This window comes from Vanessa cardui, chromosome 14, assembly GCF_905220365.1.
Source record: "Vanessa cardui chromosome 14, ilVanCard2.1, whole genome shotgun sequence".
NCBI lineage: Eukaryota > Metazoa > Arthropoda > Insecta > Lepidoptera > Nymphalidae > Vanessa > Vanessa cardui.
Genome location: NC_061136.1, coordinates 8883901 through 8955989, shown reverse-complemented (window position 1 = coordinate 8955989; position 72089 = coordinate 8883901). Strand labels below are relative to the sequence as shown.

Sequence of the window (72089 nt, the reverse complement as noted above, 5' to 3'; positions counted from 1 at the left end):
AGTCAGTCTGAGAATCTTTCATTAATCTGATTCAATTTAAGTTATTTATAGTGATGTTAATAGTGACGTCACGACTGTCACTAATCCGATCGATATTTTAGTCTTAGTTTCTATTTTATAAGAAATTATATAACTGTCTCCATTCTAAATGAAAGCCCAAATAAATATAGCCTTAATTGTATATGTCCTAAATTCCACTCGGCTTCAAATATGTTAGTCCTGTCAATTTAAATGATATCAGGGTCAATATTAATAAAGGTCAAATATTTAAAATTAAGAGTATCATCAAATTTGACTTACCTGGAAAATAGATATGTATGAATAAATGTAGGCTTCTAAGTCTATTTCAATTTACATGTAAGGTATGTATTTAAAGTATGTATTTTTTATTAATTAATAAATTTACTTTCGATAATAATATTGTACTAACCGATTGTTATAAAAATAATTCATATAAACACAAACGGTCACCAACTCATTTTACACCTCCATCTGAATTAAAAAAAATAGCTTATGTTAACAACGGGACTCAAATTATCTCCATACCACGATTTCAGCCTGATGTCTGATGGTAAGTGGTCACCACCGCGAATAATTATTATGTCCCTTGTACCTATAGGTACACTCACCCTTCAAGCTGAAACAAAACGATACTAATTAATTTTGTTAACGGTAGAATACTGATGAGTGAGTGTGCCGAAAGTCCCACCAACATGTACAGTGAAGTAAGAATTATGATATTTTAGATATAAAGCTTATTATGTCAACGTATTCCAGATTAAATTGTCGGTCCGAGCGTTTTCCGAGCGAAAGCTTCCAAAACTGTAACAGATACATGAAAACTTTGTGCGGAAGATTTGTAGATATCCAAAATGTTTAATATTATTTCAAGCACTTTGTGTAAATAGAATCACCGTTTGAGCTTTGCGATTTGTTTTAGATTTATAACAAGATATAGTATATGTTTAAGAGGGTCTAGGTGGTTTGTAGAGATATCCAGATAGAATTACATATATTTTCGGTTATTGTGTACTAGTTTCTTACTTGCTTTCACATCTGTACATATAATAAAATTGTCTGTCTTTTATAAAATTAAAATAGCCCTTTTTTACTCAATACACATATGTATACACGGTACATATACTGAAATAACATTTTTTATATTTTTGTCTGTCTGCCTGTCTGTTTGTTTCAGTTTATCTCTGGAACGGCTGCACCGATTTTTACGGGACTTTTACAGATAACCGATATAATAAGGAGCAACTTAGGCTACAATAATATTTTTGTTGTTAAATTGAAACGCGTACAAGGTAGCAAGCACAGCTTTAAAATATCAGGCGTTCAACGCCAATATCATGACATTCAAATGTTTTAAGATTATGGTCGTTAACTTGACGTGACAATAATAAGTGGTTTCATGCATTTAGACAAGACCTTGTAAATAATATTTCTTAACACTATAGTAGAAATAAAGAAACCTGTAATAAATGATTTATAATTGTAACCGTTCCCAAATTATTTATTTCCGTATTCTTAACGACTCGATATGAACATAATCTGATTACGTTCAACTGCTTGATATGATTTGTAATGACGTATTTTTGAACGCGTTGTTGTAACGATGAATCTTTCGTACGAATACTCTATTTCGAGCCATTATCGTTAAGTTTTAGTAGAGAAATTGAAAGGTTCTGGGGTAGTTACTATGTCCTGTAATTAAGCCTTTCCTATGTAATAACGCAGTCGCTTGACCGAAACATTTTGAATCCATCTTCTAATACGAGAACATTTTGAATGACGACTTTAACTATAACGTTGTATGAACGTTATAAGATAAGGATAACATCAATTTAAAGTCGTTAAAAATTTATGTATGTATTATGAGTCCGCCTATGACTTTGTTCGTGTATTGCTGATGTTAGTTGTCCTATGTTATTTTTGTACCCCTGCGAATGAATTTGTATGTAAAGTTAAAAGCGTATTAAGGACATAACCTACTTTTCAGTTAGGATGTTCGGATTTGATAAAGATTACAACTCCCTTGTATAAACAACTTGCATAAACTTTTAGTTCGTTTACGTAGCTTTTTACTAGTAATAGCGAGTTAATCCCAATATATATATAGACTTATGTTTGCCATGAACTTTTATGTATTTATGTTAGTACTATTAGATAGGTGTAAGTATTCCACTATACATGATTCTCATATAACTTTATCAATTTTCGAAATACGAAAAAACACACATGTTTTAATTAAATCGGCGAACATCACTTAATGATTTTAGCAAATCAGCCTCGCCATTAAGGAAAAACAAATTGAAGATCGGAGCTGTAGTTTTTGAGACTAACGTTTTAAAATGTATTTCAATAAAATAACAAAACTATTTATGTAAATAGGATATCGTATTTGTATAAATTTATATGTACCAATGTTAAATGCATCGATAAACCCTTACAGCATGGCTAGAGATATTTCAATTTTCAAACAAATTATTTTTATGTTATTATACGAATCATGTTGTTTCATGTTTTAAAAGCATTTCATTGTTCGAAGCGAGCAACGTAGTTACGTAGGGAAAATGGGATGGTGCATTTTGCTTCCTGTGCCTTGGGCTGCAAAATGAAATGGCCACGAAAGGCTTTTCATTTTGTGATATTATTTTTAAGTAAGATTGCATATGATTAAGGCTTGGTTAAACATACATATTAAATAAATATTTTGTATTGTAACTATTAGAAGACATTTGTTATTATAGTTTAAGTCTTTTTTTCGTATTAGTATGAAAATCGATTATATATTTTATAGATGTTGAGACCTAAAAATATGGATTTCGTCCGAAAACTAAATTACATAAGCTAGTCTTGTGTAGATAGGCCAGTGCCATTTATCTTTTATAAATCTACCCTTTTTATCTAATAGAAATGTATGTAATTACTTAGAGGTAAAGCTTTGTAAATACGTTGAATTTAGTCATGTAAGATAATATTAATGGGTTAGTATAACTGTATTTGAACGTGAAAAACTCAAAAACTACCTAACGGATTTTTATAAAGTTTTTGCTAATGGACGTTAATCATGAGGGAGGTTTAGGTGTATTATTAATTAAAATAGGTTTTGTGTAATGATTAAAATATGAAGATAACTGTGGACGATGTCGGACTAACTTTAGTAATGTAGCATTACGCTGCATATACCAATATAATTTAATTAGTATTAATATTACTTTTTTTGTTCCATTTGCTGTAGAAACGCTTGGCCCTTGGAGTAGTGGTGCTTCATCAATAGTATAACACCTCACCTCATTGCCTCTACTGGTGACAGGAGGGCTGGTTCGTTTTTTGCCCAGAGGATCGGAATTGCGATTCAACGGGGAAATGTTGCTAGCATCTTGCCACCAAGATTTATACAGTAACTAGTTTTAGTGCATATTTGTATATATTTAAGCATTGCATGTTATTAATTGTTATGTAAAATAATTTTTATATTTTATAAATACTCTTATTCTACCCATTTGAATCCGGGACTGGGAGTTAAAATAGCTAGTATAGGTAGCTAGCTGACTCTTGAATAATAATTCAAGAGATATATTATGCTTTTGGTTCGTGTTTATCGTAAATCATATAATTGATATAGATTATATGTATTGTTGGCGAAAACATTTTCTGTTCGCGAAAACTGCCAAAACTACAATGGACACAATAGCGTTGCGTCCGCGGGTATCGGGTAACATCTAAAATTTGTAGATCTATAAAAAATTACACAATAGTTGCCAACTAAATACGTATCCAACTTAAATAGCATTTTATGTCAGGAAGAGTTAGGTTTATTTTAATCGTCAGTATTATCATACTATATTCAATTATATACTAAAACATTTAAAATGAATATCGACGAACACTGATTAACTATAGAATAACGTGTTATTAAACCATATTAACAATATTTTTAAAATATACCTGTAAACATTTTTGTAAGGTTGTAATGTATGTGTACATGTACGAGAATTATTTATTTTACTTAAAAATGTTTATGGAATTTCACGGCTAGATAAATGTATGAAAATAATATTTAAACTTAAATAAATAAATGTACTATAAAAAGGTAGACTCGACCAACTCAAATTTAAATCTCATCTCTCATAATATATTTTGGAAAATGAATAACCCATCTTAAAATATAGGTACATTCGTAGCTAAGTTTTAAATGTAAGTTTATAATTTGTTAGTCTTCTTATTATGTAACAGACGATAAATATTATTGTTACGTTAAGTCTACTGCATTTGATATTTATTAAATATCGCTGTTACACATTCGATGTATTTGTTATCAAGATAAGCGAAATTAATAAAATGAAATACTGCGAAAAAATATAATCAATATCAGAATTATCAATAAATAATAGAATTTAATATAAAAAATTAACATATAGGTATCAACTCATAATAGAAAGTAAATATTGATGGTTTAGTGGTTAAAACACGTGATTATTATACGAAGATTGCTGCTGCAAATCCTGGCACGCAATACTAAATTTTCAAGTGCTTAATTTGTGTAAACGTTAGTATAGGTAGAAAATAATGTCAAGAAATCTTTATGAGTTAGATGAAAATCTACCAGATCTATCTACCGACCAGGATGGAGTGGTGGAGTAAGCTTTAAACCTAATACTTCACAAAATGAAGCCCAGAATTGGGAAATAAACAGGCAGTTACTCGACTCATAATATCTTTGGCGCATATTTTGTCCGCTTAATGTGCCAAATTACTCGACGCTAGTATTACATTATAATAAAGCAAGTACTGCATATAAATTGCAGTAACAATTTAATTTAGTTATATCTGTACTTTCAGCACAAATTATTCAGAGATTATTACTGCGATACGTTTTTATTCCTAACTATACACACAAAGAATCTCAAAAACACAGCCGGCATTCAATTCGTTTTACGCTACTGATATGAATATCAAATGATCTATCCGATTTCAAATCTATGTCAAATGTGATTCAGACAAGTAACACGTTTTGTATGAGAAAACTACCGTATATTGGAAAAACTGTTCACAATGAGACTCTCATCTACTCATATGAGGATACATTGTCTGAAGCGGAACTAATTAGTGGTTTTATTATTAGACTTGCTTGGTTTAGTTACGAGTGAAGTTATGAACATAAAATAAGTAAATAGGAACTTTAGGGCGTCGTAACAATGAAAATGTCACTTTATGAAATGGGCCTACTGTTGATTAATGGAGTTGGAGTGGTGGGCTGTTCGGTGTTCTTATTCGTTTATTCATTCTGGTACCCATGTCAGAACGAAACAATATCGTAAATTATAATCCAGAATATTTTACAGAAACGCGGACTGTGATAAAAAAGTAAAACCGTTTGATAAATTTTAATTTATTATTACAATATTTCCACACACATATCTCTCACATACACTCAGAAAATGTGACGTTATGTTATATTTTTCTTTTTTATCTAGCATACTATGAATAAATTATTTTCTGCATGTTTTTAACACATAAGCTTTTCACTATTACTGGAAAAGATACTGCGTTTAAATAGAAATATGTAATATGATACGTGTAATGGTATATGTATGTTTGTGCTGAAGGTAAATAAATAGACAATTTAAGTATCTATTATTATATAAAAAGACAAATGAACATTGCTTTCTTCTCCAATGTTTATCAAGCGACTTTCTTCCTTTTTATGGATATATTTTATGGATATATGGATTATAAGCTTCATTGTTATTAATAGAAAAAATGGGAATAAGAATATAAAAAACATAACTTTAAATTTTCAATAATAATTTGTAAATAACGTTTGATATTAAAATGTTTCAGCTTAAAACCTGACTTACGGTTCTAATATTTAGAGGTTTATACAATAGAGGGTTCGCTTCGAAATTAATTATTTAATCAGGGCGGTCTGAGATGGAATAGAAACAATAAATGTCACGCGATATGATAACAACGCGATAGACAGTTTATGAAACGGCGTCGGTCCTGATAAATGGCGCTTCGGGACCCGACGGATGTAGTTTATGCATGGCTCTCGTCAAACTCATTATAAAACCCCGAGGAATTAATATTGTGTGTCGTTGGATTAATTATAAAACATTTATAATTATTTATTCATTTGTTTTGAGAAAATGCACATGTTAATTAATTTAGATCGTCACTATTTTGAATGAGATTCGAATTTTGAATTGAAACGTGATACGAATATCTCGTCACTAATCAATAATCATTGACGACCTACATCATTTGTATAGTTTGAAAAACATTTTATCAGTAATGTACGTTGAAATTTTTTTGTATAATAATTCACTTCGACACTCATCCAAGATAACAATTGATGTCATTTATGTGTTTAAAATCGATACGTAACATACCGAACTAAATGAAATGTAAATACCGCATGGCGGTTTCGATTTAGATAAAAATGAACCAATAATGCGTAGCACGAAATTAAAAACGTTCAGTAAATATTTTCAGGGGTTGCTTTGAATGAAATTGTATTCCAATATGGCGGGTGGGGCATTGAGAGTGATGTTTAAATAGGCTGCTAATCCTACCAATATTGAAATATCTGCGACAATATTCAGGCGGGATGCGGTGATCCGCTTTTATTAAAACACCGTTTTACATGCGAAACGGTAGAAAAAACGAAGGTACGCCACTATTACGTGTTCACTGTCGTCTCTGCGTATTAAGGGCACAACAATAGGTATTACTTTTTCAGACTTTCAAATTAGAGCTGTGTTGTCTGCAGTCGCGCGTTTGAATGAATATTAAAAATACTATTTTTAATTACATATTTCACATTTTTTTAATATTTATGTTTTGTGTTTTACAAAAGTGGACGTTTGCAGCATGAGTTGGACCAGAAATTGATGCAGTAAAAGTTGTAGCAATACCCTTACAAGTATGCTAGTGGGTAACTAATACAATAAGTATCAAACGGTCCGTTCCCGTAGTTGGGAGTATCTAGATTTAAGATGCTACTAAATGTTACTTAGGGTGAATACATAATTTTTCCAGAAAGACGGGAATGATTCCTTTTATGTTTCTACGTAACAAGTATTAATGGTCCTGGCCGGGCCACCTTTCTTCTGTCATTTGCGAGCAATTAGGACACCCTCGTTTCATAAATTGCGTAAGAATATGATTAATATCGTTTTTATTATGTCCGACTAAATTTTTAAGGACATATCAGATCATGAAATTTTGGTTATTTTTACATCTCGCTAACTTAATCAAAAATAATATTATTCAAATTGAGCAAATTTTAAAGCATATTAATGAATAAATGGACGAATGACTGAAATTTTATACATAACAATTATTTGAAAAGAAAAAAATATTTTGCTTTAATCATAAAACAAATATTTTATTACACATTAGTAACGGCGATTTGCTCTATTGTAAACATACAGTTATTGTTAAGATTCATTCTTTAATGTATTGAAAAAAGTTAGTAAATTTCAAAAGATTCGTTTATAGGAAAATGGCATTAGAGCTTATCGTATCAGGTTGTAAGACGAAACTTCGTTGCAGCTATTTCGATTTTACAACAAATTTTTAGCAGAGACGCGTCTCCTCTTACCAATCCGTTTTGGAACGGTATCCAAAGCTGGATAGAAATGGTAAATGAAAAATAAAACTAGAAGCTTATGCCAAGTTCACGAGTAAGCCGCGCTAGGAGAGAGCAAGGAAACAGCACTTCACTCAACTGCCTTGTTACAAACGTTATAAAGTTGACCCTAGAGTACATTTACACTTTTTATGACTCAACGTGAGTGCTAGTTAAGGTTGAGATTAATTGAAACATATAATGGTATTATTTTACGAAGAGTTTTTAAATAGAGCGCAGTTTAGGTAAACGAATAAGTATACATTGTGAGAGAGTTGGTATTTGATTTGGATGCCTTTCAAACCGATAGAGATATAAATTCAATATAAATTCATATATTTAGTAATTAAATTAGGGCTATATATATAATAGATAAAATACATGCTGCCCAAAAGATTATCCGATATTATTGTAGCCAGGGTGCATCTCTAAGCTCACTAAATAGGCAGTCTCACTGTGTGAAGTTAGGTACGTACAAACTCATCAGAACTGTGGAACAGTTTGGTTATTTGTATTTTTTGATTGAAGTGCAAGCTTAACGGGTCGCTTTTTGATATCACCTTGTCCATGCAAGTTGCATGCGGCCATGACACTAATATTACTTCGTCGAATCTTTTGACATCTTTTGGTTCCTAGGACAAACGTATTACGGTTTATATTTATTTAGCCCTTTTTTAAGCTTATCACTTGTTTTAAGAGTGGTTACGACAATAATCCCCTTGGATTATTGTCAGGATCGATCCTGCGACCTACATCGCTAGGAGCCCTTCGAACTGAAACTATTGCTCTATTCACGCAAATTTTCTTATTGAACCCATGTAAGCCGAGCCAAGATACCTCAGTGGTTAGAATGTGTAATTGACCGATTATTACGAGAACGAGAAAGAAACAAGACACGCACCATTAAATATCTATGTTCTTAATTTATGTTTATAGTCCATAAAGTGCAGGTGAAGGAATGCATTCTATATACCTTCTCCTCAAAGGTAGAGGAGGGTATAGCCTAGTAGTGGCACACGCTTTTGCTAAATTTTACTGAAATTTAGTTTATTTTGCTTTACTTAACTCATTTAAAAAGATCTCGGGCTTCATATTGGCGCTTCAAATGGAATTGCTTTATTGGCTAGCTGTTAGAGTTAGATCTCTCGGTGCAGGTATATACTTGAATATACTCGTGTTCGGGTTATTGAGCATGCTTTATTATAACCTATTTTGTTTCAGTATATATTAATCCCATTTTTTAATAACATATGTTTTCTTTCTCATTTATCTTACTTTGATTGACTAGTATAGATTGTTTTCGGGTATTAAGTTCGCCTTTTGCATGGCGTTAGTTAATGGCGTTTTTAATAATAATGTATTTATTCTTTTTAAATGTAACTGTCAATAAGTTCACTCTGTTACAGTTATATGAATATTATACAGATAAGAGAGACAAATTTCGTGTCCAACTTGAATCCGTGTGTATATAAGTGTGAGTTTTTTTACATTTTCTCGTAAGCATAAGGTTTTATTAGTATCCCTAGTAAAAAAAATGCTATCTTATCTGGTTTTACGGAATATTCCAGGTGTGATGACGGCTGCTATAAATTGTTAAGAGCATGTTATCCTGTGTAAAGTTTCCAATTAGCGCAAATTGGACGTTACGGCATTACATCGTTACCATTAGACGACGTGTCATAAAGATGCATTAAAAAACGAGAGAGTTTTCTATGTTAAGAAACATTTATATTAAAATAATTCTTGAGGATTTTTTTTATCTATTTTAATCACAGATACGTAAAACTTCCACTTCAAAGTTTGCAACATAAATTTTAAAAAAATATCAAAGTTGAAGTGTACAGCACAACGTTACAATAACAGAAAACAATAACTTTAACTTGATGAATACTTTGTGCAAATCCATCTGGGTACCACACACGCATGGGATATTCTAGTGCAGTATAATAATATTTAGTATTGTAGTCGGTTTAAAGGGCCAGAAAGCTATTGTAATTTCAGGAACAAGGAACAAAACCAAGTCTTCAAGGCCTGGCGTATGGCGTAGGCGATACAAGGAACGGTTAATATTTCTTACAACGGCCAGAAGTCTATGAGCAATATTTGCTTACCATCAGGTGACTCACTCCCGTCCACTAATTATTATACATTAAAATAGTTGAAAATGAATAATTTACAATTAATAAGTTTTTTATTCAATGGATAGAGTAAGGAATGCGTATATAAGAGGAAGTTTGAAAGTGACACCGATTGCCAAGAAGTTACGTGGAAGGCGTGATATGGACATATTATACGGTGGTATGAGGAACATATTGTGAGGAAGGTCTTGAGCATGGATGTGATAGATTGTGTGAAAGAAGTCATAGTTGGAAAGAATGTTACTTGTAAGATGACGTCCCACAGAGAAGTATGGAAGGAGAAGACATGCTGCGTTACCTTGCGTTGCGTTTCCTACAAATAAAATTGGCATAAGGGCAGGAGGATTAAGTTTTTTATTCAATATCAGACTGATAAAAACCTTTCCTTCTTTCTATTATTTTTTTTACATATATCTGCAGACTTTAAACAAAATTCATTCAATCGCACAAAGTTTGTAAAAGTCAGTACAAAAAGACAAAAATTCTTAATTAAAAAAGCGTTCACTACTATTTATTTAAATTTTCATGTAACATAAAAGGAAAAACGGAATGTATAGTATGTCTTAAAATAAACGGATTACATTATTTTTGTACAAAGAGAACTCGAGTTCGTTTAATAATTCGTTATGGTTAGTTAGTTAAATACTTCCAGCTTATTTAAACGTTTACCTCCGCCCGAGGTGGAAAGCGCGGTGCAAATTATATTTAGTACAGAAATTACACGATTATCCTGTTTATTTGAATGGCTAAATAGATTATGTATATGGAATTCTACAACAACCTTATCCGTTATTCATTAGGTTGTGCTGCTTGCAAATTAAGTTGGCACTGTCCCAGAAATTAATATTTTCGATAGCAACTTTTGTATGCTTTTGTATAGAATATAAAAACTAGCTGTTAATTTCTATATTATTAAACAATGGAATATTCAAAGAAGATAATTTAGTGCTCAATTTTTAAAATACTCTAATATATGCGAATTTTTTAACCTATTTCAGAATTTTTGCTTCGCACCTTCGAATTTTCATAAGGTTAATTTGTGTTTATAATGTATTCTATGGCGTATATTTAGTAAAAAAAAAAAATGAAATAACTTTAGGAAAAGTGAACTGGTTAAGGAAAATACTACGCTGTTTTAGAATAACGTGGTGTAACAAATACTAAGCCTTATGATAAGGAGATACAGTCTTTGCCCAGTAATAGAACATTCAGTTGCTGTTTCTATAAAATATATTTTAATGCCGATAAATCAAAAACGTATTTGTAAATAGCATAGGCATTAAATCATTTATTTTACTTAGCCTTTTAGATAATATTTATGTTAATAATATACAAAGATGATAAACGTACCATAAGTCTTTATTAAATAATTTATAAATTTATATATTAAGTGGATACAATCACATCAAATCTATGTTCGTTCATTTTAAAATGCACTGCGAAAAGGAAGTGATTATTTTAATGGTGGGAAGTCATAAAAAATGTTGGTGTTGGTTTCGTCATTAATGTGATGGACATAAAATTATTTTTCTGATAAAAATCTGTAACAAATGTAGGTGAAGTACCAGCGAAAAGACTTTTTAAAGAAAAATGGTATATCATTTACAGCGTGTTTTTAATATAGGATAGATCAATTTACCTTTAATGTTTATAATAAAATGTTCACCGAATGTAGTTCCCGGAACGGCGAACAAGAAATATATACATTTTTATAACTCATACGTGGAATTTTGTTAGACACATATAAATACCGATTTTTAGCATTTAGGTACATAACCGTGTATTCGAATTTCACATCACGTAATTGCGTGTAAAACACTAGCAAAAACTCTGTCATACTATTTAGACTGATATTTGAGTGTAACATTTTATTATTTTCTCTTTGTGTAGGTTTTGCTAAGCAATTCAATGTTTTTTAATGATTCTCATACAGAGGCATTGACGATATAGATATTTAACGCAGTGGTGGCCATTTGTATAGGCTCACCTGGGGTTGCTACCACCAACAATTAATTTACCGCCAAACGTCAATAGTCTTTACTGCTGTGGTTAGGTTTGAAGGGTGAGCGAGTCAATGTAATTACAGGTACAATGTTAGCAGCACATTGACGGTGTAAGGATAGGTTTACACTCCTTGTTGTGCCATTGTGTATGGGATGCAACCCCTTACTTGTAGGTAATAGGTGTTCAATTATTGTTCGTTACTCGTTCTAAAAGTTAAGGCTTCTCTTACAATTAATAAGTGCGTAACACTATTTTAAGAATAATGTCTATAACTATTAAATATAAAATAATTGGTTACTTATAACTAATTTATTTTTATTATTTTAATATTACATGTTATACATGGAAGAAAAGACGAAAAAAAAATTTTTTGAATAAATACATTTTAAAAATTGTTTAACATTTAATTTAACAAATACAAATACAATAAAGACAGTAAATTTAATTATGACGAAATGGCGCGTACTTACCATTTCCAGAAAGTCCAGGACACAATAATCGTAGCATTATTGCTCAGCGTCAGCTCGGCCGTCGATAAATCCTTGTAAACAAAATTGTAACTGTCATCGATATCCTTCTTTATGATTGTACCGTTGAAGGGGACGTGAAATTCAAATTGTACAAAATCGTTTCTTCTCACAGAGATAGCTACGTCTGTATGTGTTATCTGAGAGAGCAGTTAAAAGCTTTTAAAACGTACGAGGCCGTTGGACAATGACTTTGACGGGGCGTTATTATTATGTTTTATTCTCCCTCTCGACGCCTTATTATTTTTATACCTTTTCTTTATAGGAGGTTATCGGCTATAAAAAACGAAATGTTTCTTGCTTGATTGAACCTTCGTGAAGCGCGTATTTTATTTCCTTATAACTCATAGCGATATATTGTGATATATCCCTAATATTAATATTATACATATTTTATTACACCTTACGAGAGAATCTTAACAATTTTGTGACGCGAATAATAATGAATAAGATTCCATTGAGCTATAAAGTCTTATAATATTGGATGTATACGTTGATAGCCCGATAAGTGGGAACGATAAATTAATGGGTCATTTTCTAATAAAGCATACGGTGTTGCGAGGCAGAAAAGCGGGGTTTATGGCTAATATGGTGCAACCCGCTCACGGCTTGAAACTTAGTTGCATTTTGCATAAAATCGATATCTTGTAGGGCGCTTGTAATAATAAATGCCTCTGGTGTGAGTTATCTTAGTTTCAATGTATTTTTATTATCATCGCACCAAAATAGTAAAATTTAATTTGTTTTGTTTTAAATTAGTTTCACAGATGTTGCAATAAAGAAATAAATCATAAATAGTAATTCATATATATGTATATCGAAAGAAATTTTTCTTCGGTAAGAAGTACCTATAAGTTTCCTAATAATTGTTATTTTTGAATGTATGTAAGTTTGTATGTATGTAAAATAAATTAAAAACTACATAAAATTACACATTTTTGAATAAATTACTTTTATGAGCTAGTAGTACTACAGTTAGTCTTAAGTGTTTGGCTTTATACGGCTACTTAAGATATTCAAATATGTAATATTTCAATATTAATTAAGCGAAGAAGGGAAAAAATATAGGAAGTATCTATAGAGATTAAAAAAAAAAACATTTGATCGTATCTCTCATTAAAAACGTTCCAATAAACATACCTGTAAATCGTGATGTTAAAATTTTGAATTTTAATTTTAGAATTGTAACTCGTTTCAGTATTTACGAGTCCTTGATAAAATTTTCATATGAGTTCATCTAAAAAGTTCTCTGATACGAGAACTAACAAACATGGCATGGGCGCAGCAAAACGTCGGTAAAAGTTGTATAAAAAAAGTCTTGGTTGCAAGAGTAGAGGCACGACAGGCGTCTGTCCCCCGGGCAGCGGCTGTCATCGCATTCAGTTATGAATAAAACTCGACGATGCTTCTTCCAAATTTAAAACTGGCAGAGTTATATTCGGGCTCGTCAGTTACTTCATGACTTGGCGTAAGTGCATTAAGGCTTCGTTGTAGCTAAGCGGCCAGGTACCTCCGCTATTTTATTATGCAAAACAAGTTTCACCAGGAATAAATGTGCAATAATTTCGAAAACAATAGAATTTTGCAGCTCGAGATCTCATATTTTCTGGAAGCCGACACTGCATTCGGTATCATCGAGATGCGACAGATAAGAAATGAAAGTTTTAAAGTGTTAGTTTCTATTATCGTAAGTAGGTCGCGGGAATAGTGTTTGCGTACTGTAATAAGATGCCTCGAGGGTATTCGTCATTGCTCTTATGTAAATAAGTTCGCTTGCAGAAAATATTTTTAAATGTTTCGTTTTCTTCTACTTTTTACTGGATTTGATAAAAATGAAACCCAACATTAATAAATAAAAATAGATGAGATGACCGTGCTTACATTTTCCAGTACAATATAAGAAGAATATTTTCTGCGTCAGAGAGATTGAATTTTATAAATAATACAAATGTTTTCTTACAAAAAGTTTATTTAATAACTTTAAAGAAATATCTAACGGTCACTATTACTTAATTTTAACAAGTTGATTTGTTGTTTGAGATATAATATGTGGAATGTGATGATGGATATGTCGGCGAAGGTAATCTACATACAAACGGCTATAAATTACTACATATAACATTTATTGATATTTTTATGTAAACAAACACAATAATTTAAACATTTTTGTTAAAATTAAAATATTAATAAGGATTTACACAATAAGGAATATCATTGAAATATGCTTTGTAAACTACGGTTAACATTCTATATCAGAAGCACAACAATTGATTCAACGTTGATTTTTGGTTCCTAAATCAGTAATATATACTAGAAATTTTCGACCGCCCTTGAAAGAGATTTCGATGTTACTTCAAAAGCCTTTAATAGTTTAATTAAAAGCTAGTTTTAAGAAATATATTATAGTTTTTCTATTTTCTAGTTTGGACATTCAAACGTTTCATTACAACAGTTACTGTACACAACTAACTATTACAATAATTTGAGACTAGGATTTTATATTACAAAGCACGCCATATTGTCTTTATTGCAGAACGGAATGAATTATTTTTTACACATTTTATAGTCAAAGAGTTCCTTTGAAGCGAATTTTGATAGCATTATGTGACGTGTGCGACTGACACGCGACTCTAGGGAATGATTACAAGTTAACGATTGTGAATAAAGTATAAAAGTTTAATGTTTAATAAAATTATAAAGTTGACTAGAATGTATTGACAGAATATTTTAATTGAAAAAGGTTATTTTTGGCGTGATGTATTCCAACTTAAGATTATTATGATACACAATATTTTTAAATAAAAGCCAAATACATTATTAAACAATAATTGCTCTCATTTCTTGAAATAAAATTAAACAGATTTCAAAAATAAAATTTGTGGGTTGAATTATTTTTTAATTTTCAATGTTTTTACTATATGTAAATTTCTATTATAGTAAATTTGGTATGATTTAGTTGTAACCTTTACTTTTAAGTTGAATCAAAAGTAACATTTTAAGTAAATCGTACATTTTTAGTAAAATTGCTGTGACTTCTCTTTTTTTGAAGAAAAGACTTGAAAATAATCTCCTCAAACGTGCGTGGGTTACGTTTCGTATATACTTTAAAATATATGTATTTTCTAAATTGATAAAAATCGTTGCCACAAATCATTTATTTTTAAAATAAAAGATCGTTTTTATCCTATATTTTAGTTCCATCGTCGATATCAACTCTCTTGTTATAGATTTAGTAAACAATACATTTAATTTATATTTACATCAATCTTACATATTTACATATATTGAAATTTCGATATATAACCAGATATGGCACAATTACCGTAAAATCTATCAGTCTTTATAAAGATACGAATCAATTAACATCTACTTTAAAAATAATCGAGTCATTATAATCATAATAAGAATTATATAAAACTAAAGTAAACTGGTACCTTACAGAATAAATAACTTTCAGTAAAATAATCTCAATTAAAATTATACCATAACTTTGCTTAGTCGAAAATCGTTTTAAGTTATAATTGCTCTTGTCTAGGAAATTCATTCCACTTATGCCCTGAAATTACAAACTGCACTTAGATACCCACATATGTATATGTGTGGGAAGTTTCTTTACTAAGTATAGATGGAAACTTGTTTGGGGAAAAAAATATTTATTCGATGTTTTATGAAGTATTTGTTTTAACAGAAAAAAACTACACACACATTTATAATAATTATTTACAGAATAACAACTATGAAAAATACTTTTTATGTTCACAGAGTTAGTTTTACAGACACTTCACAATCGATTGGCACTACAAGAGTTCTTTGAAGTTTTCAACGACGTGTCAGCTAAGAAGTGCCACGAAAAAAGTGCTGTAAATGAATACATGAATCGAAGAAGAACTAGAAGATTGTGTTGATTCGTAATCTGTAGGAAAAAAAGTTAATTAGTTTTGTGCTTTGACATTTTTATCAGTGAAGATCTTGTTTGTTCGAATGCACTATCTAGAGTACATGAGTATATTTTTTTACGATATAATATAGTCATGAAGGAAGGAGTATAACGCGTGTGAAATAACGCGAAACAGTTAGTTATTAAAATATTTAAATAATGTATTCAATATATATCATTATATATTTATGGAATAAGTCCGGTTAAAATATTTTTATTCCTTAAGTATTACGTAATATTAAACTGCTATGATCCTATCCGAGCCCTTAATTTTATTTCTGATTTAGATTCGGAAACGGATAGCTAATTATACAAAACTGTATACTCTTCCAGGTATAAAATATCCTTTGAAAAGATTAACAATTGGTAATATCAAGTATTTTTGAAATAATGATGTTTATTTTTGTCTATTTACAATTCAATGAACGTTAGCGAGGTACAATTTATTACCTCGTGTCGACATTACAATATTTATTACTGCCAAATAGAATTTTATTATTTAAAATTCTGTTAATATATTTAAATATAAAGAAAAATTATGTTAATGAAACTGAATACATTTAAAATGTAACATAATCCTTACTGAGTACTCGGATACTTCCTAATTTTGATTTACTAACACTCATACTTTATTTCTTGTTTCATAAAATATTTTAAAGTATTAGTACATTATAATGCTATTATATAATTGCTGTTGTGTCCTTAGAAAATGTATAAAAAGCAAACAGTTAAGCAAGTTTGTACAAACCAATAGTCTGCGTTGACTAATAGGAGCTTGCTTCTATAAATTATAATAACTTTTATTTCTAATGGATAAAAATGTTTTGCTATTCATATCTTATTAGATCTCCAACGACGATGACATAATACTTTTTAAAAATAGATATATTAACGTAATTAAGATAGAAATTAATTAATTATAATTGACAATAAAATAATAATTTATCATATACATACCGATATCTTTCCACTCTTCGACTTCATAATCTCCTATTACTCTATTTTCTGCTGAACTGTCTCGCCATCGATTCTTGTGTTTACCTTATAACAAAAAAATATATATTTATTTCATATTATGAAAATGTTATCTTATAATACATTGATTCACACATCTTCAGATTAATTCATTAAGAGATTAAGATTTGTTTTGTAATGTTCCGTTGATAGGATTTCCTGTTGGCTTCTTTAATTATATCCGACAGATTTATTTGGTAATTATTTTTACGATAAGAATAACATGCAATGTTTATAAGATTATACGAAGATATCGCGTTAAAACGTGGTAGGAGATGAAGGTTAGTTCTAGTTTTCGAAAACAATATCGGAACAAAAGCGCCTTTCAATTCTAAATACAACGTATAGTCTCGCAAAGGATATAGAGGAAAGCCCAAATCTGTAACAATAAAAATGTACATTGAAAGTCAAAGAGCAAACAAAATCGCTTTTCCCACAATAATATTACTAACGACCCAATTGTACGGAAGCATTGGGCTACGGCGGCAAAACCAATAAATACAGAATCAACCATCGACCTTTCTCGATCGGCAGCTACAGGCCGACGATGAATGTATAAAAGGCACGTGGGGCGTAGAAGTTTCGACTGGTATTAGTCTCCTAACCCTGGTTTACATGGCTATATTAAATTTCCAAATTTTCCAATAAGCAGAAGGGAGGATGAGCATGAAAAATTAATTCCGAAATCACCGAACTCGAAAGGGTTTCATTGAAGTTCCTACCTGTTTAAATATTAATTATACGCCTATCTTTGTCTGATTGTTGATTTGAGGGAAAATAATTAGTTTATATTCAATTGGTTATAACTTTGTTCGTTATATTTACCTTTTTTTCGTTGAGGAAATGTCGGGACGTAATTAATTGTAGTACTTGTAGTTGATGGAGCCGGAATTTCTGTACGAAGTGAAACAAACAAAAGTAATAAATTGGCTCTTTTGAATAATATCCTACATATAATGTAAAAATTTTAAATATTAACGATATTTTAAAATTTAAAATTTATTGCAACAATTAATTCAATAAGAGTATATTTTGCATAGATAATATGTGGAGGTAAAGTATTTGCTTGGTTAAATTATAGCTTACCGTCAAGTCGTATAAGACCATCTGTCTCACCGAGGGAGTTCTTAGCTACGCAACGGTAAGATGAGAAATCCCTGGACGATACTTTACGTATAGTCAGTTTCATTTTTCGACTATAACTATCGTCGTTTAATGCTGTTACGTATTTGTTACCTGTAAAATAATTTTGGTTTCAATTAAATCATATAATTGTGAAAAATTAAATAAATATAATATGCACAATTGTATTAGTATGCTTTTATGAATCAAATTAATCTAATCGAATTCCTTTATTCAACATAGAACGATTATATACTTATTGTGATTCGGAAAAGAAAACATGACCTAAGATGGACTGACGAATATAACTCAGCGGGCTAATATAATTTTGCATATTATATAATTAAATTATAATAAGAATTGTTTTGTTATAGAATTAAATTGATTGTGAAAACATAAGAGTTACCGATATATGTAAATACATCAAAGTTAAGTAAAACATTTCCTCGAATAAGATACAAACCAGATATGATCATATCTCCACGGTCCGTGGTCCAGTAGTTAATAGAGGATGGGTAGGCCTCTGTGTGGCATTCCAGCGTTACGTCCTGCCCTACATATGCAGCCTCCAACTGATTCGGGATCGATAACATCGGCGGGACTGCACACAAACATTATATTCCAATATCAATGTATTTAATAGTTTTAAATGACGATTACTGACGAAATACATTTAAATATATTGGCGAATTACAATTATGTTCAAGATACATAACATTCATTTAAATTCAAAATATATTTTATTCAAGTAGTTTCTTCCATACTTTTCAGAATAGTGATTTGACATTATATCTTAAATATAAAGCTAAAAAGAACATTGATTCTATTTGGAAATAATCGGTATAAAATTTAATCAGTAACTATTCTTCATCAATTAAATAACATATATTAACAGAATATGGTTAAAAATTTCACCCAAAAAGTAAAGAAATACCTCATGCTGTTTCATTAATTATTATGTTAATGCACATGGAGTAATATTGTGTATTTTTCATAATTAAACATATGACATTCCAACTTTGCTTTGATCATTGGCAATTTATGATAGCAAATAGCCACATTACCGTTAAGATGTAAGCTTCGTTGTTATAATGGAATACGACGAATTCATAAGGAAGTTTCATTGGTTAATCGAGTGAAAGTTACGTGAACATTTTACGTACATTTCATAAGAAACGTAGAGCTATGAATGTGCTGAGATACGGAATGTGAATTAGGGGTAAGGAAATCGCCTCATTGGCTTTCGGGCCGTTGATGTGACAGAGGACGACGCGGGCGCGGACTCCAGATAGCTATTACGGCGTCCGTGCCATATTCACGTCAGCATAATGTTCTAATTGGCCGCAATTACCGTTCCAGCGGAAGGCTCTGTCAGGTAGATACCTCCTCCTCGTAAATACTCGTTAACGACACCCGCATTGAGAAAAATAATATTTTAGAACGCTTACTACCGTCAAAAGAAAACGATGTGAAAACGTTCGCATCCTTACGTCGGAAGAATTTGAGGCTGAGTTAACAGGGCGAGAGATATGTGCCGGCGGTTATATTACAGGAAAGTGATATTTGTATAATTTTGAGGATGTGTCCCATCTATTCGGTTTACTCTAAATAAATAGTTGCTATTTGGTTCTGGAGTTTAAGCATCAGATATATAAAGGAGCTCGTATGTATAGAATAGTATTCAAATAACTCTTACACAATAGATTTAAGTAATAATATTTTCAAGGTCATTAACATAGTATACTTGAATGTACAATTTATTTAAATAAAGAACTCCTTATTCACGGATTTTTAATCATAAGTTTAGTAAGAATAAACAAAGGAAGCATATTACAAATCCTATTTAAACACATTTAGTCCGTATTTGTTTTCAAGTGTCATTTTAATTTGAGAGATCATGACATGATGATACGCGATTGTGATAAACTATTATTGGAGCTTAATTAGAGACCAAAATGAAACATAATACGCTTGTATCAGCTGTATCAGCTAGCTTATGAATTGATTTAGGCGATGTTAAATACCTAAAATTATTAACATTGTTGGTTACTGTATTTCGCTTTTAACTCATGACAAATTGTAATAAATAAATAATATGTGTGTAGGTGTTTAGGCTGATATTAGGTAAGTATAAAAATAATTGCAGTTTCAAAATATGAACTAACGAAATATTTATCGTGAATTTTCTATGAAGTTAATTCTTAAATAAAGAAAACATTTAAAGATTGATAAAAAAATATTTTCGGTATTTTTTTTCAGTTAAAGTCCGTCGAGCATTTACTATCATACTCTTCAATATCGGAAAAATATTTATAGTGAAAAAATCAAACGTATATTTAAAAGTTCCGGCTAAACTAAACGCCCATTGGTCCTTTCGGTAACGGCAGCACGTATACACTCGGACTTGTATTCTCTTTAATTGTAATCAATTGTGTTTTGTTTTATTTGTTTCTGGGATTTATTATAAAATTACATTGTAAGTAAAAACTTTACAAAATTTACCATGCGATGTATGTGTTCATGTATATAAGATTGTACAGTCAGAGTAAGAATACTACTATAGTTAGAATATACTACTAGTAATTTGTCAGTTTTCAAATTCATTCCTTTATCAAGTCTTAATCTCTTAGTCCCTTTTGAATCTAAACATCAAATCATTACGACGAAATATGTCATTCTCGATCGGTAAAGCAGAATATCGTTCATACTGAGCACACGAAAGTAGATCTTAAGGTGACGAACCTTTTCTTACTCCGACTGTAGATCAAGATAAAAATGATGAAATAGATTTATGTGTATATATAGTTATAGATACAAAAATAGTTACGAAATATATCGAAAAGTACCTTTTTACGACAAAATACATCAAAAACTCATTACGATTGACATAAACAAATAACAACCTTCATCCCTTTTTAAATTAAATTAAATATGTAGATAGCTGTGAGATTTAAGTGGAATCTGCAATTAATTGTCTTTTGTATGATTGATAGCATCAATTTATATTACTGATATCCAGCACATAAATAATAAAATTCATTATTTTGTATTATACAAATAAAGGAAATATAATATGTATTGAACAACATAATTAAATAATAAAATACAAGTTCATTTTGTATCATAGAGCGTATTTATATATAGTTCCATAACAATTAAAACAAAAATAATTCCCAATATATATAAATAGGTCTATGAAAATTCATAGACATTTGTTCCCTAATACCAATTAAACATTTTATTTTATCAAATGTTAGATATAATTGATATATATTTATATTAGAGTAAATGTTTTTGTTTGTTACGTTGGATACTCCTGCGAAGTGTATACTGTTTTATAAATACCTATGTAAAAATAATATTATTGAGAGTTACCACATAGATAACATCTACTTACACTGTACCATTAATACGACACGTTTACTGATCGAGGGCGGCACGCCGTTGGAAGCGATGCACAGATATGCCCCCATGTGTAGTCTTGATACTTTAGATATAGTTAGATTCTCTCCATCAACTACATTCACTGAAAAATATAATTCAATTAATCACACTAACAACACCGACCACAATAACCTATTAAGCCAGAAAGTTTAAGTCGAGTAATTGTTTGAGAGTGTGCGTGCGTACCTCCAGCTGGCATTTATCACGTAAACCGGTGTTATTTATTATTATCATTATTAATCTTTGTATATATTTAAGACGTATAGTATAACATAAAATATTTTTCGATGTTCCAAGTATAATTACATAATATAATTAATCACTCCCCGATTACAAATAGCTGTTTAGATAATGCACGGACATTATATCTATTCGAGTTGAATTCTGAAGTAATGAGATTGTTCAACATAATATTAAACAAGCGAAGTTTCACTCTACCGCTTCAATCTTGTAAATATTTCGGCTATGCGAAGATTGTACAATTTGGTTGTATTGTACGAAACAATTGGTTCAAGTTATCATTTCGCCGGAAGGTCGCTCGATATCCCGAACCATTGGATTCAGACATTCAGCTAAAGTCGCAAGGAAATTCGAGACTCGTTTCTTACAGGAATTCGAATTATTCGAAAGGACCTTTAAGGTATTTCGTTTATTTCATCGAAAATTCATGGTTAGACTCTCTCTTCTCAAGTGGTCCGCTTCTTTACGTGATTTTCGAGCTTGTATTTTATCGGTCTTTTATTTTTCTTCTGTTTTGTTTCGTAAATTTGTCAACATAATGATTTAAAGATGTTTCGTGACATTTTCATTGGTGGGTATTTTATCTAATTTCTTATGATGTTACAGATTTTATTTTCATAACATTCAAATTAAATTAAAAAGAGAGCTTAATTTTATTTCTATTACCTGATTCACCATTGCAGTTAAACTCCTGGCCATCCTCACGTCTCCACATGACGTAAGGCTCAGGGTAGCCTGTGGCTCTACAAACCATGGTAACATTTGTTCCTTCCCGGACAACCATATCCGTAGATGTCATGTTGTCGATAATCATGGGCGGTACTAAAAACAATAGTAGCTCGTTTATATACCCAAAATGTAAATTTGTAGGCAAAAATAAAAAGACGAAACACATTAAATATGAGCTTATTTTATGCGGCATTAAAAAGTAGTTTGTTGTGGCTAGCAAAAAAGTAAGGAGAACTAAAGGTCTCAAATGAAATTTCCAGACTTACAACGCAATAAAGTACTAGACTGGCTTACGCAAATATCTTACGATTTATAAAATTTGCTTCAACTATATAGTGAGTGTACAAATAATTTTAAATATTCTTTGTATTTTATACAAACCAACGACTTGTAGATAGCCTTTCCTCGAGCGCATAGGATCAGTATTGACTTGGCACATGTACCAGCCGCGATCTACCTCCTGTACGTTCTTGATGTGCAGGTACCACGAGCGGTGGTCGTTGTACGACAGACTGATGCGAGGATTCTGGGTTATTATATTGTGATGGATGCTCAGAATGGTTTGAGTGTCTACACGTACCCATGCGACCTATATAAAAATAAAAAGATTTTGTTATATTTTTATACTACCCGGTTTTATATACTATCTTGACCAAAAGTTATATTTAATTCGCAATAACCGCGTTTTGAGCCTTTTACTCAAACTGAGAGGAGACTTTATAGTGGGCGTAGTGCACAAGCAATTCTTTTACTTGATATCTTCAATCTATTTCAAAATCCAATCTGAGATGAACTAGCAAATACGTGCAAGTTTATTTCAGCTTAGTTTTGGAACAAAAATTCATAAAAGTCATTTTATATTCTACACTATTATTCGCGATTCAGAACACACAATGAGGTAATTCAATAATCTCTTTGTTCCAGACCACAATGCTACAGAGCAGTGCGCGAGCGTGGACTTGTTTACTCGTCAAAGAATATTAAATCGTCTTCTAAAACTCAACTCTGGTGTATTCGCCTCATCCCACTTAAATCTGAGCACACTACATGCCACTCCAATTTCACTAACTAGCCGTCCTGCATGATTAATAACTGGCGAATCGTGCATTCTGAGCAAAGTGATATTAAGTTGGCTTGTTAAAACTTTACTTCCTGCGCCGCTCGAATGAAGTTGTATAGAATTTCTGTAACTATCCACGGTTATATTTATAGAAACAGCATGCATTCATAGTGTGCCCAGCAACATCTTTTAATTATAAACGTAGACTAATTAGAGGCAAAAACAATCATATTTATAAACGTTGCTTTACAGGTGTACTTGACCGAAAGAATGGAACCATAATCAATATTTATAGATAAAGTGTACTCTTAATATTTAAGCAAACATTTAAATACTTAATTACCTATATTACGGAGTAAGACTAAGACTGATGAAAGTGTCTAGGATAATAAGGTTTTTCTTTGGCCTTATTAAAATCGTAAATGAAATTGGTTCACGATACCTTGTATCCTCTAAGGTCCTCGACGACGCACGCGAGAAGGGCGTCCCTTCCGACAGTCACCGTAACGTTGGGCACCGGTTCTACGAAGCGAGGGAACAACGATTCTGCAACAAGTCAGTAATAAAATATTCAATTGTGTAGTGTTTGCTTTACTCGTTATTTGTTGCTTTCAAATCTCAGAGATAAAAGTCAAAGTGAATTATTTTTATACAAAATATTCTATTCCCGAAATTGTATTCAATGCAGATTTCCAATAGCAAAATGAAATTGTGATTGGTTTATGTATTTAAAAATAACGTTGTTTTGTAAATGCCTTTGTATAACTGCGTTTTTCAGATAAAAAAAATGATTGCAGCTGTTAACAATGTGCAGTTGTGAAATTCAAATATATGTAGTCGTAGGTGTATATGCAAATGGATCCAAAGTCCAAATATAAATTTAGGCAAACGAGGTTAGTTAAATATCTTCATCACAACATATATTATATATCACAAAGAGTGCACTACATATAATCGTTGCACAGTGCTACTTAGGAAATGCGCTGTATTACGTAGGTAATTTAATAATTTAACTGAAAATAGCAAACTAGGTTTCTATCTGGTTTCTAGAGCACTGCCAAGTTCTGTATGCTGTGTGCCCCTTACATCGAGTTCAGCGTTTTTAAAGTTTACGTTGCCTATTGTCGACTACAATGCCTTGTACAAATACTTAGTTATTTATTCAGATCTTTTCTTTGAAGGCACATGAACCTTGTTAATATGAAAATGTGTTGTATTTGTGTCGCATTTCACACATTTTTTATGTTTCATCCGTAAACTTGATTTAAGGAATATAAAAAAAACAAAAGCTTATATAATGTTTCTTCTCATTTTTTATGCTTCGTAAAAATGATATTTATATTTGTTACAGGAATTAATGTTGGTCTCGTCCTATATGTAACAAACAATTCAAGTTAATGTAGGTCATATTCTAGGTTTGAAACCAATTGAAACGGTAGGCTCATAAAGCATGCCTATCGACCGACATCGATCCCTCACCGGCTCTCATGAAAATTGTATACAAATGTTTCAAGATGATAATATGAAAATATGCTTTAGTATTGTAGCACAATTATATTACAATACTGTCTATACAGAAAAGCAATTATAATTATAAATTTCTTTGATTGTATCCATTTCAAATTTACATTCTTTTTGTGATTAATTTTTGTAACAAAATAGTGAATATTAATTTTTAATTAAAGTTGAGATTATTTTGATACTAATAATATCGGAAATGAATGTAATTTGTAGGTTATATAATAGAATCAATAGAAATAAGGATCAATCTAGCGGCATCAGTTAAATGGTGCGTCCCTTATACTTTTATAATTGAGTAAACGTCAAAGTTAATGTGATACACATGTCGATATGAGCGATGCTCAAAGCCTGCAACAATCTATTTAGGCTAAACAACCTGAGACACGGAAAAATATCCGCGAATGATTGATGAGTGAACGCGAATAGAACAAATCCATCCAGAGCCCATCAATCTTGGCTGTACAGAGTACAGCCTTCTCTGCACGACGTCTGCCGCTCTAATGAAAGAAGAGCTCCGAGCACATATAAACAATCGGAAAATGTTGTTTCTAATATCCAGCGCATGATAGATGGCTCAGTACGAGACTTACTTAAATAAGTGATAAACTCTCTCAGCGTAATTGAATTGAGAAAATATTTCATTTTCAAGTGACTTTAATAAATTATGGTATTATGATATAATGAGTAACAGATGGGTGATTTTTTTGGATCGTCGTTTTTATAAAAACAAACTTTATCAGTTATATAATAAGAATTAAATTAAAAATTAAATTGATTACCGTACAAAAACAATTAAGGTTGAAACCCGCACGCGTAGCCAATCTCCGCAACGGTGCGTATTTGCTACAGTAGGTTGTTTGACGAGAATGCAATTACCACCTACTTTCCTATGTAAAATGCAATTAATATGAAGCAACTGTGAGTCAAAATAGAATCGAGTTTAATAACATATTGACTTAAATTAACAGTGATAGCGTTTCTATTTGTTAAAACTATTATTCGATAATTACAAATTGCGTTTGTTTTTTTACATTTAGCTAATTGTCTTCAACAGAATATAACAATTAAATCAGTTATCATAAATATATTCAGTTTCTAAATCTTTTTGATAGGTTTTTAGTAAATAAAATAATAATTCGTAATTTTATAACGCATTTTTATTCCATATTTGTAATGACATAACAAATAATACGTTGCTAAGGAACTATATTCTTTATTTTAAAGGGTATGACACTTTTTATTGAGACAACCTTTCGCTAATTGTGCTGTTACATTAAGTCTAATGTTTAATCTAAAGAAGCTTGCAAATCTACTAAACCGAAGATCAAAATAGTAAAAAGTCATTTTGTAAATGACAACGTACGAACCCTATCGTTAACCATATCGCTCTGTTTCATAAATTTAATTAATTATGATACTGTTAACATATTCAACTCTAATAAGGGACATTACGTAGGCACTTGAAATAACATGATTATGAACCGTGAATAGATCAGGTCGGTGAGTGTTTGCGAATGCAAGTGATGGACCGGCCTTTCTCGGTATCCGTATTTACCTAATTGGAGCAGTGCGCCGTGACAAAAGTCCACGTTGTCCACCCCAGTAAATTAGATTCTCCGTCCCACGTTCCGTTGCTCTGAAAATTCACATTCGCTTTACTTACCTCTTTTACCCCAAATTAACTACCCTTCGTCCTAATTGAAAAACGCGCCAAAGCCCCATTACCCCATTAAGTTCTGTCCGCTTTATTGCTATTTAATATTAAACACGTTAACCTTAAATTCGCTCTGACATGTTACAAATATAATGTCCTGTTTAATGTCAGTTCATTTTAATGCGCTCAGTTTTGTGCGCCATATTTGTGATTATAGAAATGAAAAATTCATTTCGATATGACACTGGATTTGTTTTTACAAAAAAATCCTAGCGCATGAAAAACAATATTATTCGATATGCAATCACCATAAGCTTATAACTATGCAACAGTTATGCGTTTGAAAATTGAATTATCTGTTTTCCATTCGAGAATAGTGTTCTAAAAATAAAACCGATTTCAGTAAATGCGATCTGGCGAGTCTCATGCAGCACCACCGCGGCTTCGGCGTGGGTACATTCATGAGTATCGATTTTATGCAAAATGCAACAAGATTCACTTGAATGTCTATAGGTACGTATTATTCGAAACATCTATCGAGCAATTACACGGGAATCGCTATCGGCCTTGTAAATGGCTAGGAACGGCGTCAGGGCGTTGAAATGCGATGTCCTATTCGATGAAATTGTGAGGATTGAAGTCGTGTATAAACATGAAACACAATTAGCGGTTAGGGTCTAATTACGCCGTGAGCTTTAATAGCTCATTTGTGATATCGCGTAGAAAGCCAATTTGAAAGTATCAGATTTCATGTACTGTTAATTAATGAAGTGTTTTATAAGTACCAATATAGAATTTTTAATGTTGTCGATTTAAATCATATTTGCCTACATTTTATTATGAATACTAAAATATATTACTTCACTTCAAAATGTACCTTTACATTTATAAAGGTCTATTAAATATTTTAACAGTGAGGTTTCTAAGTATTTTGAAATATTATAAGGAGATCGCAGCTTCTTTCATTGTTGCAAAATTTATGACTTCTGGGTTTGCTGATACTTGGTTAAGTGCATATTTTTATTTATTTAATGTGGTAACATTTTAGTACTAATTTTCTTTTATTAAGCGATGTGCGCTAAAATAGTTTTAAAGTAACCAATTAAAAACATTTTTGCGAAATTATTTGTTTATTTTATATTATAACAAATATTATTTTAATCTGTGGTTTATTTCTTCTATAGAATTGCTGCAATCATCACGTTCGACGTATAAGAAACTTCAGTCTCAGTTATGTACAAACATGATCATGCTTTGGTGAAATTTGTAAACATTAACACGTAGATAATTAGTGTTTACACTTGTGTACTGTTTCAAACAATGTACATAATATTATGTATTACACTAAACCACCGAGATTGTTTGCTTAATTTACTTTGTTGAATTTAATATACGCATTAACCAATATAGCGTAATATGTATGAATTGTGTATTAGTAATTGGGAGTATGATTTTAAGATCGTTTTAAGTCACTGTTTGATTAACAACGAATTAATAAATATAAACATATTATGTTTCTAAAATTGATTATTTTTTCTATGAAATTCGATTAAATATATAATTTCACTGTTGCTATATTAATCATATATTGTTTACATTTCATATTAATTTCCTGTATAAATGAAGAATTATTTAGGTTTGTAAGCCTAGGACATACATATTATACATTTACAAAACATATCAACAGTTACTAGCAGATATAAACTACAAGACCAATCAATAAATCTTTCCGATTCGAGATTATACCTTTGAAATTCTATGGAATCATTGCAATGCATGTCGGACATGCATTATTTAAAGTTTGTTGTAAACAATTATTCGTTACTACGTCCGTACCACCTATTGTACGACCTACCGGTGGAACTATGCGAGCAACTTTAGCGCAAATATCAACAATAATCGTTATACATATAGGCTTGTTATAGATACGTCATTTTGGATTTGTAAACGGATATGAATATATGACTAATATTTTACCGGCTTCTCATCTATATTAATATTATAAATTTGAAACTCTGTCCGCTGCAAAACCGCTGAATCGAATTTGATGAAATTTGGTATGAAGCAAACTTGAACTTCTAGAAAGGACAAGGCTACTTTTTTGCTTAACACAAGAAGACCGATTAGATAATTAGTAGTAGTATTAGATAATTTCGAAATTGTCAAATAAAAAATAACAAAATATTAATTATAAATGAAAATTAATAGTAAATTGTAGGCTATTATTTAATATTAGAGGTAATCACAGAAAAAAAATGAATATCTTTAAAATACGTTTAGCAACTCTATTTAAGCATAACCTAGTATGCAAAAACAAAATAATTATGAATATCTATTCTTTTGTTTCGATGAGGGATAGTTTTTTAGGTCAGATATCCGATAGCTTCGCTTCCGGTCCCGAAGCTCCATTGCATCCCATACAAAATTAATCAAAGTAACATTAATTTATAACACATGTGAATTAAGATAACTCCGTGGTTAGAACACGTGACTCGTAACCGCAGATTGCACTTTCAAACCCGGGTAAGTACGTTTTTATGTACTTAATGTGTTTTATAATTTATGTCGAGTGTGTTGCATAAAAGTCTCGTGAATGAATATGTTCTAATCCGATCTCAGTCTTATTCCCTGCAACAGGAAATTAAGACTTAGCCTAGCAGTGACAAAATTATGTTAAAAGTAATTTAATTCACTGATAACAGTACCTAAAGCCTGCCATTATCCCAAGTTCGAACAATTTAAATCGATACTATACTATACGAATACTCTTTCTCTATATTGCTCATTGAATATAAATAATATTCTTTAAACCAGTAAAATTCTTAAGCAAAGCAAAATGGGTTGAAGCTTTTTGCGTATATTTTTAAATGAGAAACAAAATAACACAATCTTCCGGGCAAAAGTCACAAACGAAAATATTGAAGCGGAGTCGTCTCCCCGGCTTATAAAAATACTCTGCATGACAGCTCAGCGTTATATTACAGTTATAAATCAGAGACATCGCGACAGAGGCGCGTGGCGCGTGGCGAGGTGGTGCCACCTCGTAGGCGACACCAATCAGATGCATAAATATCCCCCAGCACACCTATGCCTACATGACACGATACGATTCGAATCTACAAATGTCAACTGTTAGATAACATGCATTCGCTTCGACTTATCTCGAACCCAGTGCTTGCTGTAATTTGTTTACACGAGAAGACTAGCGTTAAGCGTCGCATTACTTTGAATAATTAATTTACTTCGAGAACTGACTTACTTATATAAGACTTTATATTATGTTATTTGTTCATTTTAATACTATGAAGTTTTACTTAGACAATATAGTCAGTCTAGTTTTCACTCATAATCACATTTCTATACCGATAGAACTGTCTGCAGTTCTAGTTAAATTTTTTGTAAATTCATTTTATTTTTTGCGCTACGGGAAAAGTGTGTACCTATGGAAGAGCTATCGTCAGTAAAGGTTTTTTCAACAACAGCAAAAAAGAAAAACATCGAGGTCAACACTCGTATTGTAAACGAGTAGTAAAACTTTAAAGCGCTGTGTACACCGTGAACGCTAGTGCCTGGCAATGGTTTCCGGCTCATATCGTCAAATTGGAACGCGCGTGCCTCGCCAGGGTGAATTACGTTACGGAGAGAACGGTGACGTTGTGAGATTCACTTATAGCATTCACTTCGTAGTAATATCCAACACAATGTTGCATTGTTGTTATATCGTTAATAAAATGCTATTGTATAGCGGAAACCGCACATCGAAAAATCAGAGAGCGTCGCGTGAAATGCTACCGGTGCCGGCATCGGCATAGACGTCAGAAATATGACCAAACGTTGCGCACATACGAAATATATGGCACAATAGAACGCGGCTCGTGTCGAGCCGTGCCGGGCTCTGCGACTTTTTTTCATATCTACTGGTTATTGTTATAATCTCCAGGCAATTCTTATAAAGTTTTTACTGTACGTAAAACCGAAGCATTTATTTTGGCAATAAAGCATTTACTATAATCATGGGATTGCACATTTCTCTTTTTTATTATTAACCGTAAAAACAGTAGGTTTTTGTTCTGGAGAGGGTTTTTGTATTTTCATCTCAAATATTTTAAGGACAAACATCACCTTATATAATACCTTGCAATGAATATTTTCAAATTCTATTCATAACAGAAACTTAAGAGAAATGCTTCAATGAATATTTAATTTATATTCATATCATAAAAACATAATAAATTTTTTTTTAAATACAATTTATGGTTCTAATTTAAAAACTATACATACATTTTGTAAATTAGTCAGGTCATTGAAAATAATTTGTGAAACTGCATTTCGTGACTTTGGTGAGCGTAGTGGCGTTGAAGCTGACTTACGATGCAAACTGCCGTTAACTTTAAGGAAGAAAACTTGTTTCGAAATATTCTCAAAGACGAAAAGACCGAGCAATGCAAATAAGGAAGCTTTATCTACATTGCGATTTCTTTAAAAAATATCGAACTTCGCTTGGAACTTATAAAAATTAGTTGCAAACTCGGTGAATATAATGTTTTCAGCACGGCAACAAAAATGTCAACTAAGCAACATGCATAATATATGATCTCGAGAAAAGTTTAAGAGAGGGTCTGCTTTGTTTTAAGATTTTCTCGGATAGTGTCAGTTTTTATATGAAAATTTAATATTACATATCTTTATGTGGGTTATTCTGGGATATGACATGTTTTATGTCTTTCATTTATGTTACTGTCGAGAAATGTTTTTAAATCTAAAGTAAATCTAATTTCAAATTAAATGTACATTGCTCCGTTAACGCTATCCTATTATGGATCGATGTATATGTATATTTTCCTGTTTTCTGAGGACATATACAAGATTTCTCATCGTGTCTTTCGCACCGTTGGGCATGAAATGAATAACAAAGACTTACGAAACACTTTTAAATTCAACAAAATCATCCTTAGTTTGAACGTATCATTATTGATGAGAACCATGTCTTCCATCAATTCGATCATCATAGTTATAATACTGACTTCTATTGTATTGATTTTTGTGCAATATAACATTCTCCATTAGTTTCAATTAAAATGTAACCCTATCAAAAAAAAATGTTACTAGAATAATGAATATTTTGAGTTAGATTAAATAACAAATGAGTGTAAAGTAAGTATAATAATATAGCCTAATTTCCGGTGAAATATGCATGTCTCATTATTATATTTTCCAGCGACATCTCGCCTAGAATATAATTAATGTTCTATGTCACGGATGTCTTATAATGTATGTAATATATGTATATCTTATACTATACTCTCGCATATTTTATTCGTAAGCTAAATTGCTATAATATTGTTATTATTATGTTATAAATTTTTGGTAACTAATGATTTTTTTTCCCGTTCTTCTTCTTACTTCGTACTTATATTATAAATATATAATTTTCGTTTGTCAATTTTAAAGTGTGTTTATATTTTGGTTATATTTTAAAACGCAAAACATGCAATTATTTCAACGTAGTCATGGATATTTCCTACAGAGAATTTTCGAAGCGAACGCCACCCAAACTGTTACCGATGCATGAAATCTATGTATGAAAGATTTATAAATCTTTTAAATTTGGACTGGAACATCGGCATACAAATATTAAAATAATGTACGAGGCACAACCTAATTAATAAGGATGGAGTAATGGGAACAGTTAGTCTTGAAGCGTGATGATATTTAGTAAATGGTATAGGATTTACGAAAGCAAACAATTTATTTATAAAATAATTGACAACAAGGCAACAATGTCATTGTGAACATAATGTATATATAAATATGTATATATATGTATTGTTTCAATACACAATTATGACTATACCACGCAGTTATTATTGTATTGGCAATAATACGATACGTATTGACGTATTAAACTTATTGTTTTATTTGATCTTACATATTTTAATTAAATGAAAACAAATGGTTAATCAAAAATAAATAAATGACATTAAATCGAATTACGTAAATAACTATTCGAGCCTAAATACTATGATATACATGTTTTATATTCATCTAGAATAAATGAAAACAATTATGAACTGTAAATTTAATATAAATTAATAATGTAAACGAGCAAACTTTTCTATTAAATATATTCAGTTTAAATTGAAAACAGTAGTCATTGGCATGATAACTTTTCGAATAATTGCTTATTATCTACTAATTAACTATCAATGGATCCAAACGGCAAATTGGATTCCAAATTATATTCAGAAAAACGCATGTTTTATATCAACTGTTTACAAAAATAATTAAGTTGTAAATATATACTCTTTCGATTATAGAATCCTTTTCACAAAATTTGGTAATAAACTGGTTGTTGTTAATATCATTGTAGACTGTGCACAAACTTGTGCTCTCTATTAGGTTTATGTAGATTTAGATAGATTAAGTATCGGTGCTGTAGCTTCTGGTCCCTTACACGAAAGTCTTCTTAAACAAGAATTTTTAGGTGCCACGACTCTATTGCTTCAGGGTTAGTTCTATTTCTTAATTCTTTTAATCCTATGGCATCTGAGTATATGTAGTAATGTATATATATTCTTACTACGTTATAAGTATATATAATATATATGTGTCGTAATGTGCAATGTAACGAATCGTGAACTATTTTTTTTTATTTAGCCAATATGCCGTGGATTCTGAAGTCTTTAGTGAAGTGTCAGTTAAAACTTAAAAAAAAACAGTACAAGAGAACTCCAAAGTTCATGTTTTTACTTTTCTAAATCACAAAAAAATCTTTTTCGACATAGTTTTAGAGAACTAGATAAAAGTCATGTGTGGTTCGTACCATCCATCAGTTAGATTAAATTGGAGTTATAGGCACTGGCTTAATTGTAACAATCGCTGATGATAGTTGATATCTACTACTTATTTCGATTATACGTCAAAGGATTATATTATATTAATTTTAAACTAGCTGCCCTCGCACATTCTGATTTATAGAAAACAATTTGTATTTATGAGGGATTTTATGAGAAATTTTTTTGCTCGACAACCGACTCAGGTTTTGAGCTTATTAAGAATATTTATGAAGCTTGGGAGTCTCAGGATGCCTTAGGGATATTCTGTGACTTATATAAGGTCTATGATTGAACATGCGATTAGTCAGGAAATAATACAGAATAATAATTATGGAATCTGGGTATGCGAACGCGATCTTCCTAATTTAAGTATAGAATTCTTAACTAAAAAAAAATGTTTAAAAATATTATAAAAAGGGATTATTTCAGTTTTTTATTGGATCCTAGATTATTTTTTCAAAAAAATATTTTTTAATTTACTCAGAAGCTTTATATTTGTAGCACCGGACCTGATTTCCTGCTTTAGCTGTATTTTGGAAGTCAGTAATCAGTCAGATTTTAGGTAGATATTTTTTTCTTATTATTAATAAAAATAATTAAATAATAATAAAAAAGACACCATTTTTACTAATGAAAGCAATCTTTAACAATAACAAGTTAGCACGCGTGTATGTGTAAGCATATATTTATTATTATACTACATAATGTATGACGTTGTATGCTATAATCTGATAAAACAATATATGTATCTACGTATTTATGCAACATTTATTTATAATAATATAAATTATAATAGTCTTAAGTTCGTTAAATTACTAATTAATTTTAATACTGTGTTCTCTACTACATTTTATTGTATGTTATGTTTCTTTTTTCAATCCGTATATGTTACCAGATCAAGTCAAGAATATGCTTATGAATAGCTGTTATTTTAAAATAATTATAATATTTAAGAATCCAATAATAAACTATTTAAAGAGCTAAAATTTTCACTTTATTTCGGCTATAAGTGGTCGTAGGATAAAAATAGCAGATCTATTTTCGTGAAGGTGTGTTCCTCTAGATTAAATAACAAATCCATTATGTAAAATCTGTCTTATCTTAATTTGAAGATCATATTATATTATCTCATAATGGATAAAACATTTATTTATAGTAAGGCCTTAATTATGTCTATATTGAAAAAATTAAACATATTGACGACCTTCGTGGTCCAGTAGTACGCCACTCTTCATGGATACACCACTCGATTCCCGGCCGAGTTACAAATCACAATTCGATCCTGTGACGAAAATGGCGCAGCCCTCACCAATGAAGGTAGAAAGACGGTTTAAAATCTTCTTAAAGTTTTAAGAACTAAAACTTAAAGTTCACGTTAGTGAACTGCAGACGAAACAAAGACATAATTTGCAGCAAGAGGCAAATATTTACATCGTTTGTTCTTATCAGTTTTTCCTGCGGTAGCCATTAACATTTTTTTCTTGATGTGGAGCGGAGGCACTAGGGTTCGATCTTGTCCACATTGAATCAGTTTCAGTCTATCAGATTTCTTACGGTCAACGCGATTAATTTCATTTTGACAATAGTACCTTTATTGGGAAAGAATAACACTGTAGACTAGAAAAGTCTTTCTTCTTTCCACACATTCGCATCAGTACTTAAAGCACAGTACGGTTCCTTATCAAAGACCAATTGTTATGCGGACACTTTAATCATCAAAAGTTTCCCATTATCATTAGAAGGTAAAGGATATAAGCATTGATCTGAATTTTTTGTGCATAAAGCTAAAATTCCGATATTTTCTACTTAAGAATTGTGGCACAATATATATGTAAGTGTAACGTGAACCAATTGAATCAATCCAAAATATTTTGTTCCTATCTTTAAATAGTATTAGTAGTAGTACTAGTAATTTGACTATCAAAGAACCTCGGGATCTATGTCCTTGTATCAGTTTGACACCGATGTTCTGTGTTCAAACCCCAGGTGGAGCCGACATCAAGTTATTGGAGTTATCTTTCGAAAAAATTCTCAGTAACATCTAAGAATTTGGGAGTTGTACACTTCTGGGCCTCGGAACGCACGTAAACCAGCAGGTCCTTTGACTAAATTTTTTCGATCGTTTCAGATTTGCATTTCCATTGGGTTGTGAGAGTGAACGTGAGATACCGTAGACACCGGTCCATTATAATATGACCTGCGTAGTTGACTGGTTTCCCGTTAGATTGGCCCCGCGGCTGAAATCGATCAGGGTCGTCCTGATTATAATTAAGATAATTCTTGCATCTTTTCTTTACACATTTGTTTGTACAATAATTAATAAACGATATAAATTGGCCTCTACCAATAAAACCCTTTAAACCCCTAATGATGAACTAAATATTTTTAGGGACTACATAAATAATCAAGTAGAAAATCCTTAGAGGAAAAACTTATAGTGCATATTTAAGCGAAGCATTTGTTAGATCCATTAGACTTTAGAAAGAAAAAAAAAAAGAAAATTTCATTCTAATCGCACGAGCGGAGAGGTGAAACGTGACAAATAGTCTGTTGTTCACTAAATCAATGGCAGAGGAATTTGAAATCAAAAGTAATCTGCGTACGCGGAAACACGGAAGGAGATGGATGCCAAGGAAAATACACGAGAAAATTCAAAAGAAAAGCAAGGTGGAGCGGGCGTCGAAAATTGGCTTCATTAGATAGAGGGGAGGCGTGAGATGTAGCGCAAAGTACTGCGTGCTGTGGGATACCTTCCCCTATGGACTAATTAGTGTTTTAGCTGCATTCATAAATTATCATGGTTTTCACATTAGGTAATAATAATAATGCATATTATATATTATTTTGGACTTTATATAAAAATATAAAGGAAACATTTTCCTTCAATCATTACGTAGTATAAAACAAAATCGCTTACCGTTGTCTGTCCCTATACTTGTATGCTTAGATCTTTAAAATTACACAACGTATTTTTATTGTTTTTTTTTTTTTTTAAATAGATAGGCAGATTCAAGAGAAAGTCTTATATGTATAATACATGTACAATATAGCAGAGAATGGCTGAAAATAATATTCCGCAGTATATTTAGTATCAGCGTTGCAACCGCGCGAAGCCGGGCGGGTCGCTATAATAAAATATACTTTGAATTCTAAGATACCTACTTGTCTAAAATCATATCACAGATTTGTATAATTTAATGTTAAATAAAATAATACGTTAAATTTGTTATGAATTGTGAGAAATTTAAGAGGCGGGTTTAATTAAGGTTAATGCTGAAATCATATTTAAATAGTCATCGAAGTTACAAAATATTTAAGGGATAGTAAATTAAGTACACGTCGACATAAAAAAGCCTTGGTTCAGGAAAGTAATAAAAATAGACAAAATGAATTTATGAGTAACATGAACATTCAGGTGAACTAAGGCGACCTAATTACCAGATTTTAGAGAGAGCTCGACGCTCGGCACATCACTATGTAATCTACTTATCGAAAGCGTGCGGCGCAGCGAGTGTAATAACAGATCGATGCTAAGTGAGCAAAAGTTTTATAATTGACAAAATCATATGAATCATACTCAATTACAGGTTTTTTGACAATTAACATGTTCTAGCTGCTACTCTATCTCGGTCCAAAGCACGTTTATCAAGTAAAGGACAAGCATAACTAAGCTACCATATCGACAATTAGTACTCAGTAAAGGATAGTTAGTATAGATAGAAGGAAGTTTAGTCACAATTATGTGACTAAAAAACTTCAATTCTAAATGTTAATCTGCTTTATATTTGCTAAATGTTAATTCCTCAATCAGAATTGGAATATAAACGTACTCCTTAAAAGGAAAGGAGCAATTTGACCTGCAGCAGTACATTGACGAACTATTAGTGTGCTACTAATAATTAATAATGTGTAAAACCCCTTTTAGATTTTATTTGACTCAGTATTTACTTATTAAGATTATATATGAATAATTTATATTGTATATTTTATCTAATAAATCTAAATCTACTTCGAAATAACTTATAGGAAGGTTAAAAATCTTAGAAGAAACATAGTTTTATATATAACGCTTTGTGGTTTTATATCGCCCTATCGATCGTAAATTTTTGAAATCGGTTTTAAAATACTGCGGAAATATAATGGCGTACTTAGAAAAATGAGTGAAAATTTCTAAGAAGAGATTATGACCGAGGGGGTGTAATCGTTTCTATAAGTAGAAATAAGAGTATCGTCGAGTTATAAACCTATTCAATAAAAACGGACGAGCAAATCGGTTAAAACTTAGAAAAGATGACGGATTAGACGAACTTCCCTTTTCGTTTTTATTCTTACATATATTTAATACCTGATTAGTTTAATTATTTATTTATTATAAAGAAATACGTATTGTTAATTGGAATAATTTAATTTGTATATGTATTGTATAATTACAGTCATCATAATTATCTCAGGTAGACTACCTACCACTGCTGGGACGACTAGATAGACTACCATTGCTGGGACCTCCTTTCCAAGGATCTCCATAATTTGGATCTCTAAAATATGGTTTCGCGCTGTGCCCTACACCTAGTGTCATGTTTTTCTTATTTTTTTTATGGCATAGCTGGCAAATGAGCAGGAGGCTCACGTGATGGAAAGTGACTACCACCGCCCATGGACATCTGCAACACCAGGGGGCTTGCAGGTGCGTTGCCGGCCTTTAAGAAAGGTGTACGCTCTTTTCTTGAAGGTTCCCATGTCGTATAGGTTCGGAAAAACCGCCGGCGAAAGCTGGTTCCACAAAGTAGTTGTGTGTGTGTGTCATTCCGCGACCTTTACAAGATCTGCCCTCTTAGGGGTTGTTAGGTTCTTGATCATCACTCAAGAACGTTTTTGCCCAATCGGCTATCGGTTACCGGATACGGTATATGGTTGTAAAAAAATAAAAAAAAACTGTGACAGTGTTATGAAATCGTACTAATAAATACTACATATACCTATAGCACTCTTAATTAAATTTAGTCCCAACTTTCTAATATTATAACTATCTTGTAAATCATTTATTATGAATTGAAGACTTCTTTCATTATTAATAAGTAAGAAATATGCTGAAAGATTGATATTTTTTATATATTTTTTGTTCTACTAAAATCGTTTTTATTTTTAGTCAATTTGTTTTGGAAAGGCAAATTATAAAATCGGTCACTAGGTTGCCATATACCTTTTAGTGAATGTGTAGACAAAGGCAATATAAAATTATAAAACTTTAGATATAAGTCGAAGCTTTGTAAGGAACCTCTGTAAATATATAGTACTTAAAGTAAAAGCATATATATGTCAATCATTATTAGATTAAAATGAAACACATTGAGAAAAAGTTTAGATTGATTTATTTCTAAAAAAATCTTTAGTTACTATTTTTTTTATATAAAATATACCTCATAAAAGTTTGAGTTCCTAAATCTTAATGTTGTCTTAAATTTTCGCGATTATGTGTAATAATCGCGATAATTGAAATAAAAATAGTTATAACGGATTTGAATCGCGTATTCATTAATTCCTAAATCTTATACTGTAATAAATAAGTTAGATATAATTATATTCTTGTGATTTATAAATTCGTGCTTTTTATTGTATATTAGAATAATAATTGTCTTTAACATATCCCGTCGCCCTTTCTTTTATTACAATGTCTGTTAGTGTCTAATTTATTTCTACGTATACTGTACTTAAATGTATATTTGTGGTTATTGCTTATCCTCTTCAAAAATAAATAAATAAACAGAATTTTCATTCATAAAAACGCTGTAAACTGTAGTTTTGAAGACAAAATCTATCTGATATAGATGATAGTAGAAAGATCAGTTTGTATAAAAATGGACATATCCAGACAAAACTTGTATAGTTACCTTTTTAATTTAGGAAGTCAGTCGGGTAAATGGTAACTGATCACGACCTATCTAATGGTAACTGATCACGATCATTCGTCGGCATTTACTGTCAGGAATGTTAAGCATTCCGCACGCGCCGATGTATTGCCAGCCATGTGAACTACGATTTTGTTGTAGATGTAATTACACTTCTCTGGTCATCCAGCCTTTAATCTCAAACACGGCATTACAAACCGGTGCTGTCTGATGGCAGGTCATCCCTAGTAGTAGTCATTAGTCATTTCTGGTAGTGCGTAGTACCAAGCCAGATGCACAAATTCTAACCACTTAATTCATTTCAGTTTTAATCAAAAAACATATGACTGACAATATAAAGTTATGACATGTTCCAATTTTGTATGAATGTGCTGTATGTAATTTGTTAAAGCTATAAACTAAAAAACAATTTATATTCGTCTTAAGATTCTCTACATCTTATTAAGTGGAATTGGGTTTGGTTGGATAATTTATTCCTTTTAAGATCGAGTCAAAGGATCGCTTATTTATATTTAATATAAATTAGCTATGACAATGTAATCGAAAATAATATTGACGGCTCAGAGTAAAATAGAATTGTATAACGAACCAGATTTGTCAATTTCAACACCGCAATGAATGTTTATTTTAATGTAGTTTGATTTGTACTATGACATAACAGTGTTATAAAAATAAATTGATATAAATATATATAGAATACTGTTAACAGACGAAATTAGCCGTAAATAGCGGGATTAGAAATGAGTGACAGGGGGGCGGGGTTGGGGAGATAGCTTGGAGCATGCAGATCGTACACTATATCTAAAACTATGTTAAGTTAGTTAAAATTAGTTTGTCTCTTCTATAATACTCATTTTCTATATATGTCTTCTTCTTATAAAAAGTTCAGTTTTATTACCAGAAAATGTATTAGGATTTCTTTGTCGTCATTTACTTTGTGTTACAAAGGTTTGATGAAATGTGTCTGTTTGGATTCTATGATAAAAATAACATAAAATAATTTTATTTGTTCTTGTATATAAAGTCTATATTTAGTACAGTAATTGGATAAAAATAAATGTAAAAATAATAATAATTTTAAAATTTTCCCGTTCAAATTACTAAATGTCTGGACTAATTGTAGCAAAATATTTTTTCACAAAAAACATTATAAGTTTTTTTTAATTAATGTAGAACATCTGATAGTTGAGAATAACGGTTCTATTGAGAAGAACCGAAAACAACTTTTATTGCTGCTGTTAGGTTGGGTTATAAAATAACTTTCTTAAGCCAGTGTATAAAACAAAATTCATTTTATAAAATAAATCAAAATCAAGATAGTTTTTTTACATTACCATTATTTTTTTACTCATGAAATACGCATTCTAAAAATTTGATCACTGTAATTATGTTTATTTGTTTGTTCCGCTTCAATGTCGTGTTATCATTCGAATATCATGACATTATCAGTTGAAAAGGACACAGAGTAACTATATTCCTGACAAATCTTTCTGCTCTTACCACGTGGTCGAGGGAACTACTTTATAATAGTTTTGGAAATCACAGAATTATGGCATATTGAATATAGAAGATTCAAAACAAAATTAACACAAAAACCAATTGTAAATTAGGTAAATTTACAAACAATAGTATTGTTATATCGGGGTAGTTAAAGTTATTAAGTTATGGAAAATAACATGGTTCATTTTGATTACATACAATCTATGTTAATAAGAACCAATTTCAAACACATAGAAGTCTTAGTCAAGACTTTGCGAGCACGGAGATTTTAATGATATGTTATGAGAAAAGTGAACGGAAAAGTTTTGCTATCACGGCCGCATAGCTGGTGTTAGCAAGGCTTGTTTATGTGGCAATTGGCATTGCAATGAACTGGCATTCTAGCGAGAGCAAGTTCCAAAGGCGTTCCCGAGTTGAGTAACAAATTGAAGCATAGCGCTGGCAACTCGCAAATAATCATACACAAGGTACCCAACCTAGGTAAGTTTTGAACCGAGCGAGCGCTGAAAGTTCATCCAACTTTAGTCTGATAGTAATTTACTTTGGTGCTGCGGTCAAGACAGATGAATATGGTTATAGAATTCATTGTTTTTATGTAAATAGCTTTTCGAATGTCTTTTTCGGTAAACAATTAAATTAATAAAATGAATGACAATATTATATCATGGGATAACCTTTTACAGCCAAAAAGATCATTCGTTTTATTCATCGTTCAATTTAAATATCGAATATTGCATTTTTATTTAAATCGAAATATATTATTTTTGTTGTCCCTCCCTAATCCGCTCCATGTTTGCGTTTCATTCTTTTGTTTATTGACAGAGTAAGCAAATAGAATTGAGTAAAGAACAATGAATATTGAAGATAGAGGTCGATTTTAGAGCAACACTCATACAGATTTAACAAAATCCATTAATACCCTTTTGAATATTCTACGGATCATCCAGCAAAAAGCTAATCCGTTGAATAATGGCGTTATAGATATCAACGTCGAAGCAGACGTAGTGAAAAATATGCCAGTTGTTCGGCGCTCAACGAGTATATAGTATTAATAATGATAATAAATTTTGCTTTGTTAAAGCTTTTATTGTTTTCATAACAATTAGGCGCTAATATAGTTGTGAGTAATGGAACCTGTCCATTATTATTTGTGTAAAATTGTTTATAAACATATAGATCTGTTAATACATTTATAATTAACTAGCTATTCCTTCAGGCGTTTATAATATTATTGAATTATAACTCGTAAAATAGTTCAAAATAAAGAGTTCCACAATCTATCCACATGTACAGCAAAATCATCAAATCTTATAGGCGACCTTATGCGTGCGTATAAGAAATCTTTTAACGTCTTTTAAATTGATATTTACAATGATGAAAATAACACAGACTTAAAAATAAATCTATTAAATGTTAGTTGATGTGTTCGGCACTGCTCCTCTATACATATAATAACATTGGAGTGTCTGTTTGTAATATTAAAATAGCCCATTTTTACTTAATGCTTTTGTATATGTACACGGCATATATACCAAAATAACATTTTTTACAATTTTTTCAGTCTGTCTGTTTGTCTGTTTGTTCATGCCAATCTCAGGAATGGCTGGACCGATTTTGACGGGACTTTCAATGGCAGATAACTGATATAATAAGGAGTAGCTTAGGTTACAATTTTTTTTTGTTAAATGCAAACACGTACAAGGTCGCGGGCACCGCTAGTATGTAAATAAATTGCATCGTGTTTTTGTTTATTTGCCAGGAAGTACTACTATTATGAACTATATGTAATTTATAAAAAAAAAGATTAATTATTCAAATTTCAAAATCGAATACGTTTTATACATTTATAAAATCACCTTTCGAATCTCGTTTACTAACTTATCGGAGTAATCTTTAATAATTATATTTTTGAAATGTGTTTATTAAGTATTTTTCTTTGCCTTTCCACAAATGTAGGATCTTATGTAATATACAAAGAACAATATGAAAGTCGGAGTGACGTAATAGCTTGTAAATCAAGATCAAGACGCTTCGAACGCTACCCATTTGCCGAATTTATGATAAATTGTTTAGAAGTTATGCAGGCAAATATGGACGTACAGACTGAAACTGTATACCCCTTCATAGTGACGAAGAAACTGAATAAACATTCAAATTTTAAGAAAATTATATAAACAATTTTTAATTTATTAAAGTTATTAATTTCGGGATATTTACCATGTTTTTTATTTTTTTCGGTGGAGCTCGATTATTCTCGATAGTCTCGTGACCAAGACATTCGTAGATAATGTCAAAATATCGAGGTCCAAATGTAAGGTAAAAATGGTAATAATAAAAATAACCATGTTAATTTAAAATCTAATAATTTTTAATTTATTTAAATAAAATACTCTAAAAAAGATATTGAATTATGTGTATACGGAAACATCGATACTGTAATTTAAGGTACTTTCATTTTGGGCTGTACAAATATTGCCTTTTATGTTTATTTTATATTTCATTGAACGATGTAAAGAAAGTAAAAATAACTCTGAGCGATTGAAATGTTGGAAATAGGTTTTTTTAAGATGTGAACACAAATTGTAGAATCATTTACATATTTTTAACAGTGTACTTTCGTTACTGTTATTCGATTATTTATGTTTACTAGAACAACCCGGCAGACTTTATCTTGCATGTGTTAATATGATCAAGTAGTTTGTGTACTGCAGACTGCCGTCTCACCTAGGTTACAACGAAGTAGGTTATGTAAAAACTTTTTCAATGAGATATTTACAACGACATCCGTGATCGTGCAGTGTGCATAGTTGTGTAGTACACCGGTTTTCATGGGTAAGCCACTCCGAGGTACCGAAATCGATTCCCGGCCGAGTCGATATAAAAAAGTTCACTAGTTTCTGTGTTGTCTTGGGTCTGGATGTTTGTGGTACCGTCGTTTCTCCTGACGTTCCATAACACAAATTTGTTAGCTACTTACATTGGGATTAGAGTAATGTATGTGATGTTGTCGAATATTTATATTTATATTTATTTTATTTATATACTATATTCTTATGTGCTACAACTTTGATATAGTTTTGATTAAGTTTCTTACAGTAAATATATCATCGAATTAGGTAAGCTGATTGATAGAAGCACTTTGGAATTGTCATTTAACAAAATTATAATACAACTAGCTAACTACGAGTTGTTCGTCCCACCTTAGTACAGATATCCTTAATACATTTCCTCTCTTTAATTTGAATTTCGATTTGTAAATTGGCAAAGTTAAAAATTTCTGTCGGATTCCAGTATATAATCGAATAGCTTGTCCCACGATGGATTTATTGACTTGATTGATAGTAATCGGTCAAGTGATGTCGTATTCTATTAATCTCAAATCTCTATATCAAATTCCACTTTTATAAGGATGTTATATAGAAATAAAAACTCCGTTTCTCTATGTCTAATGAATGAATCAGCCTTTTTGTCACTAGTGGAGACATTATGATTTTAATAAAAGTTATCATATTATTTAATCTCCATATGTTTCAACTGCGAAAGGTCTAAATTCATAATTTATATTATAAGAAGAATAATAACTTTTGCATCGTCATCGATTTGAGTTGGGGCTATGTATCGTCACATAAAGCGCCGCACACTAGGGCTTATCCACATTTCCAGGGTCCCAGTGCTAGTCCCTCAGCTCTCTCAGAGCCTCAATCGCAGGGACCTTGTTGATGGCGGGAGTCTTTTTTCTTGTAATGCTATGAGAAACTCCTGTAACGTACTTAGTAATCCGAAAGAGTTCACCTCATTCCATATGGACATCTGAACTCAGAGGACGGTGATGCTCAAATACAAAATATCAGAGAATATATATATTCTGAAAATAGTAATTATAACCAGTATTTAGCAATAATCATGAAGAAACAAACACAAAATGAACTACTTTGGTCAGCTTAAAAAAATATACGTAAAAAAACTAAAATTATACTTCTATTTTTTTTAACATACGATTTATGTAGACAGATACGACTTCCGTTCTTTTTTTAAATTTGTATTAACCCTTTCTTACCAAGAAGCTTCACAATCTAAGTTTCACGATTACAAATTGTTGAAAATATGATATTCATTTAAAAATATAAGTTTGGGTTTGTATATCGAAGAGTTTAGAAGAATTCTTTATTGGTTTGGAATTTTTTATAAACTAATTCTACCGTCTATAACATCAGGAAGTGAGTTTCTTGACAAAACAAAAAAGATTGATACAAGGTTATGTATGAACCTACCAAATATATGTATTTATATCAAGAGTTATTAGATACTATTTAACGAAATAGTTGCTTATCTTAACTACAACTAAAAAACTTACGCCGCCCAGTAATCCTTTTTAGTTATATTAGTTTTATTTCGACGATCCGTACACCAAATAGGATCTGGGCGTTTCTTGGTCATTTATCTTGTTGGCTTTAAGTAGTTGTTGCTTATCCGCCGTATTTGTAATGAGACGAATAAAATTGTATTTTTACGAGATACAAAACTTTGGTTACGATCTGTTTTCAAAGAGCTGTAATAGTTTGGTTATAAACAAATCAAAGTAGGTTTGATTTATATCAAACTCCTCTGACTAATATGGTAGTAATATTTAAATTTCCTGCCTTTTGCTCAATTGACTTGCGTTATATTTTATGTCAAGTTTGTTTCTCCTGAGAGATGAGATGGCCCAGTGCTTAGAACTCATGCATCTTAAACGATGATTGCGGGTTCAAACCCAGGCAAGCACTCTATATATGTGCTTAATTTGTGCTCATAATTCATCTCGTGCTCGGCGGTGAAGGAAAACATCGTGAGGAATCCTGCATGTGTCTATTTTCATCGAAATTCTGCCACATGTGCATTCCACCAACCCGCATTTTAACAGCTTGGTGGAATATGTTCCAAACCCTCTCCTTACCGGTAGAAGAGACCTTACCCCAGCAGCAGCAGTTATTTTCCACATTTAAAACTTGTTCATTAAATCTTTACAAATATACGTATTAAGTTATATCTTTGTTTTATTCTTTACCTAATAGAATAGGCTTAAGCTAAGGAGTATATCATTAAAAGTATCTTTCGAAATCAGGATTTTATTGTTATATCTTAACGGTATAATATTATAATGCGTGATATGATAAGGATTTTTTTCGTTATAGGGCTTAGTATAGATCCTTTTTAATTTGAACTCCAAACAGGTATATTCTAGGTGTATCCTCGCATTCCGATTTAAATGGTGAGTGGGACAGTAAAATTACAGACATAATATTCGTGTTATTGGATTGTAAGAAGTGTTTTCTTATTACTTCAGTGTCAAGAGAATTTGTTTCCCATTACCTCATAAAATCTTTTAAAAAAATTGTTACTTTGAAATGGTGGTAAGAATACTAGCAGCATTTCCCTGTTGAATCGCAATTTTGATTCTCTGGGCAAAAAACGAACCAGCCCTCGGTCACCAGTGGAGGCAATAAGGCGATGTCTTATACTTTTGATGAAGCTTTTTGCACCACTACTCCGAGTCTTTCGACAGCAAATGGGACAGAAAAGTAAAGTAATATTACAGAATTTAATATAATTATTGTTATAATTTTAGTAAACACCACGCGGTCAAGATTTATACAGTAACTATTTTTAATTCATATTTCTATTTATTTAAGCATGAAATGTAAATAAATTAAATAATACTTTGAAAACCTGTTTCTTGGTTATCAAAATAAATTGCTAACAAACAATTGGTATACGCGTTTCATACATAATTTTCATAACTTACAATCCCAGCGGTTAGACGACTAATGGATCATTTGTGAAAATCAAATTGATGTTCAGAATTAACATTATTGTTACAAACAGCAATTAAACTTATTAATGTATACCTCTAACTATTAGATTGCGACTGGGATCACGTTATGTTTTGCAACAAAACAATTTAATTGTTTATAAACAAAAAAAGAAAATCTTATTTCTGGAAATGTTTTGTATTTTTCAAATTAATACACGTAATAATAACGAGGGGTTGACATCACCCTAATCATATAGAATAAAAATACGGGTTTAACATTTTCATTAAAGGAGAATTTTAAATATTTATATTATAATTTTTAGCTCTACCTAGCCGATGCGGATACATATAGGTAGTTGCCTTACTGTCTAATGGATAATCTGGCCCTAATGACATCTCGTGTTTGATAGTGGATGTGTTTCTGTCATATGTATATTCATGAATCCGCATTAGAACAGCTGGAATAAGCTTGAAAGCTTAAGGAGGTTAAAAGGAAGATCTTTGCCCATTAGCAGTCTCTGACCTAAGTTACAGGCAGTTATTTACTTTTATATTTTTTATATTATAACATGTATTTTAGTAAATTATATTTAAATATTTATTTTCATAAATAAACCTGTTTATATTTCGATATCCTCCTTAAAAAAACTATCAAATAAATTCACTAATATCAAAGATTTAAAAGCATAAAAGACCTTATAATATAAATAAAAAAAACTGCTCATTCAATTGATTCGTGATGTAGCTGTATATGTTTTCAATTTAGTCAGTATTCGCATTGTTACAGTCTTACTAACTATGAAAAAAATATACCGAGAATTAATATCATACTAACATCTAAGATTACCTACTAAATATTTCACGATAACATCATCGTACCTTTCAGAGATAAATGACAGAAAATAATTAAGCCACAAGCAAACTTAATTAATTTCAACAAAGTATTATAACGTTGTTTAAATTAAATTTATTTCAACATTCTTAGTAAGAAGACATTTCAATTGTTTTAATGAGGTGTAGGCAGTGGCCTAGTGGTTTGAATGTATGAATCTTGACTGAAGTTTGCGTGTTCAAATCCGAGCCCCATTTCATGTCGTTATTTTTTGCTTATAATTCATGAAATATATGATAGGTATATGTGTTAATCGAGTGGTGGAATAAGCTCCGAACCTTTATTGATAGAGGAGACCCAGCATTGGGAAATTACCGACTTGCTACTGATAGACTTTAGACAAATATTTTCTTTGTTAGATTAGTTACAATTGATAGACAGACTATCTTGTACGGTTGAAGACATTTATATTTATATATGAAGTATTATGGAATAAAACTGAATGGTGCTTCAGCGAAACTGGGTTATATGGTATTGACGTAAATTATATACTAGTATGTAAAAGATTTTATAAAATAATATAAAGTTTTTCATCTTTACAGTTTTCATTTTATCATTCTTTACATTTTAAGACTCGTTCTTGGGGTAATATGCTTCAAAGATACGTGTGTCTCGTATAATAAACATATTTAATCAACATGCTGATGAATAAAAAAATAATACTTTCATTTGATTAAAACATGTAAAGAAGAATATCTTTGCTTATTCGCTTTAATGAATTAGAATATTATACGAAACATTGTGCAAACGTGCTCAACTTTTTCATACTTATGCAATAAATTATAAATTCGGATATTCATTTAAACTACTCATTCTGTAGTGTTATTCCGTATAAATTCACTTCGTATCTCACTCGTGAAATGTTGACAACCGACTTACAATGATACGTGACTTTGATACGTGTATCCCATACATTTTTAACGATTATATTCATGTCGTTTATCATAATCTGTCACTTATTACTCGTGTTCTGTGGTAATTTTCGAGTTTCTTCTTACAGAATACCTTTAATGATTTTTATAGTTTCGTTTCACATAATTTACTGTACCATATTGTCTTATCCATACAGCCGTAGCACGGGTTTGTGTCTGAGTTTCTTGCCGGTTCTCCTCGGTAGAATCTACTTTCCAAACCGGTGGTAGCTTCATTTAATATAGTTATTAAATGACGATTCAAAAGTACTTCTAAAAGTCTACATGAATAAAGTATATTTTGATTTTATTTTATTTGATAATAATAGTTTACATAGAACATTTAATTTCAAGGACATTAAATGTTCAATTGTTGTTCAACAATTGTTGCTCTTTTTGGACCAGGAACCTTTGCGGACGTAAGTAGAACAAATTTCCGATAATCACAATGGGATTAATGGCTCAGCAACACATACAGATATTAGATATAGATAAACATTTATGAATAGTTTTTTAGATTTGTCACTGCGGTAAAAAAAGTAAAGATAAAATAAATGAATTACGATTTTTTAATTAACCTTGCCACACATGTATTTCTTTGTGAATAGTTTACACGACTCATTATTAATCATCTACTATCATGATAGTCACGACTTTATATTAATTCGGAAAGAAAATCTACGTCGACAAGAAATACGAAAACTGGTAAAAGCATTATAGATGAACTAAAACTTTTTACGAGAGAATAATTTTGTCAAACTTGGGTTAGGTCACGCAAATGATACGATGTCATAGTAATGGTAACATATTTATATGTGCCATAGCTTAGTGTGTATTTTTTGAGGAACAATAGTTTAACAATAAATAATATGTATACAATGATTCTGCTAAGTTACCAGTTAAAAATGCTTTTTCTTTAAAACTGCACTCAAAAGGTTGAATGAAAGAGATTTGTTATGATTGATTACTGTGACAGATAGGGATATTTTCTCCACCTCCCATCAACTAATCATATTTTTCTCTTCTGATTGATAGGTTTAAATGATTTTTCGTTAGCCTTCGGTTAGCAAAACAATATTATTCTTTTGAAGTTGCCAAAAATTACTAAGATAATTAATTACTATTCTTATGTCGATATAAAACGATTTTATCAAATTTCCATACAATTTAGTACTGGATAAAAATAATTTAATAGATATAAAAATAAATAATTTATGAAAAGAACACGCCGAACAAAAGTCATTTCTATGGTATTGTAAGCAAGAAGCGCTATTACCTTTTTAAATAGCAAGACTCAGCCATTGAGTTTTTAAACCAGCTCTTGAGTTGCCAGAATTGTAAGCCAGTCTAGTAGACACGTTTTAAAAATTATTTTTAAGCTTATGATGGACCATGCACTTTAACGTCAAGCTCATTAGATACATTTGATTATGTTTAGTATTTATTAAGACGCTTTGTGCAATGTCATACAAGAAAGAGTAATTCGTGACTTTATCTACACATACTACAAATTTCACTTAAAATTTATTTTATTCAACAACCACAACAACCTGTATATTTCCCACTGCTCGGCTAGAGCCTCTGCTCCCTTTGAGGAAAGGGTTTAGAAAATAGTCCACCACTCTGTTCAATCAACCAATGCTGGTTGGTGGAATACACATGTGGCAGAATTTCTATGAAATTATACACATGCAGGTTTCCTCACGATGTTTTTCTTCACCGCCGAGCACGAAATGAATTATAAACACACTATTTTATTCATCATCTTTCATAAGACATAGTAAAAATCTATAGGTATCCAAAGACAAATTACTCGATAAATGTCGGTCATTAAACTTCATGAGTAAATATTTATAAAAAATATATACATAAAAAAACTTCGTTTGATTTGTTTTTTACACAAGATCAATATTCAATTTTATTTTGTTATTTGGTGGATTGGATAGTTATGTTATTTCTACCAAAAAATAAATACAAATATTGTTATTTTCAAGCCTCGGTAAATAATGTTTGAGTTTCCTTTCCCTGAATGTCATTATCATATCTACGGCAGAGCGACTAGGGCCACATGTTTATAGAAAATATTTATTATTAATTTACTCAAACAATTCTTACCATTTTTAAATAAGAAAAAATATGACACAAATGTGAAGCTACGTTATATAAATTGAGCTCGACTAAACAAAACAGGGATTCAAAGATAAATCTTAAGCATTCTTCAAATATAGCGAAAGGCATAGAATGGTGGGCCAAGTTACAAGCGTTAAAACTTATGAGCTATACTCAATAAACAAATTGTGTTATATTTTTGCTTCCAATTTCTAGCCCAGATAAATCGTAAACACAGCAAATAAAGCAAATACGGTTAATATCGACATTGTTATTTCAGTAATTGATATTAAATAAACAAAAATTCTATTTTAGAAAAAAACAAAAAGTATTGACATCCCACACAATGTATATTTTTTGTCATTTTGACGTACAAACATGATAAACCAACATGTGTATTTTTTATATTAATTTTACAATTTTTTAATCTGTGTTATGACTTATTAATAAAGGTTTTATCATAGAATAATTAATTAAAAAATATAACTTTATACTTTCCAATTATTATAGTGTTTGAAATAATAGGTTTATGTATGCGTTTTTTTATATGGATTCATAAGATAATAGTACTTTTAAAATATATATTATTTTAAATATTAACTGTACTTGGTTTAACAAAAAAAAATTGAATAATTGTATTAGGTGCAAAATATTCTATGTGTCTTATAATTATGTAATGAACGGTTTTCTCACTTTTATCTCTCGATAAAGACATTCTGAACCTCAGAAGAGTATTAAAACTTTTATATATTGCCTATAACCTCATTACAGTTTTATTAGTAGAAAATTAACAAAGTGTCATATTTACAAGATTCTTCTTTAACTTTCAATAGACTTTGAAATTGGTAACATTAATTATCGTTGCTTATGGTTATTAGTTATGTCCAATAAAATTATATAGTTCTTGTCAATATTTTGCGTACGATTATACGAACATAAAAAAGTTATGTGTGTTTGGTACTGGCTGTATATAAAAAAAAGGTTTTATTTATTGAAATATTTACATTCAAAAAAGTTCCATCATGCGTGTTTTTTTTTAATATATAAACTTTTTTATTAATATATCCTAAAAGAATAAATTACTTCGATTGTATCGTGTAATTTTTTTGCATTATTTTAAAATATAAACAACTACATCAACTTTATATCTCTTTAAAAATTGGTAAACGACAATAAATATCGCTTCTAATTGACAGCTACAACGACCAACATCTTTTATCCATGGCTCGCGACAAGAAACGTAATAACGAAATCCATCCGGTTGTATACTTTATTTTGAAAATTTCACATCGAATATTATTACTAGTAATATAATCCACATTTCCATCTTATTTACTCACTTCTCTTAAAAGTCCAAGAAGATAACATGAATTTAAGCATTTGGTAATCACGGATAAAATTGTATTTCTTAAAACTTTTCAAAATATCTTCTACTAGCCTTTTATTACATAGAAGGATAACTTTATTTATCAAAAGTTTAAAACATGAAGTTGTTGCAAAAAAGGAAACAAGTGAATAAATAAAACTGCTAACTTTGTAAGACGAAAAGTTTTATCGCGGCTATAATTTATTTTCTCTTATTCGATAAAATAAACAAGATAAACAGTAAGTTTAAAAATAGGTTAATGAAATAAATTGCATTGTATTTTAAAATCAATAGAATACTTAAAATTTTAATTAATTTGTCCATATAATGAATAAATAATGAAATACTTGATACAGCAACGATGACGTTGGTGAAAATGTAATGATTTATTTGTATTAGCTTTAATATATAACTTAATTTAGTTTTTTCAAACTTACCGTCGGATGATGTAACAGGACTTGCATTCATTAAAAGTAATAATACTACTGTAGACTGCCAAGCGCATCCCAGGCAGTTCATATTGTTTTAATATTTATTTAACCCATCAGCATTATAAAAAGGAACTCCGAACTTTTGTATCTATTGGTGATATGTCAACAAAAGTGTTGTCAAGAGTTTGTTGGTGTGGCGAAGGATTCGCTCATTGATTTGCCGGCTTGACGTAGAAATCGGTTTGATTAAATATTCATTGAGTGGTTGTGGGTCGAGCGGGCGGCAAACAGCGAAATCGTGGTCGCGTTCGCCGTACGAAGTGGCGTTAAGGCGTCAGGGCGCGTGGCGGCAGCCTCGGGCCGCTCTGGCTACGTACTGCCCGCGCTACACAGAACCTCGCCGCTTTGTCTACGAATCTTCTACGCTCGCGGCGCTTGCGTAGCCCCGCCTCGCTCTCGAATGAAAGGACGGAACATTGCCAGTATTTGTAACAGTTTGCGTCAAATTGATATAAATGGAGACGGTTTTAATAAAGTGTAATTGACTTTTGCCGACTTTGCGTCGCATTAATTTCGGCCACGCTAAGACGCCTCGGGCAGGTGCGGCATTAAATACCATCGGAGTAACTTCGCTTTTTGCCATGAATAATCTCAAATTTAAATGAATGTTAATTATGACGAGATTTTAAGTTTCATAAGATAGCCAAAAGATTCATGCTAAGTAACAAAAATATTTTTTCCCCTCGTTTGACATTGAATCTATTATTTAATACGGAATTTAATTTAAAAGTCGTTATATTATTCTTTTTGAGAAAAATGCTTCCCTGAATTATATATTCAGCAGTATCGAGGTACGATATCTTATGATATCAGCTTATATAACAATTGAGTAAATTTGTATGCATGATCTATTTACTCAGAGACAAAACGAATTAAAACAAAATTCTTGTTAAGATAATTTGTTTACAGAATTTGCTACATCCATATCTTAATACCCTTTAAGAAAGATAAATACTAACACTTTAGACAGGAATGTTAACTTTGTAGCGTTGTATTAGTTGTATTTCTGTTACCCGAATTCTCAAGGGTGTTGTTATTTAAGGCTTTATCACTAGTTAATATAATCGCATAAACTTCACAGTGGGAAGGCGAGATACGGTGGGAAAACGACAGGTGATACGCATTAGACACTGACTTTACTTGTTATCGTCATGAAGGAGGACAATTTATTCCGACCTTAATAGTAGTATATTTTATAGCGGAAATATTACAGCTAAAGTTCTATCAGTAAAACGATTAATAATTTTAAATAATATATTGTAAAATATATATAATTTCAAATCATAATCACGTTGCACTGGTATCTAAATAATGATCAAATCGAGATTCGGCATTCGATTCGCAAAGTTTGTCATCCATGTAAATAACTAATTAGTTTTGCGCGTAAGTAGTTAATTGAAATTCATGCATTTGTTATGAATACATGAAACTGAATTTATGAATTTCTTATTTATTTAATGGATTATTCGTTACATTTTATTTCATAATTAGGAATACTGTGCTGGCATGTATTGCGTCAAACCCTTATTATTAAAACAATAGTGTTAGTATTTTTTGTGTATTTTATTAAGGCTAATGTAGTTTGCTTGACTCAGCGTGACTGTCTAAATCAAATATTGTCTAAAATGGGCGTTGATTTATATCTATCATTACTCATACTCGTAAATGCGATGAAAGAAGTCTCATTACAATTATTGATAAATGAAGAACTGAACTAAAAAAACTGATACATACTATTGTCTAGATTTGTCTGTTTCGATAACATATTAAGTTAGTTTTGATATAAATTTGCAACGTAATATTTAGTCAAAAATAAAACAACAATAAACAATATAATATTATAATAATACAAATAGTTCCGAATGTGGATATCTTAAAGGATTACACGAAGGCAAATCCTATCTTGTACGAAAGTCTCTTGATTTGGATATATACGGTAATATTATTGTATATTACCAAATAAATAGGGCTGAGCGACGATAAGCGCGGACAGAAAGCGGGTCGGTTATATAGGGGATCCGTCGCGACTAAGCTTCGGGAACCCTTTTTTCCGTCTTCGCAAATCGTCGGAGATTAAGCCAGAAGAGCTCACACCTTCTCGCCAATATTTTTTGTGGTTTAACCGCGGGTAAATTGCTGTGATACAAAGTGTTTTGTTGGAATCGGACTCTTTAAAAAGTTTGAAAATAGAGCAATATTTTTAATTAATTAATGTAAATGTAAGTTATATTATGAGCAGAAAATTAGATAAGACACTCAATGGTAAGTAGTAGCTTAATCTATAGACACTTAAAACAAGATCAAAGATAAACAATAATCAACTATCAGATCCAAACATTTGTATGTCCTTTGGTTCTGTAATTATAAAAAATAATATATCAAGCAATTCAAATAATGAATGACGTATTTTATAAAAAATATTTAAGCACGTGATAAAAAGCAGACGTTATTTAAAACCATGTTAAAAAAAATAATAAAATAACGCACAATCGTAGTATTAGACGACATTTCGCGCGAAGTGAAAAAATTGCATTGTAAACATTTAGAGAAAATCTTTTTACACGCGGCGAGAAGAACGTTAAAGTTTGTTCGTTTCAAATTCAATATATTATGGCGAGCGTGCTCTCGCTCAGCCGACACCGAAACTCACTCGAGCGTTGCTCACAGAAAATTTATTGTTTTTCTAAGAAAATTTTCTTCGCACAATACTACATCCTCACTGAGCCCTCGGGAAAAAGTCGGAAAAGCTTAATGACATCAGTGTTTCCATAGTATTTGATAGTCAAGAGCTATAAGAGAAGATAAAGTATTGATAGACAGGAATATATTATTATTTTAGTCTGAGTTGTGGGTTATAAAAACAAATGTTGTATAAATAATTGAACACATGAATAAAGGTTGAGACAATATTATTGGTAATGAATTAATGTACAATAAATTTAGAGAACCGATACCATTGTACAAATATTACATCGTTGTCGGTAATCTGTACAAAGGTTAAACATTCAATAAATAGAACATCATGTATACTCACAAAAAGGGTCCATACGCCAACGGCACAGTTTCCAGATAAAGTCTTTTATCGGACACATAATAACGTTCTGTGAAAAATCGTTAGCCCGTGCTCACGTCGCGGGGACACGTGCGCGCAGGGCACTCCTGAGACTGATCCCTCCATGTGCTTAGATTAAATTTGTTCCTATAAAAATGTGTCCTCTAGTCGATAACGTCGAAAATGTGCAGATGTCGCCGGGCAGTGTATGAAGTTCGCGATAGGGTACACGACGTGCCGTGCCTACTGACTCACGGGTCCTATCCCAAACATTGCTGGTTGAATAGGAGAAATAAAATAGACTTGCTGAATCTTTGTTCATTCGATTACGGGAAAATATGCCTCGGAGGCTATTACGATGTCACGTTGCTTTTACTGGGTTAATATTATCTTAATTGGAATACCGTAAATACATTAATATTAATTTATTAACTTTTTCATCAGACAATGATAAAGCAAGAAAGTAGATAGATGAGGTACATTTATCGCATTAAAAAGAATTAAGCAAAGTGCTCCGACAAAAACTTTTATTTTGTGATCGCGAAAAGAAACTTGCACATTTAGGTATGAAAAAATGCGAATCACTCTCTGAAAGCAAATCAATATTCAAACATAAAAAGTTTGAAGCAGGCTTCTTAGGGAAGAAATTGTTTAAGATTTTTTATATAAATTTATTACATTGAAATTAAATTCGGTAAAGTAAATAGCTAAGTAATAGATCGTGAAAAATGTTGACTGACTAACTGTTAACAATAACATTATCTGATACAGAGGATACAGTGGATACAGTGGATTCGCGGATTATCATTTTTTGAATTACAGTTGATCTGATTAAACTTACGCTTTTATTATTATTATATAACCGGAAGATGAACGGAAATTGATGGATAAAACCCATCAATGTAAACTGAATTCAAATCCAAGCAATCAGTGAGTTATCATGTGCTCTTGTTGTTTATATATCGTAAAAAAATATCACGAGTTCAATGATATATGTAATATGATTATGTCAACATCTCGGAGCACCCAATAATGGAACATTTATATGTTGCTTTATTATATAACATATAAAATAAAACTAATTCGATAGTTTATTCATTGTATGTTGCAATGAAATGTAAATCTGTTTTTTTCAGTGTATTGGGTTACTTCATATCAGTGTACAGAAAGCAAGCAACTTTGACGTTTTTGTCAGAATATGAAATATTGAATATATGAATATGTAAACTGCAAATATGTAATACATATAAATGACGCATTTATTACGCATATAATGCACAAATATATTATTTTAAATTTAAAGAAATACAATAACTAAAGGTCGTAAACATGTATAAAGTATTATAATTCAATAAACTGTTTAGAATTGCGCGGTTGTTATTTTCAATGGAAATATTCTTTCCACGAACTAATAATAATTAGATCAGAATAGATTTTCTACGGCGTCTATTGTTTGGTTTTGAAAGTAGGCGCGGAGGCGGCGAAGGCATTGCGAGGCACAATGCCTTCGTCCGATAATGCTTGCAGCTCGAACGATCAATCTTTGGGCTATTACGATGTTTTAGCGCCTTGATGTATTGTTTCAACTTCAATAAAGTTTTGATGAATTTTCTCGTGTTCTCCTCAGGCCTTTGTTAAATGTAGGCCTGAGATATTGATCAATAATTTGACGGCTACGTTATGTTGACGTAATTATTTAATATCTTTTATCTTGTGAAATAAAGCGTTTTAATCTTGTTTGATAAATATACACTGGATAACTTTGGTTAGGTAATGACTTATGCTAGAATAATTTACAGGTAAAATTTACTTTTAAACAATGTCTTTTACAATTACACAATAGTCAGTCGCTTAATATTTTATATCGGGACGAATAACTTTTCCTATTTATTATATTTCATCGCGTTACCTCACAGTGGATTAGTGGCTTGATATGTTGCAGAATATGTTCAAGGGGGACTTAATCGTAACGTTTTTTCTAATTGCTTACTTCTAGTTTATTGGTAGCACTGATCAGTTTTGGTTGCGTGAGTTCAAAGCTTTGACTTATATCAATTCCATGTTCAAAATTGACTAAACTATTTTAGAAATTATTATATAAAAAAAAATCATTGGAATATCATGGAATATAAAATTTTAGTGAATCGACTGACAGGAACAATACGGCAATAATATTACTTTAAAGAAATTTTGAGTTAATATTATATTTGAAATAGAATACGCTAAGCAATCGCTGTAAAAATAAACAGTTCTAAAACATTTCAGCAATTTCTCTCACCACATTGATTAACGATAGTATTTAGTTAACAAAATTCTTGTTAATACAATTTAATTTATTTTAATGAGGAATATAAATTATTGCGTATGATATAAATTGGTCTTCGTTATCTTTCTGATTGGAATGAAATTCAATTAATTTTTTTTCAACGTACAGTAAATGATACGAGTTTAATTTTTCTTCTTTTATAATCAATACCAGTAAATGTATAAAAATATTTGACGGAGAAAATGATTAAGCTAAGCTGATTGCTTGTTAAAAGGTGAGGAAGTCTAAGCTTAATAGAAAATTAGAAGGTTCAATCTAAGCCATTTTCTTATGAAAATAAAACAATGAGATTATTATGTATAATAAGCTACCTTTTTGAAATAAACAACATAAAAATTATATCATAAAGCCTACGGTTGACCGTAAGAAAAAACTAACATTATGTTAAATTAACATGTTAATTGGATTTCTTGAACATTTTTTATGAATCTGTTATAAAACAAACAAACAAAACTCATTTCTTTGTAGTAATAGTAAAAATATTATGATTCGATTAGCATAATGTTAAGAATTGTAATTTAAAACAGAGCTAGAACAAAAGTTCTTAGTTTTCGTAAAAGGAACGAATTAATTATAATAAGATGTCAGAATTTTATATAACTTCTTAGACAACAACGAATATTTATGAAACTGTTACTGTTAAGTATATTTTAAAATAATATTAATAACAAAAAATACGTTTATTACGTTTGAAACGTAAACATATAATATTTAGACATAAGCACCATCGAAAGCAAATGGCAACAATTGTAATACCATTCGTTTCTGTAGACAGCCTTTCTCTTCAAATTTTCTTATATAAAACGGCGAGGTAATATGCGTTTTATTGGCCCGTTTTTCTTTTGAAATAAAATGGAATTGTTGTTATATGAAAATGTATTTTCACAACAAGCTGCTAGCCGACGATAATAGCTTTTGCGTAATTTAAATACAATACCTGACGGTGACCTTAAAGTAAAAGTCATGCGAGTTCATGAAACAAAATTTGAGTTCTATTTATTTGTGTATTATGAAAAAAAAACTTACTTATAATTATTTTTAATAATTTAATTGATATTAAATTTGAAACAAAGAATACAAAGCAAAAAGTTTCACGCATATTACGTCAGTGTTCTAAAATTGTATTTAAGCGGGTGAAAACGTAACGCGTTACTTATATCATAGTACTAGCTGTGCCCACGACTTCGTACGCATTTGATTTTAAGTTATTTGGACATTGCAGCGTAAATTTATTTGTATTTTATGTATAAAATATAATTCTAAAACAAAAGTAGCCCGAGTTACTCTTATTAACTCTTATTAACCTTTATGAAACCGACTTCCAGCATCAGTGAAAGTTTCGTCAAAATCGGTCCAAAGAAAAATTGTAATAAATGTTTAACCAAATGTTATTACTAACATACACTCCGGTTTAATTATATGTCTAGATTATATTTAAGGTTTTGGCTGTCGTTTTATTAGTATTCGTTATAAAATAATATATTTTTTCATTTATTGTAATATATGAAAGTTAAACATCATACTTTAAAAATAATAATAATTACGATTATTTAATATATTTTATAAATGAATAACAGTATATGGTATAAATAATAAAAGCAAATCGGATGTATGTACTATTGGACATCCTAAAGCTGAGCACTTAATAAAAAAAACAAACATCGCATTTTTACGTATAGCAGGACAAAGAGCAATTTTCCATTCCACATTACAAACCGATCGATATGACGAATGAAGATTCGGAACGTTAGAGGCTTTCGTTTCCCGTGGTTTTCCTATTTTCTCTTAGCATACCCGAATTGATAGATCACAACTGGTAGAATAGTGTTACGGAAAAAAGTAGAATAAAATCACAGTGAACGGTGCAGGGTTTCGTTTCCAACCTACGTTTCGCTTTACGCTGTGGTCGTGAGCCCCTGACAGATCCATGAATCGTGTGGCCGAACACACGATAGACTTTTCAATAGAGCCTTCTGTTTCCGAAAGAAACAAATTTTTATATTTATGACAAGAAAAGCTAGCGGTAAATTGTGTTGCCGTTAGCTTAGTATGCAAACGCTTATTCTATTTCAATATTTTCGAAACACAAAAATTACACTTATAATAATGTATATCATACTAGCGATCCACCCGGCTTCGCACGGCTTCAATGCTGATACTGAATATACTGCAGAATGTCTTATAATGTTCACAACCATTCTCTACTATATTGTGCAACTTTGCTCTTGAATTAATCTATCTATTAAATTAAACCGCATCATAATCCCTTGTGTAACTTTAAAGATCTAAGCATACCTAGGAACAGACAGCGGAAATCGACTTCGTTTTATACTATGTAATGATGTCTACACATCACAGCCATCGTCGACTGGATTAAACATGTGCTTGTAACCAATATTCTTGGTTCCGGCAAGCATCACTGAATTTTAATGTGCATTAATTTGAGCTTATAATCATCTCGTCTGCGGTGATCGTTAAGGGAACCGTCGTCATGAAAACTGCATGTATCGTTTTAAATGTGTCACACTTGTTTTCAACCCGCACTGGAGCAGAGTGATGGATTAAGCTCTAAACATTATCATCAAAAGGAGAATAAGCGTTGGCTCAACAGAGGACATTCGTTCATAAAATTACAATTTACAAATATTTAATGTGTGTCCGCATCATCCTTTATTAAGATAAAAAAAAACATTGCGACGAGACCTGTAAGACTTAAAATCAATTGTAGTAACTATACAGTCATCAGTCAACAGATCTATATTTCACTTTATGAACAATAAAAACTGCTCCTGTCTGGATTACAAAAAAAGTTAAGTTAAAGTTAAAAAAAACTCAATTATTGTTTCCAACTTGACTAGCATTATATTATTATAGTTGTTCTATATTTTAGAAAAATAACGTTAGGTACAAAGTATAAATAATATATATAAACATTGCAATTGAAAGACGACTAGTTAGATTTAAAAACAAACAAGAAGTATTTTTTTACATATGTGTAAAAATAATTATTAATTATCTTCTCATTCTAAAATAGCATGTTTACGTTTAATGCTAAATCAGTTACTTAGATACATTATTCCGTTTTCATGTTTTTATATCTACTGACTGTTTAAATAAATTGAATATTCTTTGATGCATTAGCAAAAAAAAACATAGAAAAGTTTTTCATTTTTAGTACCTACGTGTCGCTAAAACCAAATATGAAAATGAAAATCCAGCAAAGTCGTAAAATTCACATGGAACATAGATGAAAAATATGAGCTTCGGGCGTGATAAAATAATAGGTATCGCGAACGTGCGACTTGAGGAACGGCTAACAAATGCTTCTGACAATTGCTATATTAATAAAAATTTGGTACTCAAATAACTTTACACTTATAGCATGTCTATTATAGTAAGTTGTATTTAGTAGATTTTTCATTCAGTTGAGTATAATATCTTACGCAAGACTTATGGATAAAAGATATTTAATATTTCATTTAAAAAGTAATTTTGAGAATTTAATCATATTCAATGGATTTATCATCTGATGCAATAAATTATAATTAAAACTTGTTAATGGTTTTTTGCACTTCCAACTTTGACTAGTAAATCAATGTATCTGTATTTTTCTGGATAACGAAATTTCTTATTCAAACCTTAAACGAATACTTGATTTTTGGTTACAATTATGAAGACAGACGATTTTGAGTTATTCAGAAAAATATAATTACAATTTTAAAAACCTTTATTTTAAATTTGAGATCATGTATAACTACATCTATAGCTTCTTGCATACGTGTTTATAACCACGCCATTTAAATACACTCTATTTGTCTGAGGTATATTACGTGTACATACCAAGAAAAAAAAATGCATGACTACCAGTCAAGTCTACTTTTTAGAACTTTAATGTATCATTTGGTGGACAAAAGGGTTATACGCGTAAATAATTTATTTTTCCTGATGAATATTGCTAACGCAAAATCAACCTCTATAATCCGCAATAAAAGTAACAGTAAGCAATACACGAATTACAAAATGACGCCCGATATTTTGTGAACGGTACAATGCACGCGAATTGAAATACCGCGTTCGCTTTGAAAATGTCGAGATAAAGACATCAATCACTTACCTGAGAACATTCAATTCCCCACCGACTACAACTGAAAAAGAAATAAAACTCTTTAATAAATGGCATAATCGTATCGATAGCAGTATTTACATATACGTAAGCATTTGTTTGCATTTATACTTTTTTCGTTTCCGTTGGAGCGTGAAACGAGTGTAATTATTAATAAGGTGAAAAAATCGAATTTTCTGCAAGGTAAATTATTGCGTAAAGTAGTACTCGTTCAGTTTATTTCACACGTCATTAATATCGAGATTGATTTCGACGCAATCCCTAACGATACATGAAATATTCTCACTCATTAAATCACGTGGCACGGGAATGGAGAGTTCGCGAGGGCTCTCATGCAATCACGACCCAATAAATATATGATGCTCAACATTTAATAATTAATACAACTTTCAGGCTTGATAAACAAAACGCATTCAACGCAAACATCCGGTTATACTTTATAGTTCGCCAAATTGGTTAGCCGACGTATCATAATGCATTGTATTTTGAAATTACAGAAATAAACGTAATCAGAAATAAATACAATAATTTAACTTAATTTACGATACTTGAGTTTGGTATTTTATAGCAAACTTTTACAAGAGTCTCAGACATGAAATTTACAATTCAATAGAAACTGCACAAGGCTTTGCATGCCAATACGTCCATTTGGGGCACACACGATCGACTTCCCAATTGAAAGATGAATGAAATCATTCAAATAGGATATTCCATTCAATTTGGAGAGGAACTATTTGTTTATATAATGAGAATTTCTGAAACAATTTTTAAGTAATTTTTTTTTAAGTCTAGTGTTTAATTAGCTCTGGTTTAGGTAACGTAAAGAATATTTGTATTCTGACTTCCAAATTATAAGACTAACATTTATGGTAGAAAAAATAGCTGGCCAAGTCACACTAAATTCTTCTCGATAACAATAAAAATATGTTAGCAGTTAGAGATACATAATGATATAAAATGTGTTAAACAATTGTACGTTTAAATATTAATTTTAAATTAAAATACATTGGTGAATCGCTTGCTAACGTTTTTTGTTAAGAATGATAGCCGGCCTAAATGAAAGGATGGGCGGGCAAAAACGCAAATGCCATATGACCATTATTCAATCGAAATGATGTGTCTCGATCGTAGCTTCGAACTGGAGCGTAGCGATAGCTGGCTCTGCAAAAGTTGGCACGACTGGCGTACCAGACCACTGCCAATTTCCATTAGCCATCATCCAAAACGAAAAAATGCATAGACGATCACTTTTTCATTCAATTAAAATTGGCTTCCAACCAAAACGGTTACACATTTTGAGGGATAAGCATGACTGAGTTTTAGAATACGTTTAATTGTGTTTCGCGTGTGAAGTTCGGCAGGTGTATTTTATTTTACGATTTCGCAACCGTGAGATATCGTAACGATTCCTATTTTCGATCATTGATTACAACCAAATTGTTGCTGGGAACATTGAAAATCCATAAGCTTTCAATATTGCGAAGTTAACTGGGGTTTTGTTCTCAGTGGTTGCTCGATCTGAATATCAAAAATGTGAAAGCAGTCGTCAGTAATCGAGACACGTATATTGGGACCCTATCACTTCGCTCTTTACTTACTTACTGGGCGCCATCTGTACATTCTACGTAATTCAGTTACAAATTTGATTATGTAACAATATAGCCTTGGTTTTTCATACTCGAATACGATTTGTAAGGAAAATACAATACTGAGAGTAACTGGATAATATATCTACATAGTGATAGGCAAAGATTCCGATAAACATCTAAAAAGGTTAATATATTTATTTTATACTTTATTATTTTATAATATTTTATGTTTAGAACAAGACAAAAGTATCGTTATTGTAAAAGTTAGGTGTGGTACTCAGGAAGATGGGCACGTTGGAGGGCGTTTTAATGGCCTCTCGACAGGATCTCGCCGGGTGCTCCACGTCACTTCGTTGATCTGATTGTACAGGCTGTTATGTGCACAATGAATAATCTAATATGGTCTGTAAATCTTATGTTCTCGTACATATACAAAAATAAATCTAACTGTAATATTCGCACATAAAAATATTTCATTTAAATAAACTGAAATTTTAGTTATTTTTATGTCTATATTTTTACAACGAAAAATTTTATTAAGTAAACGTCGAAATGTGGGCTGCATATTTAACGACAAAGTGTGGAGCCGGGTGACGCGACCATTTAACTTGATTCAGGAAAATACTTTAAGACCATTAATTTACTTAAAATGCCTGTGGATCTTTCCTTGTATCGACGTCAACCGAAATGTTTTCTTGCCACTTAAGCGATTTAAGTGGCTTTGTATGTGCAATGTATTTATGTAAATCAATTACTTTACAGCAATAAAAGTTTACTGTTATGATCTGTTAAAATATTACGTAAAATGCACACCATATATAAATGTAAATACATACATGTAAAGGAATTCAAAAGGAAAATGAAAGTAATATCAATTAAAAAGTACTAGAAATATCGATTCGGTATTTTCAATGCAATAGCAAATGCCTGGCATTCGTTGCAAAAACGTTTTATTTATTTTTTTAAACAAATATAGGATACAAATCGAGCGCTTCCTATTGTTCATTGATATACCTGAAACGTTCATGCAAGTATTAACAACAACTTTACATAGTTTCAACTCAATTAGATGAATGATTTAGGAACGCATACAATGCAAATCACTCTGAAATAAGGTTTGTCTGCTATCACGGTAACCTAATTATCAAAACCGTGGACAATTAATTTGGATTAAATGAGCTCTATAACATTCGCTTATAGCTAGCTGTTATGGCTGTTGTGTAGCTTAGTCATTATGTCGGGCTCGCGTTAACCGCCTCGCTCGTAAACAATATCGAGACCTATCGAACACTGTTATATTAATTTAGCTAGCACTAATATCGTAAACACACTAAAACACATAATTTTATTAAAATTTTATACATTGTTTACAAAGAGCTTACCGGTGTTATGTCGTTTAATCAAAACACATTAATATTTGCGATAGTGCAATATAGTCCGGTTCCGTTTAAATTTTAATACAGGAGATAAATTTCCGTGATTCCGTTACAGATTTCTGCGTTTGAAGTTTTGGGATTATATTTATATGTATAAGCAGTATGTTAGCGCCATAATGGTTTCCCTTTAAATAAACTCACACAAGGTTAATTAGAATTATGTTTTCGGATTTGGGTTTCAAAATTAATTCCAAATTTAATTAGAAGAACATAGTGTACTTGATCAAATTTATTATATTGGGTTTGTTTTAGTGTATCTTAAAAAGTTATTTGCTAATAGCCGAGATGGCCCAGTGGTTAGAACGCGTGCATCTTAACCGATGATCGCGGGTTCAAACTCAGGCAGGCACCACTGAATATTCATGTGCTTACTTGGTCTTTATAATTCATTTCGTGCTCGGCGGTGAAGGAAAACGTGGTGAGGAAACCCACATATGTCTAATTTCAAAGAAATTCTGCCACAAATGTATTCCATCAATCCGCATTGGAACAGCGTGGTGGAATATGTTCCGAACCTTCTCCTTAAAAGGGAGAGGAGACCTTAACCCAACGGTGGAAAATTTACAGGCTGTTGTTGTTATAAGTCAGTTAAATTAAAAAGTGGAGCTTTCAATTGGTTATATACATAAAGATGAATTCAAAATTCGACTTATGTTCTTAATTTGACTGATTTTGATACATAACTGGGTAAAAAATAAGAATGTAATTTAATATATGAGCACAATTTTATTTGTAGTAGACAATTGATTAATATTTATAAGTTTTTCTTTAAAGATAACTTCCAAAAACGTTTATGAAGTTTTAATTGTATTTTGTTTTAAATAAAATATATCCAAAGTAAAATGCCGTTATCAGTGACAACGTGAAATTTACTATTAAATAAGTTGCATTGCGTTTTGTAAGGCGGAATTGGTTTCGTGATTGTAGTGCACAAAACTCGAAACTCGGGTCGTTTATTAAGAAAGTTTTTTAAAATGATAATAAGTTCGTTTGTTACCTAGCAACTTTGACTGATAAATAGGTATGTTTATTACAAACTACGACAAGATCCTGAAGTTTACAACATTCGATCGTTAATGTTATAAACTTATAATGAAGCAAAATAAGTTTAGGTTTCAATTGCAATTCTATTTCGTTAAATTAATATTTAACACAAATATCAAATTACTAAACAATAAATGAGGAAAGTGTAGTACTTTAATATCAAACTGTTTATAGTCTATTTTCGATTTAGATTATTTTAAGAAACATCGAATATAATTTTTTTTTTTTGTCATCTTAACCGATGATCGCGGGTTCAAACCCAGGCAAGCACCGCTGATTCATGTGCTTAATTTGTCTTTATAATTCATCTCGTGCTCAGCGGTGAAGGAAAACATCGTGAGGAAACCTGCATGTGACAAATTTCATAAAAAATCTGCCACATGTGTATTCCACCAACCCGCATTGGAACAGCGTGGTGGAATATGTTCCAAAACCTTCTCCTCGAAGGGAGAGGAGGCCTTTAGCCCAGCAGTGGGGATTTACAGGCTGTTGTTGTTGTTGTTGTTGTTGTCATTTAAATGTTTAGTTTTTCCTCCATTAAATTCATTTAATAATGGGCCAATAAATAAATAATTCCGTAAAAATGTGAGCTATAATTAAATCAATATATTAATGGATAATTAAAAAATATTATATATAATTAAAATATCATCCATTAATATACAATTTTTCAATAACTTAGCATTTAACATGATGATCTGGAAAATTAGAATTATCATAGCAAATCATCATTTTCGTGTAATGTGACATGTGTGTAAAATAGGTTGCTTTAATATTAGACCCGTAATTATAACGTATTACGTAACCCAATTTAAACAAACACGTTACCTCAACATAACATATAATAAAAACATTTTCGGGTCTGTAAATTATATTCTTTCAAATGAACATTCAAGTCGAAATTAACGCGAGGAATATTCTTCACAGCGAATGGAATTTCACAGCGTAATGTTGGTGTACGAATGAAATTGCGCATGGTTTTACGCGTAATTAGAACATAGCTGCGTTTCAATCGAACAGCCTTACTATCTATACAAAAGTAGCGTTCCGATGTAAATTGCCCAGCCAATGGGCGCAGCAATGGGTGCTCGTATCTCAATGGCCCATAAACAACACGACCGTGAATACAAATCGCATATTAGAGCATTCACTGTATAGACAGGCCTCGCAATATTATCACTATTATCGACTTAGGCATGAGTGATTATTGCCATTGGATCACATGCGACGTTTGTATGCCTTGGCTCTACCCACCGTTCCATAAACTTTATCACTCGCCGAGGTAACAAATGTTCGCAATTATGTACTCAACCGCTGTGTGTTATCTGAGCAGATTGCTTACTGTGTAAGCTAACTACAAACTACATGAATCATTAAAACGTACAGAGAGCGAGATTGATTCAAAATATAGTCAAATTTCAAATATTGTTAAGCAATATACGTTATTTGCTATTATTATAAGTTTAAAATATATTAATAGAAATATAATAATATTGCAACTAATATTGAAAGTGTTCTTTATAATTCTGGACTAAATGGTTGCAGTCATTCCACATTATTATAATCTAGTGGTACGGAAAGCAGGCGCAGGTCGCACATCATATTACTTTGGAGGGAAAACAGATGGCTGGATTTCATTACAATATCTCAACGGTGCGGAAGGCGAATCGCAGCCGGCACTTGTAATGTTCCTAGATTATACAAGACGTATGGATTTGATAATGTGGACTTAGTTGGATATATATTTTTCAAGCAGATAATATTTCGCGCGTCCCTTAATAAAGTTTATTGTCTCTATATACACTTTATCGGTCGTCTGTATCTCGGGTATTACGTTTGATAAAAAAATCCAAATTATTCTGTAGATTGATATCAACCTTATCAAAAAAATTTAACATTGCGTCTTTTTATGTCTGTTTTATAAATTTTTTATTAAAGTATTTTGGACAAAAACCAGATAATCGTGGAAATAGTGAAACATGATATTATAGAGTCATGGTATTAGCAATTCCCCGATGTTTTTAAATGTCACCATGCTATTTAATGCTTTTATTTTTCTAGGTTATGTTACTAAGAGTATTTATTTTAGTCCAATTTTACCTTTCAGAATCAAACGAAGCGAACTTACTGTATTCATTATCAAGTTGAAATTATAGTCATTAAGTAACGAGAAAATGAGCAGAGGCCTCTCAATACGCCTTCAGTTTTAAAGACAAGGTTTAATGTTTCCAACACTTTGAGTAAATTGAAACTCAAAAATTTTATCTAATCGTTTAAATACACACCTTGAAAACAACGAGTTACTGTATTTAATTACAAAAAATAATAATTGTATAATTAAAGCCATCTTAATTCACTGGTTCGGCGCTCATTCATAATTGGATAAACAATTAATATCAAGTAATTACTTTTAGCGATTTTAATGAATATATATTAAATCGTATTTTTAGCTCAGTGTTTTAATTAATACACTTTAAGTAAACTATTTAACAATGTCAAAAAATCTGTTTTAAAATCAATTCCTCTAACAATAAGCTAAAACTATAACAAATGTAAACTTCAATAAAATGCTTTGTTTACTATGACTCGTACAGCCGTATAATAAAAATTGAATAATGGCTACCTTTAATAAAGTAATGTACGCATGTATCACTATAAAAGCCAATATCGAAGAATCAATTGCGTAATTTATCTCACAGCCTGTGCTATACGTAACATCATTCGGGTAATCTATCTTTTAGCCTGTGTTTCACGTATTACCTATTTTAATCGCGTAGTGACATACTAACCACGCAATTTGCCCTACAAAGCTGTTTAAATTGAATCTGTTAACACTGAAAGTGGTGAGTTTAGCAGTTTTTGTCAGCCTCAAATTTGTTCATTAGCATACACAGCGATATGAATATGAAGCGAAAGGTCCACCGCCAGTAACGCATGACAATATCGCTGCCGTTATTTATGTAAACTACGGAATGTAAATGAGTTTATCTTAAAACACCTTTTCAGTATTTAAAACTTGACGTATCCAATTTAAGTTAATGCATGCAACATTGATTTTAATCGGATGATGTTAAAGAACCTCGTAAATAATAGATTTATTTAAAATTGGAAGATTGTAATTATTTATTGTTATCCTAACAAAAAAATCGTCTTTTAAATTTAGTAATCTGTTTTTTTTTTTATTCGAAAATATATTAGTCATATCACTGGGCTGAAGTTGGATAGCTTAAGGGTTTTATCTAAGGATAAAAGAGTTTTGAAACTTTTAAATGTTACTTTCTTTGTTTAAATTCTTTTGCTTAGGGGTATAAAAATCTTGGTAATCTGTTGCTCGTGACTTCTCTCAGGTTTCTCTCAGCCGCTAAGCCTTTGGCTGACTCATCTTTAAACCAACCTTTCCCCTTACTATAAAATACTTCTAAAAATAAAAAATATATATCTTTGTGCAATTACCTCTGCCCAATTCTTTTGCACGTATGTATTTGTGTGATTGTCTCTACACTGTAAAATTGGAAATATTTTCACAGTTACAATTTGTGTATGCTTTGTATTACTAGTTAAGTTAAATTGTGTGAGCTATAAATAGTTTGCACTATTCTTATATGTTTAGTCAAAAATAAAAAACATGGATAATTATATGAAAAACCATTTGGTATGAGTCTCCAAAAATGAATCGAGCTGACATTAAACGGCTATTTCCAAACTTTGCTAATATGTGCCCAACCTCTGTCATCTCATGAAATAATGGAGGTAATATTTGAAAACTTTCCCGAGGTAACCCCGTTCTAACGCCTACCGCAAAGAATTTCGTTTTCCACAATAAAATCCGAAGTTTCTAAATCATTGCCCTCCGCATAGTAAATTATATTTTGTTATTACATTTACAACGTTATACTTGCTTTGTACGTAAGTCTCATTACAGTTCAGAACAAGGAAAGAGTAAATAACTTTTTGATTTATACGGAGGGAGTCATAAATATTTGTATATAAAATGTAAGATAATTTTCTCTTAATAAGCCGCTGTGAAATATAATTAAATAAATTCTGCAAATGTATACTGTTCTAGCTAGAATATAAAATGAAAGATTGTCATAGGAATCGGCGGGGCGTAATAAAGTCGGATTCAGGCAGCGGTGTTAATAAGCGCGATCATTTTTTATCAAGCTGCCGAGTGAGGTTTCGCAAAGCCAAAACAATAAATCACTAAGGCGGGTTGTGGCTTATTATTTCTGGCCACACAGTACCGTTCCTTCCCACTAACTAACCTACGTTACGATATTTTTCTTTCACGTCGTTCCCGACTATTGGACCGCCCGGTTATTATTAATTAACTCTCTTGGACGTAGTTCTTACTTCACCTGTACCTATATGGCTAGCTAGTGCGGAAGTTGAATCCCGAGGGATACCGAGATCGTTATTTTATGCAAAGGCGATAAATATATGAATTATGTAATACTTATGAGTAAAATTAATAATATTGTCTTAACAGTAGATCTTGTAGATTAGCTAACTTTTTTTTTATTTTACTGTTTTTATTTAATACAAAGTTTGATTGTTTATGCCATATCTTTGATTATATGAATAAATATGATAAGTAAATGAAAAACGACGAATACGAAAATATATATTAATAACGACGCGTACAATTTCATCGTCTACATAATTTGGTTAATGAGGTCGTTATACAACGTTGCTGAGGTGGTCATATTTTATCGTTTATTATATTTAATTCGTTAGGAATTCGATTCTTTTGATGGTCGGAGTGGAGAGGAACAAAACCAATATATTTTCCGACACTTGAGCTCCCAGGTAATTGTGGCAGAAAGTTTTGGAACGTGCGCGCAATATTGATGAGGAACGCCGCAGCTTGCGGTTGGTGGTGTAGCTGACTTACTCTCCACTACTTGTTCGTTATGTTCTAATAGAAATATCAGAAATTGGGATAACCAACTGGATGGTATCGTTTTTAAAAATATTCCCTCAATTTCATGATTCCTTATACCGCTTAGATGATACTTTATGTATTGTAGGTGTACAAAGAAATAATATTCACGTTAAATCAATTTAATTTACTACGTATTGCGGTAGATTTATGTGTTTCATATTTTACTATTTTATTTTTATTTTGAACAAAACAAAACAAAAAGATACATTTTATTATATAATGTATAATACTTTTAATAAACAATTATACATTATTTAATTTAGTCATACTAAAAACAGTCATTTTATTTTAATGATACACTATTAATTTATTTTGCACAGGTCGTGATTCCACATGTGTTCACCTGATTCCGCAAGATTTGCACATAAATTAAGCATGGAGCCTATACGAAAGGTCGAAGTAATTTATATTATTCCCCGTACAATTCCATTTTCCTATCAGAAATTACTGACGGTTAAGGTTTCGCATAACTTGCGAAAATTGCGCGTCTCTAAATTTACGGTCGTTTTGTTTCAAAACCGATATCTAGTGTACGTGAGAGGTCATAAAAAATCTGATAAAATTTGCCATATTTTTTTGTATTCATTTATCGTTAAATTCGGAAATTCACCTGGTTCAAAATTAAAAGCCTATAAAACGCATTACATTAAGGACATGTAATGGCATTACTGACATCATAGCAAAGTAGTGTAACCGCGGGTAATGTCCCACGGTTGAGTTTATTTCACCATGGG

The 72089-nt window shown here is 31.1% G+C and overlaps 1 protein-coding gene across 1 annotated transcript; it reads right to left on the bottom strand.

Moving 5' to 3' along the window:
* Positions 1-16144: 16144 nt before the first annotated feature.
* On the bottom strand, positions 16145-53115 carry LOC124535408 (lachesin-like). Its single transcript, XM_047111618.1, has 10 exons — positions 52787-53115; positions 24303-24406; positions 23182-23389; positions 22738-22893; positions 21785-21913; positions 18851-18988; positions 18352-18501; positions 18091-18159; positions 17209-17292; positions 16145-16227 (listed from the first exon to the last, which is right to left on the bottom strand). Exons 1-10 carry the CDS (start codon positions 52866-52868, stop codon positions 16145-16147), a joined length of 1203 nt encoding a protein of 400 aa, XP_046967574.1. The 5' UTR covers positions 52869-53115.
* Between the last annotated feature and the right edge of the window lie 18974 nt (positions 53116-72089).

Excerpts from the sequence above, each read along its gene's own strand:
- LOC124535408 (XM_047111618.1), bottom strand. The coding sequence starts at position 52,868 with ATGAACTGCCTGGGATGCGCTTGGCAGTCTACAGTAGTATTATTACTT. Across the intron at positions 22,894-23,181 it reads AGGCTATCTACAAGTCGTTG|TACCGCCCATGATTATCGAC; the intron begins GTTTGTATAAAA and ends TATTGTTTTTAG. Across the intron at positions 18,989-21,784 it reads TGTCGTATTAATGGTACAGT|TCCCGCCGATGTTATCGATC; the intron begins GTAAGTAGATGT and ends GTTTGTGTGCAG.